Source organism: Miscanthus floridulus, chromosome 12 (genome assembly GCF_019320115.1).
Source record: "Miscanthus floridulus cultivar M001 chromosome 12, ASM1932011v1, whole genome shotgun sequence".
Classification (NCBI taxonomy): domain Eukaryota; kingdom Viridiplantae; phylum Streptophyta; class Magnoliopsida; order Poales; family Poaceae; genus Miscanthus; species Miscanthus floridulus.
Genome location: NC_089591.1, coordinates 64,276,575 through 64,348,663, shown reverse-complemented (window position 1 = coordinate 64,348,663; position 72,089 = coordinate 64,276,575). Strand labels below are relative to the sequence as shown.

Genomic DNA, 72,089 nt, shown 5'->3' with positions numbered 1-72,089 from the left:
CCACTTTGCACTTGCCTGCAGTGACCGTCTGCTCGCCACACCAAATGCAAGCTGAAGAGCTTCTTCTTGACTTCATCAGGCAAGGCATGCCTTTCCCAGTTGTGCTCCTGCCGGTACATGTAGTTGTCCCACTTATCATTCACTTGGTTCAACCAGAGATTCTTGTTGGCCTTGTAGCAATATCTTTCAGCTTCGCAGAGAACTACCTGTATCTTTTCTTGGAACTCACGTGATTGTTATCCTACGCAAACAATTAAAAACCAATTCCAAAGCTGATGTTCAGACAAGAAAATAAACAAGGACAGCAGGCAGACCAGGCCCGTAGTAGATCTATCGGTTCTCCGCCTGTAGTGGATTCGATGTAATACATGCAACACCTGATGCTCTTGCTGCCCCTCGGACCATTATATTGTAGTTAGGCTCAAAATTAAAATCAATGCGTTCCCTCAAAAGGACCTGTAAAAGAGTTTTTATTGGATGTAACTGTTTTGTTGCCGCGCCATGCATCATGGTCTCGCTGCTGTGAGACCATGGAAACATGGAACAAGCTGCTAGCTAGAGTGACGACTGACGACGCAGCCTTCTTGTTGAACACCACCGGCGACGATAACACCTTCTTGTTGAACACCACCTCGTTCCTGGATTTCCAGATCGACCATAATGCTTCTGCACATATGAATAGAGTTATCATCTGCTTCTTACCTCTGAAACTCTCCAAGATCTAAGAAAAGAGATGAGCAGCTAATTGGTGACACAGGCCAGCCTAGGCAATCTCTAAGGAATGACCACAAAAAGACTGCCATTGGGCATTGGAACAAAATATGGTCAGATGATTCGGGCTTGTCACATGTTAGACATTTCTCAGGTCCTGTCCATTTTTTCTTTTTCAGCTGAACTCCACATTGAATTCGGTCATGGGCCGCCATCCAAACAAATATCTTCACTTTGAGTGGGATGGGGCATTTCCAGATCATCATCATTCTGGTATCAACAGCTCCACCAAGTCATTGCATTATAAAGGGACTTAGCAAAATATTTATGTGATTTCTCTAAATCCCAAACAGCTTTATCATGACCCTCTGATAGCGTAACATCTCTAAGCAAGTCTTCCAGATTGGCCCAATCTTGTCTAAGATTTTCATTCAACTGTCGTCTGAAAGCGATACACCACTGCCCATCCACACATGCATTTGCTACCTCTAAGTCTGGGTTACTGGCTATTATGAATAGGTTGGGAAATTGATCTTCAAAGGGAAGTCACCAAGCCAGCAGTCTAGCCAAAATTTGGTTTGACAGCCAGATTTAACCTCAATAATTCTCCCTCTCTGATACCAAGGTCTCAGATCCAACAACGATCTCTAGAATTGGGAGCCTTTCATGTTCTTAATTTGGAAGATGCTTTTCTGCCCCAGATATTTCTTTCTTAGCAAAGAGCAGCATAGGCTTTCCTCTCCTCTTTCTAACTTGTCAACCCATTTGAGCAGCAGGCAAGTGTTCATAACTCTAACATCTAGAAAACCCAATCCTCCAAACTCTTTAGGTATATTAAGAGCCTCCCACTTTATCATGTGATATTTCCTTTTTTTTCTGTGCCTTGCCAGTAGAATCTGGATCTGATGGTGTCCAAGGCCTGGAAGTTACCTTCATATAGTTGATAGACACCCATGGTGTACATAGGAATAGAGGATAGGCATGAATCAATCAGCGTAGATTTACCACCAGAGGACAGATAGTCACACTGCCAGGTACCCTGTCTCTTCTCTGTTTTGTTACTGACATATTTCAACTGAGCTTTAGTAATTTTGCAGTGGCTAACAGGCATTCCTAAATAAGTCATGGGAAGAATCCCAATCTTACAACCCAAAATGTTGGCAGCCTGTAACTGTTCCTCATCTGACAACCCTACAGTAAAAACCTCACTCTTCTCAAAATTAATCTTCATTCCAGACATGGCTTCACAACAGGATAGGATCAGTCTAGCTGTTCTCAAGTTCTCCACTGAAAATTGCAGTAAGATGACAGTATCGTCAGCGTATTGTAGGTGAGTTATACCTCCATCCACTAAATGTGGGACCAGACCCTGAATTGCCCCAGCATTACTAGCTCTAGTAAACATGGCTGACAGGGCATCGGCTACCAGATTAAAGAGCAGGGAGACAGTGGGTCCCCTTGTCTAAGACCTTTGAAACTCCTGAAGTAGTCACCTCTTTCTCCATTAAGGTCTATGCAAACTTTGCCACCTCTAACAGCCTGATTAATCCAGTGAATCCAAGTCTCTGAAAAACCTTTTCTCTGTAAAGTCTCCTCTAGGAAGTCCCAACTCACTTCATCTGTTGAGGCTCCCTCCTCTTTTCTTGCCATGGATCTTGTGGGTGAAAACCCCGTCCACTTGGATGGGCAACGGTGGCTAACCTACTCCTTCTTGAAGGCGTTGCCTTTCTAGGTCCGCATGATTTCCACTTTGGTGGCTTCGTCCTAACATGAACAGTGCTAAGTAAATGAGGATGCGAAAGATTGCTACTGTATAAGATCAAATTTTGAGGCCTGACATCAAAAGTTTCTAAGTAAACGAGGACGTAAAGGATTATTACTGCACAAGATCAAAGCAAGTTTGAAGTTGTGGGGCAAGTCATTCCGGGAATAGTAATGCGCTGGATGGCTGAACAAGCTGCTAGTGAGTAGTGACGGCGCAGCTACCTAGTACTAGTAGCAGACCGGACATGAAGCGCGCACGAAGCGTCTCCCATAGTCCAGTGAGGTCCTTTTCCGTCGATCGGCTGTCGATCGACACGCGGTGTCGCCGTACGATTTTTCGCTAACAGCCGGCCATCGAAACGTGTGCTTCCATCGACGGCGCAACGGAACTCGCCAGTCGCCGGTGCCCGCGGCAGCGACCGGCAAATGACAGCCCGTCACGTGCGGGGCGTGCGGGTGACTATGGGGACGGCCCAGTTTGTCCTGCTGCCTGTTGGGCGATCGGGACGTGTGATCTCGCGAATCTGAGTCGGGAGCATGGGGGAGGGCGGTGCCGACTGCTTCTCTGCTGGCAGACTTCTTTTTCTTGTAGCCATCGTGGACGTGGAGTAGGCTCAGATTTTTTTAATCTTTTTTTATTCAATATTTTAATAATAACTGGTCTAACAAATTTTGCGGATACGATCCTTTAGTGATGGCACGATCAAATAATGTTGCCGTGCCACCTGTATTGGCGCAGCAACATGTGCCACATTAGACAGCATTTTCAACGTGAAAAACGTTGTCAAGTCACTATAGCTAGCGTGACAGTATTGTTCTGTCGCGTCAATGAGAGTGACGTGACAAGACAAAACCTTTAAAAATCATAACTATTTGATACGTTGAGTGCGAGGCGTGCGGGTGACTATAGGGACGGCCCAGTTTGTCCTGCTGCCTGTTGGGCGATCGGGACGTGTGATCTCGCGAATCTGAGTCGGTAGCATGGGGGAGGGCGGTGCCGACTGCTTCTCTGCTGACAGACTTCTTTTTCTTGTAGCCATCGTGGACGTGGAGTAGGTTCAGATTTTTTAACCCTTTTTTATTTAATATTTTAATAATAACTGGTCTAACAAATTTTTCGGATATGATCCTTTTAGTGCTGGCGCGATCAAATAACGTTGTCGTGCCACATGCATTGGCGCGGCAACATGTGCCACATTAGACAGCTTTTCTAACATGAAAAACGTTGTCAAGTCACTTCAGCTAGCGTGACAGTATTGTTCTATCGCGCCAACGGGAGTGGCGTGACAAGACAAAACCTTTAAAAATCATAACTCTTTGATAAGACGTCAGATGAAGATAAAATTTATATGAAAATTATAGCTTCTGATGTGATCTATAATTTTATAGTTTTGAGTTTTTTTATTTGAGGAGGTTAAGATGCTCGAAAAAATAATATAATATCTCATGAGCATAATAACCACGTATCGGTGCTTGTCGCATTAGAAAAATAATATCTTTTTTGTATGTTGTTAAATGAAGATATTTTTTACATAAAAGTTGTAGTTTTCAATGAGGTCTACAACTTTATAGTTTTGAGTTTTCACATTTAGAGTCGTTAAGATGTTTAAAAACACAATATAAAATTTTAGTAGCATATTAATCGCGTACTAGCACTTGTCGTATTAGTAAATAACATCGTTTTTGTATGGTATCAAATGAAGGTACTTTTTATATCAAAGTTGGAGCTCTCAACGAGATCAACAACTTTCATTTAAAAGTATTTTTAGGTGACATCAAATAAGAAATATACGATTTTTCTAAAAGATAAGCTTTGATACACTATTAATATGCTGCTAAAACATTATATTAGTTTTTAGAGTATGTTATCGACCTCATATATGAAAACTTAAAACTATAAAATTTATAGATCTCACTGAGGGCTACAACTTTGATATAAAATAATCTTTATTTGACATCATACAAAAATGATATTATTTTCCTAATTCGGCAAACGCTAGTACGCGACTATTATGTTGCTGAAATTTTATATTATTTTTTCGTGCATCTAAACGATCTCAAATGTAAAAACCGAAAACTATAAAGTTGTAGATCTCATTGAGAGCTACAACTTTTATATAAAAAATATCACGTAAAACTACAAAGTTGTAGATCTCATCGAAAGCTACAATTTTTGTATAAATTTCATCTTCATCCGACATTGTGTCAAAGAGTTATTTTTCTTTCAAATGTTTTGTCTTGTCAATACTGTCACGCTAGCGGGAGTGTCGTGACAGTGTTTTTCATGTCGGAAACGCCGTCTTACGTGGCGGATGTTGGCGCGATCAAAAGGGGCAGATCCGCAAATTTTTTTGAAAGCGATTATTATTGAAATATTAAATAAAAAAAGATTAAAAAATAAAAATTCTCCTGGAGTAGGCTCGACTTCACGATTTGCTTTTTTTTTACATGTTCCTGGCGTGGTTGATGAATGGCTCCCTCAGGTAATACAAAGCTCCATGTGACCGTGTAGCATTAGTCGTTAGAGAGAGATGGGTGAAAAGTACTGCTAGTACTACGTTTAGGCCCTACGCTAACTGTTTTTAGTCGTTAGAGAGAGATGGGTAATGCTAAAGATTTCCGAACGGGCCGCACGGGCACTACAGGCACGGCACGACCAGGCACGGCACGGTCAGGCACGGTAGCCTTGCTGTGTCGTACTGTATAGTGCCACCGTGCTCAGCCTCTGGCCCAGGCACGACACTAAGCACTCCAGACCGTGCCGTGCCGTGCCACTGGGCACGGCAGTCCAGCGTGTTAATGCCGTGCTTTGGCACTAACCCACAAAACCACATCAAAATTTCAGAAAACAGAGAACAGTTCAAATATGAAGAAATCAAAATCAAGAAGAGAACACCAGGCAACAAAATATCAAAAGGAAGGGCTGTGCAATGGCTGCCTCATTAAAAACCTGTCCAGGTAAAACTCACCCTTGTGAGAAACCCTGGACAGGGAAAAAGAGTACAGCCAGCCTCTTAGTGTAATTCAATTGTTCATTACATCCAATCCACAGGTCCAAAGCATCCAAGTCCAATTAAAATTACAGACCATTACATAAATGAATGACTAATTAAGATAAAGGTTTTCAAAGGCCTCCTCGAGCTCCTTATCCTCCACCATATGTTGTAGCCTTGACTTAGCAGCTTCCCAGTCCTTGATGCATGTGAGTGCCTCCATAGTCTCAGGGTTTAGCCTCCGCCGCCTTTCTTCAATGATCCTGCTAGTGGTACTGAAAGTAGCTTCTGATGAAATGGTAGAAACAGGCACACTGAAAACATCTTTAGCAAGAGTAGAAAGAACTGGATATGTTAGCTTATGATGATGCCACCAGTTCAGGATGTTGAAGTCATCATCCCACTGGCTCACTGTGTCACAGTCCAGATAAGCGGATAGTTCAGAACTACTGCTAGAAGAATTTGCTGCATGTAGCAAAGCAGTAGCAGGAATAGTCCTAGACATATCAAGATTAGGAGGAAGAGAAGAACAGCCAGCTCCAACCATACCACCACCTTCATCATCATCATCATATATTTTAGCCCAAGCTATTCTTTTCTTACCAGATAGGCTTGGAGGGTCAGCCCTTTTGGCCCTTACAGATCCATACAAATCATCATACTTATGATACAGTTTGAAGAGAAGAGTTCTAGTTTGCATGAGCTTATTAGAATAATCAGCATCAGTAAGCAAATTTAACTTTCTAAGCACTTTGTTAAAACCTTTAATTTTAGCTCTTGGATCCAAGATAAATGCAATACAGTAAAGATCAGGTATGGTTCTCCAATACTTATTGTACTTATCAATCATAGGTTGAACAACAGTTCTAATATGTTCATCATTTTGATACTTATGCAGGTGTATAGCAATCTTAACAATATGATGAACCATAAGTGAGGCAGTAGGATAGTAGACACCAGACAAAGCAACTGTTGAGTCATAAAACAGTTCAAGGAATTCCAGTATTTTAATTGCCATAGCCCAATGATCATGAGTCAAAAGAAAGGGGCCACCTTTAGCTCTAGGATAATTAGACTCAATGAAAGTATGGAAAGTTTCCTTGTGTGGTAGCAAATGCCTAAGCATCAGGTATGTAGAGTTCCATCTAACATCCATGTCCAATGCAAACTTCCTAGGTCTAATACCAGATGCCATGCAATAACTCTTATATGCAGCAACTCTCTGGTTAGAAGAGTTAATGTATGATATTGCAGTTCTGAAAGCATCAATCAAAGGACTAACAGCAACCAGAGCCTCTTTAACAATCAGATTTATGATATGACAAGCACAGTGTTGATGCAAAAACAAATCAGAACCTAAATACTCCTTAAGCACAGGTTTCAGTTTATCCATAGCTTTGTTATTAGCAGAGGCATTGTCCAAAGTAACAGAAAAGACCTTGTTCAATATACCATAATCATTAAGCACATTACTAACACGTTCAACAATGTTCTCAGCATTATGTGATGCATCTATAAGCCTTAAGCCAAGCACTCTTTTTTCAAGTTGTCAATCAGCATTAATGTAATGACCAACAACACTCAAATAATCTTCTTTAGCATTTCCAGACCAAATATCAGAAGTAATAGCAACAGATGAAATGTCATTGTTCTTCAAATCATCAATCAAACAACCACGCTTCTCATTGAAATACTTAAAAAGATCTCTAGCTGTAGTTTGCTTAGAAACAGTTGAGTACCTAGGGTTATGAGCAGTTTTTATGTAATCTTCCCAGGCCTCAGTTTCACCAAGACGTAGGGGAAGATCTAGCCTAGCAACAAACGAACAAGCTGAACACGAGCAACCTCAGCAGAATACTCCCAATTACGCATACTACCATCCTTATTGAAAGTAATGTGGGACTGAGCCATGCGATATTTCTCACGCTTTTTAGGGCAAGAGTCTTGATGACGGAGAAGGTGGCCAGTCCCAAATTTAGAATTAGCAGAGTACTCCTTACGGCAGTGAAGACACCGAGCGCCATACCTGACATCCTTACCATTTACCTTCTTGTAGAGCTTCTCGAAATCCTCCCAGCAAACCGAGGTAGAAGGGCGGTTAGGCCGGCTGGTTGAGCCGTCATCAGCAGCGGCTTGAGTGTCGCCCTGGACGGCGTTGGGGCCGTCAGCGTCGTCGATGGGAAGTGGGTGAGTAGCAGTACCGCCGTTGAGCTCCTTGACAGCACGACGACCGAAGAGCTCCTCAGCATCCCCAACAATATCGTCCTCGTCGTCTCCGGTCATCCCGTAGAGGCGCAACTCGTCGTTGATCGTCATGGAGAGACCGATGTCCTCCTGCTCATCCGACATCTCATCGTCGCCGGCCACCGGTCCCTCAACGCCAATAGCTTCAAAAAAAGAAACAGATCTAGGGTTAAATCAAGAAGAAGAAAAAGAAGTAAAAAACAACAAAACAAGATCAACAAGAAGAAGTGAAGAAGAACAGCGAATCAAGAAGAAGAAGAACAAGAAACAAATCTAACTCACCTCGCTTGACGGAGCACCAGAGGCAACGGCGACGACGACATCGCTCAGATCCAGCGTCCTGGTACCTCAACGCATCATAGCGGAGCCCCAATGACGCCGGAGTCCGGCGAGATCGACGAGCGCGACGAGAGAGAGACGAAGACGATTCGTTGGAGATCTCAACGACTAAGCTACATCGCCGGTCAGAGAGAAGAGAAGGGGTGTACAAGGCCGTGCCGTGTGCCCGTGCAAGCCACCGCCGCTGTCACTAGCCACCGGACGGCGAAAAGAAGAGAGTGAGCGGCTAGGGTTTCGAACGAGAGAGCAGAGCCGAAGAGCGAGGTGCGCGCGGCGCGGAGGGGGAAGAAATGAGCACAGTAGCTTCCCCCGGGCGGCTCCTGGCTTATATAGGCGCCCCACCGCAGCCCTTCATCCAACGGCCAGCGCTCGCCGGGGGCTTCATCCAACGGCTCTTAGCCGTGCCGACCCCGTGCCGGCCTTTGGAGCGGGCCGTGCCCGTGCCGTGCCAACGGGCTAGCATAGCGGCCCAGGCACGGGCACGAGGCCGTGCCGGGCCGTTTTTGGACCGGGCCAAATCAGCACCGTGCCCGTGCTGGCCCGATGGGCCAGGCCCGTTTGGGAAACTTTAGGTAATACGGCTGGTGCCCGGTCTGGAGTACTACTAGTACTACGCTAACTATTTTTAGTCATTAGAGAGAGATGGGTAAAACGACTGGTCCCCGATCTGGAGTAGCGTCTGGTGGGCAGGAACCCCACCAGCTTTTTAGTTCTCTTTGCGCTCTTCAGTGGCAGAGCGTGATTAGAATCACTGAACACGGCCACATGATTTAAGTAGAACAGTTTGTAATCTAAATTAATATATCATTTGACAAAGTAACTAGAACGTATGAAAACTTGTATTTTATGCAGTCCACTATATATATGCAATCTGATGAGTGTGTTGGTGGTCCTTATAGATTGGGCAATGCTATGGTACACCATTTACTTGTTATGAGGTAATATCTCAAACAGATCTAAACCCTTTAATTTTTTAGATTTTTTGAAGTAATTAATTGATTAATTAAGTTAGACAATAAAACATAAATAATGCCAAATCCCCTATTCAAGAAAAAGAAGCCAACGCATGCCCTTGCATGTGCGGTACCTTCCGTTTCAAGGATGGTGTGCTAATAAGCCTAGACTTACTAAGACCATGTTGTAATTTTTCTTCCTCCTAATGAAAAATGTGCCTCTCGGCACGATCGCGAAAAAAGTAACCTGATGAGTATGAGGCTGTAAGATAAACTCCCGCTAATTGTCGCTTTATGTGTGGCATCGGCGTGCACCGTTGTGCTTGAATGAAGTTTTATGTAGAAGAAGACAACCAATGGACGTACTAAAGTAATAGAATAAGTGAAATACGGTCGTGCATTTGCATGCAAACAGAGGAAACAACAACACTCGTTTGGGAAGGCCAGATGAGCTAGGTAGACGCAAATGCTAATTAAATTGTTGTAGTAATGCGTTGAAATATAACATAATAACACGGAAGCTAAAAAAAAAGGCTAATGCACGTTTAATCATGACGTGGGTGATGCATGTAGCAAACTAGTCATGCAGTGATACAGTGTGTAGTGCGCATACATGCACATAGGCAAGGCAAGCTAACACTCCTTACAGAAATCTATCCATGCAGTGTGTGTGTGTGGTGGGGGGGGGGGGGGGGGGGGGGGGGGGGGTTAACACCCTAAAAATTTGACCTGGTTTAAATATCACTAAAAATTTAAACATTTTAAAAACTTGCATAGGAACTAGGATATATAACCAACATAGGTATTATTTATAAATAAATTAACATAGGAAAACAAAACTTGATGTGTAAAACTTTGTGTGTGAATGTTTGCTTCACTTGTTGAACTTATTGTGATACACTTTTGCATGCTCACCCATTCAAATTTGAATTCAAAATCATTTAAACATATGCATATATAATCTGGGAAATAGAAAAGAAGGAAAATAGAAAAGCCACTTGAGCTCAATCTCTCCCCTCTCTCTCACTCGGCCCGCAGCAGCAGCCCATCTCCCCTCTCCCCTTCCCTTCTCCTGTGTGGGCCGGCCCAGCCAGCGCCGCAGCAGCCGCGGCCCAGCGCCCGGCCCAGCCTCGCCCGCGTCCCTCTCTTCTCTCCCTCTCTCCTGCTAACGCGGGGCCCTGCTCGTCAGCTCCGTCGTCAATCTCACGACTAGCAGCCATATGTGGCACAGCCGCGCGTCAACGCCCTGCCAGCTCCACCTTGGTGCCAGCGGAGGTAAATGGCGACACGATGAGACCACGGGACCCCACGACGCCCTCTTTTCTCCTCTTCTCCCCTCTCCTTCCTTATTGTGAACTCGTCAATGCCGACACCATGGTCGCATCCGCTCCGAGCCACTGGAGTAGCCGCCAAGGCATTTCACCATGCGCATGGGCAAGCACCAGCTATGGCAAAGTGACCTGACGAGGTCAACCACGAGCGCGCCTAGCCGGCCTATCTCGCCACCGGAAACTGACCTAGCCGGCCTATAAATAGGCCCTGCCGGCAACGCTCTCGCCTCACCCTCTCCACCATCCACTCCGCCGAGGGCGGGAACACACCATCCCCCCTCCGTTCCACCTCTTCCCTCTTCCTCTCCACCCTCTTCTGATTTTCCCCAAATTTGGAGTTCGCTGGCAGCATTAGCACCACCTCCTCTCTTCTTCTTATCCACTGTGTCCTTGGCCAATTGGAGTGATCGGTGAGTCCCAGAGTCCCTCTCCTATCTGTTTTGCTAGCTAGTTGGTTGTCTCCCTCTCTGTGTTGTGCTGTCACTGCGCGCCCTGCTCCGCCGAGCCACCATGGTCGTCGACCATCACCGGCAAGGTCACCCAAGGCACCACACCACCTCCATCACACTCACCACTAACCTGCACTCACGTACACATTAACGGCTGCGAAGGTAGAGGCTCGTATGGCCAGGTTCGCTGCGTAGCGCCACCGCATCCCCTCCGGTGAGCCACCACCGCCGCCGCGGGCACCCGCTGTCGACGACAACCCCACCATCGACCGTGGTGTGACCCCACGAGCACCGTGCACCCATCACCTGTCACCACCGAGGGCCGACGCCACTGGCATAACCAACTCCGACGAGCCGAGCCTCCCTCTCCCCTATTCTGGCGTCACGGTGGTCACCCCATCCATCGTCGTATCCTTCTCCCCCTCTTTGTCTCTGACATGAGGGCCAGGCACGTGACGGTGTTGTCGTGACCGTCGCCTCTCGTCCGTTCCTTCCCCTCTCTTCCTCTTTCACTAACGTGTGGGCCCTTGGCCATAATGCCATTGCCACCGTCTTTCACTGACGTGGCTGGATGGCCCACCTATCATCCGCACACACACCACACATAGCATGGGGTATGGTTTAGAAAACGCTGGGTACACCCGGCTAGTGTACAAAGAGAGCTAAAAATACATCTTCCTAGCTTAGAAAAATTCCCAAAAATTTATAAATAAACTAGATGCATTAGGGAATTTAATCATGTAGTTTGCACATATTTTCATGAACCAAAAAATACATTTAAAATATTGCTTAGTTAAATAGATATAGGATAAACTTCTAAAATATATAACTTTTAAACCCTAACTCCTTTTCACATAAAACCACCTCTAAAATTCATCTAAAATCTAACTCTATCATTTGCACCTAGTACCACCATATTGTTATATGTTGCTTTTGCCCTTTCTTTTGTGGTTAGTAGTAGTCTTATTTCGATCGATACGCCCAACAAACAACAGTAATCGTCAGGAGGACGAGGACCCAAATTTCATAGATGTGCCGAAAGGTGACAACGACGAAGGCAAGTCCTAGCTCCCCTCCCTACCATCTTGCTTTAAACCACTAAAATGCTAAAACATGACTATAAGATCATTAACCTAAAATATGAGCTCTGTTATTGTGATATGAATATTGTTGGATTGAGATAAATGGTTATCTTGTTACTTTTTGAGCTCCACATTATGAATAGACTTAGGGATAATAATGGAACTTAAAATTGTTAAACCTGAAACTAAACCCCGATAGGGGGTGACTGGTGGTAAACTATGGAGGTAGTTTACCATGGCAGAGATGTCTAGAGAGGATTCCTGTGGGAGATACTCGCCTCGGTCATATAAGGAACACTTCATAGTCCCTCTCGCCTAGTGAGATATTACGTACAACCACATGACTATATGGGTAGGCTTGATCTCACACCCCGTTAAATAGAAGTATAATTTCTACTAGGATGCCGGTGTAGGCAGTGGAATATCAGGAGCCGACACGAGGGATAGGTTTTCTTCCGTGGTCTGGTTGGCGTGGATGTTATGTGATCTTCCACGTTAAGCTTTTGGTTTTTTGGCCACATTCAAGGCCATGATTATTTTTGGCCGTGTTCGAGCCATGTTATTTTTGTGATGATTAGGTATCATCATGTTGGGATGATTAGGTATGTTTCTGGTATTTGTGTTTCCAAACCCCTGATAGCCGTAGTAGAGTTATATGGACATCTAAGGTCACGTACATTCGGGTATGAGGTCTCGTTAGGTCTATTTCGTCCACTTATCATGGATGAGGTTGCACCTATCATGTGGGGAAGTTCATACACCTCTACAGAGTTACTTAAACCTATTCGAATAATCACGTCCTTCGAATGGACAAATGCTAGGATGTGATACTATGATTAGATTTACTTTTATATGTAACGAAACTGGTATTAGAATTGATGCTAACTCGGAGACTAGTGGAAATAGTAATACTCTGCTAGGACCCAACCCTTAATTATAAGGGAGAATTGTCTGGTGGACATCCAAAGTGTTGGTCGTTTGCTGATGGACACCCCATTTTGAGCAGTTTGCCAGAAGACACTCTAGTTCGATGAAATTAGGCCACAGGACACCACAGACCGGTTGTAGCCGATTGAGGAGAGAGAACAGCGGTGAAATGACATTCTTGCCCCCTGCTACTTTTTTCTTCCTCTCTCCCTTTCTCTTTTTTCTGTTTCCTATCCCCGCCACCCTCTTCGCCTCCCACACCCATCGTTGCGCATCACGCAGTCACGGGCGGCTACGCCTCCGAGGTCCGCGCCTTCAATGGCCTACTCTAGCACCGTGACCCCGACGCCCGGGCCCATGCCTCCGATGTCCGTGGCTCCACGCCCGGGAACGCACCTCCGACGTACGCGCCCTGGCGCACGCACTCTAGCCTCGCGCCTCCGACGGAGCATCACGGCCCTGCGTGCTCAGCAGCCATGCCCCCACCCTATGCCGACGAGCCACGCTCCGCCGGTCATGCCCTGTAGGCCGGCGTGCGCATGCTCCCTCCCTTGCTCTCTCTCTTAGTGGGCCATGATGGCGTGATGCGCAACGACGGTGCGCGGGCGAGGGGTGAAGCATAGCTGGCTGGGCCATGGGCCATGGCATGGCGGCGTGAAAGCTCTAGTTTGGTTTTGGTGAATTGATGAAACTCTAAGTGCTGACCTAGTTTATCAAAGTGATTATGAGATAGGTAGCACTACTCCAAGTGATGAAGCAAATGAAGATCATAACATGATAATGATGATGACATGGTGATGATTAAATGCTTGGACTTGGTGATGAGGACATCACTACTTCATCGCATACAAGCCAAGTAGAGGAGGAGGTCCAGCATGCGCGTCCAATTTATCTTTTTCGTGGTGGAAGCCGAGTCCAACTCAAGTTCGAGTCCGGTTCGGGCTCCAGGACCAGTCTGCCTTAAACTAGTCACCCAGGACGCATTCGGACTCCGTTTTCGACGATCCACATATGGATGGAAAGCTAATTGAATAAGGAAACCAACCCAAATGGTTTCACGTCAAAAGGCCTTTGGAATCAACAGGAATCGTCAAAACAAGTCAGCGTCCAGAATCTATCAGGGTGCTGTGACACCGTCTTTTGGTCCGTTGGACCGTGTATCGTGTTTGGGCCCATTAGGGGCCGCGTCCAGGGGGGTGACGCCCAAGACTCTATAAATACCAGCCGTCGTTCTCCTTAGGGTTTGTATTTTGTTTAGTTCTTGATTTCCTTATGAAACAGACATCGTTTTGCTGCAACTGTCGCCGCCAAGGCCGCTTGCTGTGAACCAGGGCCCCAGTTCTTGATCTTGTTCGCCTGTGGCGATTAGTCCTTTCGAATAAACACTTGAACTCCTTCTCATTATCTTAAGCCTCATATTTATTTGCAATTTCAGATTGCGTTCATCCTGTTCTTGCTTGTGTTCTCGATTCGCTTGCAGGACAGCCTTCTCGGCGAGGTCAATCGCCTTCGCGTGGTTGATAACCAACGGAGCAATGGTGTAACGGTTGCGGGGGTCCGAATCAATCTTGGTTCGAAGCCTAGATCGTGAACGTCGAGTCTCCACCAATCGACGCTATCATACCTTTTGAAAGATCGGGCCTAGTCTACATCAAGTGGTATCAGAGACCTTGTTGCCCGTTAGGTATAACTTTGTTTCTCCCTTTAGATTATTACTGTTTTTACATTACCTACAGTCCACAAAAAGCCACAAAAAATATACATCGTCACATATTCCGTGTCCTATAGCCTTATTGTGCCGTGCTAGTTCGTCTCTGATTTGCGTTGTTGAGTTTGTGTCCTAGGTCAAGTTCTTGTTGCTGATTTTAGATCATTTTTTAAAGTCCAGTTTGTGTTTTTCCCTTTGTTTTTCATCATAATCTGTGAACACCTTCAAGTATTGCTGTGATTCCTTTGTATTCATCAAACCCTAGTCCACGCCATCTTATTTGTTACACTTGTCTTCACTATTTTCATCAAATCTTTGCTGTCGTGACTAATTTTACGCACATTGTTCCTATTTTGTCCTCTAATTTGGAGTCCGTTCTTAAAACTGGTCTAGTTTTCGCATACGAACTCCGTTTTCGACGTTCCATATATGCAAATCGATCAAAAAAAATTCGGATCCGTCCATCCCCCAAAATTATTGGGGTTCAAAAATTTTAGATTGGTCAAAAAGTGGTCACAAGATCCTCTTTTCGTGGTCACAAGGTCTTTATCGATTTCGAGCACGTCTTCTAGAAATTCCACAGGTCACGTCTTTCCCTTGCTTAAGCTCAAATTTTCTATGATTACTTCTTTTGTGCTCCTAAGTGAAGAAAAAATATCAAAAAAATAAAAAGAAAAAGTCAAAGAATCCCAAAAAAACAATGACAATCCAAAAATAGAGAAAAAAGAGAGGGGCAAAAGTGGAACAATATCTAGAGGAGCACATAGAGAGCGTCATTTGAGCTGTATTTGCGTGTGCTGATTTCTACCTTGTTCCTAATCATATTCTTGCTGTCCACATCACTTGATACATCTGGTACTTGGAACGTGAGTAGGCCAGCAACTAAGACAAGTACTTGGGATATTTATTCAGCTTTGCTATTCAGTTGTGAATTTTGTTATTCCTTGCTACTATATTGTGTCTGTCCAAGCTCCACTTTCTTCTAACCAAGTACAGGTTTGCCTTGCAACTGTTACACTCAAGCTACAACGGTATCACAGTCACCGACCGATTGCACCGCCTGTTGCTTTAGTAAGAACACTTGTAAGACCATGGTAAGACGCTTGAGAGTTGAGTGCCTTATTTTTCCTTGTCCATAACCTAAGTAGTTGGTAGAGATAATACTATTTGTGTTGTATTTTTCTTTCTACTAACCATGTCAGGAAAAGCCGGAGGCAGCGGCCAAGGAAACGAGGATGCACCTATAGATTTCAATGACTGTATTTCTAAGAATGAGCTCCGTGCCATTCTTGATGACAAGTTCAATGAGATCCTTCAATAAATCACCAATTTGGCCAAGAGGATTGAAGATGTTGAACAACGACATCCGGAACCACGTCCTGAAGATGATGATGATGATCTCTCTGAGGAGGACAATGGCGACACGGAGGCTGAAGCCGAAGCTCAACGACATGCTGAGGATGCACGTAACCATAATCGGTTGAACTTTAACCGACGCGGTATGGGAGGTAACAACCAAGGTAATAATGATCCTTTCTCTAAAACCAAGTTTAAGATACCTCCTTTTTCTGGTTCTGCTAATCCTGAAGCATATTTAGATTGGGAGATGGATGTAGATCAAAAATTTAGTTCCCATCAAGTACCTAAAGAATATAGAGTTTGACTTGCTACTAGTGAGTTTACTAGTTTTACTCTTTTCTGGTGGAATGATATTTGTAATAATGCTAATGCTAATGCTAATGCTCAAATACCTCAAACCTAGATTGTACTTAAACGACGAATGAAATCAAGATTTGTTCCTCCATACTATCAGCGTGATCTGCGATTAAAACTACAACGTTTAAATTAAGGTAGTAAAACTATTGAGGAATATTATTAGGAGCTTTTAATTGGTCTAGCACATAGTAACATACAAGAGGATGATATGGATAAGTGTTCTAAATTTTTTGGAGGTTTACGTCGTGAAATACAGGATGTTCTTGACTATAAAGAATGGACTAGATTTTTCCAATTATATCATTATGCTATTAAAGCTGAAAGAGAAGTACAGGGACGACAACCTAGGCGATCCATGACTCCATCTGCGACTCCATCCATTCCTTCACGTCCAACTGAGGTGAGTAAATTTTCTAATATGCAGACACCACCAGCGCCTGTAAAGAAGAATTCTCCTTTCACACCTTCTTCCAGTGGATCTGCTACACCTTCCTCTAGCAGCTCTTCTAAAGTTGTGTGCCACCGCTGCAAGGGCATGGGACATATTGCTAAAGAATACCCCAGCAAACGCGCATATATTGCTACTGATGATGGTGGGTATGCTAGTGCTAGTGATGAAGAGAATGAATTTGCACTTGCAACTGCTCTTTATGTAGATAAATTTGTGGATAGTGCTAAAGATCCTGATGAGGTAATTAATAGTGTGGCATGCACTGCAGACTACAAATCAATCCTTGTTCAGCGTGTTTTGAGTACACAAGTTGAGCCAGTAGACAAGCTACAACGCCATAATTTGTTTCAAATGTTCCTCATTGTCAATAATTTTCGTGTTCGTGCTATAATTGATGGAGGGAGCAGCAATAATTTAGTAAGTTCTGAGCTTGTCAAGACTCTTGGTTTATCTACACGTGCTCTTCCACATTCATACCATGTTCAGTGGTTCAACAATAGTGGTAAGGCAAAGGTAACACAATCTGCTCGTGTGCAATTTTCTATCGGGTCATACCATGATTATGCTAATTTTGATGTTGTGCCTATGCAAGCTTGTTCACTTTTGTTAGGCCTCCCTTGGTAATATGATAATAATGTTGTACATCATGGTAGGCAAAATAGATATACTTTTATGTTTAAAGGAAAGACCATTGCTTTACTTCCTTTATCACCTGCTGAAATTGTGCAATATGAAAAGGAACTTACTGAAAAGAAAAAGAAAGGCCATGAGAAAGACTTTAGCAAACCAACAAATGAACCATCAAGTAACATGAAAGAAGTTTTATTTGCTCTTAAATCTATTCTTGTTGATCATGATGAACCATGTTATGCTCTAACTTGTACATCACCGATATGTCCACTTGGTCCTACTCCTAATGCTATGCCTCTTGTTGGTACTAACCTTTTATAGGAGAAGGAGGATGAATTCCTAACAGGGAAGCCACCATGGTAGCCACCTTTGCGAAGGATGGGGCGCCAAGATGAACGTCTTCTTTCGGAACCATCATTGTTGTCATCCAATGGAGGAGACGATCTACTTCAGTCGAGGATGACTTCAATTCAAGAACCACGCAAACGTGATTGACCTCACCGAGAAGGCTGTCCTGCAAGCGAATCGAGAACACAAGCAAGAACGGGATGAACGCAATCTGAAATTGCAAATAAATATGAGGCTTAAGATAATGAGAAGGAGTTCAAGTCTTTATTCGAAAGGACTAATCGCCACAGGCGAACAAGATTAAGAACTAAGGCCCTGGTTCACAGCTAGCGGCCTTGGCAGCGACAGTTGTAGCAAAACGATATCTGTTTCACAAGGAAATCAAGAACTAAACAAAACCCAAACCCTAAGGAGAGCGACGGCTGGTATTTATAGAGTCTTGGGCGTCACCCCCCTGGATGCGGCCCCTAATGGGCCCAAACACGATACACGGTCCAACGGACCAAAAGACGGTGTCGCAGCACCCTGACAGATTCGACGATTCCCAATGATTCCGAAGGCCTTTTGTTGTAAAACCAATTGGGTTGGTTTCCTTATCCAATTAGCTTTCCATCCATATGTGAATCGTCGAAAATAGAGTCCGGATGTGTCCTAGGTGACCAGTTTAAGGCAGACTGGTCTTGGAGCCCGAACCAGACTCGAACTTGAGTTGGACTCGGCTTCCACCACGAAAAAGATGAATTGGACGCCTATGCTAGACCTCCTCCTCTACTTGGCTTGTATGCGATGAAGTAGTGATGTCCTCATCACTTGGAAAAGAGGAAAGAAAAACAAAAAAGCTTAAGGCAAATGTGAAATTGTTAGGAGCATTTTGGTTTAGTGATCGAGACACTTAGAGAGTGTGATCACATTGAGGATCGATAGCATACTATTAAGAGGGTTGAAACTTGTATCGAAATACGGTTATCAAAGTGCCACTAGATGCTCTAACTCATTGCATATGCATTTAGGATCTAGTGGAAAGCTAACACCATTGAAAATGTTTGTGAAAATATGCTAACACACACGCACAAAGTTGATACATATTGTGTTTAGCACTTGGGAGCAAGGGTTCAAAACTTCACCGATGGAGTGTCCGACGGCACCACCGGCGCCCTATATAGAAAAGACAAGGTTTCACAGAGTGCATCGGACGCTGGTCACGCAGTGACCGAACATTGGGGTCCTACATCCGGTCAGTGGTGCGCAGTGAAGGCCACCCTCGGTCTCTTGACCGGATGTAGGCGACCGAACTCTAGCTGAACACTGTTCAACATCCAGTCCTGCTGATGTGGTGGTGCACAGAGAAGCCAGTGAGTAACCGAACGCTGGGCGAGTCCGATCGGGCATGACCGGACGCATCCGGTCATGAATTTCCACCTCTAGAACCTTACTGGAAGTGACCGGACATTGGGGTCCTACGTCCGGTTGTGATCGAACTAACGTGTCCGGTCGCGAGTGGAACCTTACTGGAAGTGACCAAACGCTAGGGTCCTATGTCCGGTCCTACACTATAGTGCGTCCGGTGAAAGATCCTAATGGCTAGAGGGGGTGAATAGCCTATTAAAAATTTCTACAACAACATTTAGCAAACCGGTTAGACAATTATGAGGCGAAGCAAGTGTTGCGCTAGCCTACTAAAATTGCAAGCCACCTACCATAATTCTAGTTTATATAGTTTCTGTCCACACAATAGCTATGTCACTACACTAAGTTAGTGCGCTCTTAAATGCTAACTAAAGAGCCACACTAACCAAACTAACAAGCTCTCACAACTAGCTACACTAAAGAGCTTGAAATCTAGTTTGCGGTAATGTAAAAAGAGTGAGCAAGATGATTATATCACCGTATCGAGGAAGGAGCTAATCAATCACAAGAATGAATACCAATGAAGACCAATCACCTCGGAATCAAATGATGACATAATGATTTTTTACCAAGGTTCACTTGCTTGTCGGCAAGCTAGTCCTCGTTGTGGTGATTCACTCACTTGGAGGTTCACGCGCTAATTGGCATCACACACCAAACCCTCAATAGGGTGCCACACAACCAACATAAGATGAGGATTACATAAGCTACGAGCAATCCACTAGAGTACCGTTTGGCTCTCCACCGGGGAAAGGTCAAGAACCCCTCACAATCACCACGATCGAAGCCGAAGATAATCATCAACCTCCGCTCGACGATCCTCGCTGCTCCAAGTCATCTAGGTGGCAGCAACCACCAAGACTAACAAGCGAATTCCGCAGCGAAACACGAACTCCAAGTGCCTCTAGATGCAAACACTTAAGCAATGCACTTGGATTCACTCCCAATCTCACAAAGATATTGAATCTATGATGAAGATGAGTGGGACGGCTTTGGCTAAGTTCACAAGGTTGCTATGCCAATGCAAATGGCCAAGAGTGAGCTAGAGTCGACAATGGGGCTTAAATAGAAGCCTCCACGAAATAGAGCCATTGTACCCCTTCACAGGGCACTGCTTGGGGTGACTGGATGCTCCGGTCAGATTGTCTGGACGCACCCTGCCAGCGTTCGGTCAATGGATGGCTGCCACATCATCCCTCTCTTCAAATACTGAGTGCCCGATTCCAACGGTCAAGTGATGACCAGACGCGCTGCTTGAAGTGACCAGACGTAGGACCCCGACGTCCGGTCGTTTCTAGTAAGGTTCTACTCATGATCAGACACGTCAGTTTGATCATGATCGGACACGGGACCTTAGTGTCCGGTCATTTCCAATAAGCCTCCACTCATGATCGGACGCGTTCAGTCATGCCCGATCGGACTCACCTAGTGTCCGGTCACTCACTGTCTCCTCTGTGCACTGCCATGTCAGAAGGACCGGATGCACCCAACCAGTGTCCGGTCATAAGGTGACCCAGCGTCCGGTGCACTCTGTGAAACCCTGTCTTTTCTATATAGTGCGTCGGTGGCACCATCGGACTGTCCGCACTCTACAGGCGGACACTCCGCCGGTGAAGTTCCTTACTCTTGCTCCCAAGTGCTAAACACAATGTGTATCATCTTTGTGCATGTGTGTTAGCATATTTTTCACAAATATTTTCAAGAGTGTTAGCACTCCACTAGATCCTAAATGCATATGCAATGAGTTAGAGCATCTAGTGGCACTTTGATAACCGTATTTCGATACAAGTTTTACCCCTCTTAATAGTACGGCTATCGAACCTAAATGTGATCACACTCGCTAAGTGTCTTAATCACCGAAACAAAATGGCTCCTACCACTTATACCTTTGCCTTGAGCCTTTTATTTTTCTTTCTTCTTTTCCAAGTCCAAGCACTTGATCATCATCATGGAATTGCCATCATCATGTCATGATCTTCATTTGCTTCACCCTTGGAATGTGCTACCTATCTCATGATCACTTTGATAAACTAGGTTAGCACTTAGGGTTTCATCAATTCACCAAAATCAAACTAGAGCTTTCATCTAGTCACAACTTACATACAGTGATGACCGTTGAGATCGGGCGCTCAGAATTTAAAGAGAGGAATGATGTGGTAGCCATCCGTTGACCGGACGCTGGTAGGGTGCGTCCGGTCGATCTAATCGAAGCGTCCAGTCGACTCGATTTTTAGTGGACTAAAGAGCCAACGACTCTATTTCATGAGGGCTTCTATTTAAGCCCCCATAGCCGGCTCTAGCTCACTCTCTTGGCCATTTTGCATTGACATAGCAACCTTGTGAGCTTAGCCAAAGCCCTCCCACTCATCTCCATCACTGATTCATCATCTTTGTGAGATTGGGAGTGAATCCAAGTGCATTGCTTGAGTGTTTGCATCTAGAGGCACTTGGTGTTCGTGTTTCGCTGTGGGATTCTCTTGTTACTCTTGGTGGTTGCCGCCACCTAGATGGCTTAGAGCAGTGAGGATCGTCGAGCGAAGGTTGGTGATTGTCTCCGGCTCAGATCATGGTGATTGTGAGGGGTTCTTGACCTTTCCTCGGCAGAGAGCCAAAAGGTGGCTTATGTGATCCTCATCTTGTGTTGGTTGTGCGGCACCCTATTGAGGGTTTGGCGTGTGATGCCAATTAGCGCGTGAACCTCTAAGTGAGTGAATCGCCACAACGAGGACTATCTTGTCGGCAAGCAAGTAAACCTCGGTAAAAAATCATTATGTCATCATTTGATTCTGAGGTGATTGGTCTTTATTCTTGTGATTGATTGGTTCATTCCTTGACTCGGCGGTATAACCATCTTGCTCACTCTCTCTCTTTACATTACCGCAAACTAGTTGTCAAGCTCTTTAGTGTAGTTAGTCATGAGAGCTTGTTAGTTTGATTAGTGTGGCTCTTTCGTTAGTCTTTGAGAGCACACTAACTTAGTATAGTGACATGGTCATTATGTGGATAGAGACTATATAAACTAGAATTGTGGTATGTGGCTTGCATTTTTAGTAGGCTAGCGCAACACTCGCTTTGCCTCATATTTGTCTAACCAATTTGCTAAGTGTTGTTGTAGAAACTTTAATAGGCTATCCACCCCCCTCTAGCCATTAGGACCTTTCACGGTAGCGCCGAGCAGGTCCCCCGGCGCGATGCAAATGGCCTACAGTGGCGGGGTGAGAGGGCGGCGGGGAGGAAGGCACCGTGGGAGGTGGGGCAGAGCTGGCTACGTCAGGTGGCGGTAGGGTAGGGTCGGCGCGTGGGGGTGTGGGCATGGACACCATGGCGCTCCTATCACCGACAGCACTAGCGAGGGTGGCTACTCGCACGTGGTGCTCGTGGTCACGGTAAAGGCTCGCTAGCTCGCCTGTAAGCCCACATGGTCGTGGCTGCGGCAGCTCGCCAACTCATCCATGCGCCTGCGTGGCTGGGGCTGGTCGACGGCAGTGGCTACTGCTCAGCAATGGAAGAAGAGAAGAGGAGAAGAGGAGGAAGAAGAAGATGACAAGTGGGGCCCGTGCGTCAGTGAGAGGGAGAGGGGCAGACCCAACTATGGCTCAGGGGCACCGGATGTCCAAAACAAAATTTTCTCTCTCCTCAACCGGCTGCAACTGGTCCGCGGTGTCCTGTGGCCTAATTTCACCAAACCAGAGTGTCTTCTGGCAAACTGCTCAAAACAGGGAGTCCGCCAGCAAATGACCATCACTTTGGATGTTCGCCAGACAATTTTCCCTAATTATAATCACCACTACACTTCTATTTCCACCCTATGGTTAGGGCTTGCTAAGTATGTATATACTCACCCGTTGTTGACCTACAGACTTCGGCACGGAAGAAGACTATGACTTCGACGAGGAAACGTACCATGAAGATTAGGATTCTCTCAAGGAAATACGTTCATAGGAGTATGACATCGAGGCTAGGGTTTCGACCGCGCTCAAGTTGCCTGTGGAATAGGACACCACTTTGTTGTATAATAATTTCGCTCTAGAGACCACCAATAATGTCGTTTCACGACCATAGTATTCCGCTAGATATGGAGCCTATGACCATGCCCCTTTGGGCCACTGTTGTAAGACCTTATTTCTAGATATCAATAAAGCTCAAAACTTTTTATTATATATCTGAGTACCATTCTTGTGATTTTGTGCGTATTTGTGCGTGATCCTGGCGCAAATACGGATGCACTTAGAACTCTCAAATTGAGGGGCCGATAGGGGGGCGCCCAGGTTGGCCCCAAGGAGGCTCCGCCAGTGGCGCATCTAGTGATACAAGTGGGCTAGCCTAAGAATATGTATATAGGTTTAATTTTATAGATTTCTAGCAATGACCTATAAAATTAAGTTGATTCGGGGGTAGCCCAGCAAGACAGCATCCCTATGGGCAGGCCACCTGAAAAGTGGAAAGTTTTGACAGTTATGATAATTGATGTTTGTCCATATGCCAATGATTTTAACTGCCCTTGAGCTTAACATCGCAACAACGGTGGCTTTAAAACTAGGAGCTGCTCAGTTCTTAGCTATCCACCATGTGTCCTTGAAAGTGCATATAGCCCTTTAGTGGGTTTTGGATGATTGAATGATAACGTGATTAAAGGACTAACCCATTTGCTAAGTGTGAACAGGTAATAGGTTATCTCACAGGTACTTAATGAAAGCCAAAATGATGTGTTATTTTATAAACAATCTAGTTCAAGCACAAGACAACAATGCAAATGGAATTCATGTGAAGGCTTATTTTTTGTGGGATTTTCATGTACTATGTGAAAGCAAGCTCATGATTATTAATTAATGAGACATGAGGGATTGCATATGGACTGGTCTCATATTTGAAGCTTGCTAAATTAAAATGAAAAAGATAACAATACATATGAATGGATGATTCAACAACAAGATGTGACTTAATGGCTTGAGATGGTGAAGATAGCAAGGAAAGGCTTCGAGGTACTAAGCAAGGGTGAAGGGCAAGCGATGGCTTGGCGGCCGAAGAACCTAGCTAGAGTGAAGAAGAAAGTACTTGCATTTAGTTGAGGTACTAATCAAGCTAAGATGGTCATATTGATGTGAAGAATCAAATCTATAATGAAGTATTTGATGGAAGTGACTTGATACATTTGGGATTATTCAAATTTAATGAATGGAATCAAGTCACATGCTCAAGATGGCTATGCTCAAATGGAAAAGATCAACATCAACTTGTTAGCACCCTTACTTGATGAAGATTGGAAGGGACGGCATCAATTCAAAAGAAATCAACTCATGTGGTATAAATTCATTTTTGCTTTGATCTTGAGTTTAATAGGTATGACGTACTACTAAGAGGGATGCATCATGTTGATAGATAATGTTTCATAAGTGCTCAAGCCAACCCATGTGAGATTTGAGTGTTTGAGAGACAAAAGAGCTAACTGACTTTTTGCTGGTCTGGCCATACCGGACGTGTCCGGTATTTGCCCAGTAACTGTAAAAATGTTGTTCTCGGGTTGGTTCGTCGGGAGTTCCGACATAGGTCGGAAGTTCCGATGGTCGGGAGTCCCGGCATGGGTCGGGAGTTCCGACGTCTAGCACTTCAACTAATTGGAGGGTTCACTGTCCTGGTCATACCGAACGTGTCCGGTATTCATACCGGACGTGTCCGGTATGGATGACCAAAAGCCAACGGCTAGTTTTCAAAAGCCGTGAGGGTCGGGAGTTCCGACGTGAGTCGGGAGTTCCGACGGTCGGGAGTTCCGACATGCGTCGGGAGTTCTGACACCTCACTAACTTTAACTCAGTTACATGTTTTTCAAAATTACTGAGGGTCGGGGGTTTCGACTTGAGTCGGGAGTTCCGACGGTCGGAAGTCCCAGCGTTCTTCGGGAGTTCCGACGCCTCACAACATCACTATAACTTAGTTACCGTTGGCGCAGTGTGAGTCATACCGGACGTGTCTGGTATGCATACCGGACATGTCCGGTATTGCAACGGCTATAAAACGGCTAGTTTTTCAAGGAGGCTATAAATACCCCCAAGCCTCCACCTTTGGGGGCTGCTGATTCTATTGAGAGAAACACACGTTTTTGAGCCTTGCCAACTCTCCTAAACCCTCTCTTAGTGAGTGTGTGATCCAAATTGCAAAATCAATTTGTGGGTTGAGAAAGAATTTGAAAAAGAGAGCAAGCCACCACTTCAGCACTTGTGCATATTGTCAATCTCGTGATTCGCATTTGTTACTCTTGGACTCTTTGATATTTGTGTTGCTCTAGCTGTGCTGCAGGTTCTCTGTGTATATTGTCATCTCCATTAGGTGCCTGCAGTTTGGTTTGAAGATAGAAATCGAAAGGAGCAAGTTCGGGGCTGATCTGTAGAAATCGTGTATACCGGACACATCCGGTATTTCCTGCCTGCACTGAAAATATTTATTCTCTGTTCTAACTTGGTGTTGCAGGGTTGTAGCTTCTAGATATATTCTTTATACCTTGTTTACTTTGTAGCTAACTTGTGAGGGGTGGTTTCCGCATTTAAAGGTGTTAATTTTCAGAAACGCCTATTCACCCCCCTCTAGGCAGCATCCTAGGTCCTTTCAATTGGTATCGGAGCGAGGTTCTCACCTAAAGCTTCACCGCCGTGAGAAAAGGATGTCAACGCCTATCGAGTCGGAGCCGATGCTTCTCCAAAATGATGGTTCAAACTTTCTACCTTGGTCAATTCATGTACTCAATGCTTTTAGACATATTAGTCCTATTGTTGAGAATATTGTGTTTGCAAGCATACCTCTTCCTATAGTTGATTGGAGCAACTATAAGAATTTATCAAAAGAGGAAGAGATATGCGTGCAACTCAATGCTCAAGGCAATATTCAATGGACAACCACCTCTGGAGAGTGCTCATCTCATTTGGACCAAACTCGTTGAGTTATATGGAAAATCCAAATGTGATGATGCACTTGAGATCGAGTCAATGGAAAGTATGTCCATTGTGTCTTCATACAGCGAAGAAGCCTCACAAGACCTCAAAAATGCCGAGTCGGAGCAAGAAGTGCAAGCAGCGCATGACTTGCTGTCTGCCTGCATGTACCAGACATGTCCGGTATGCCTGCCGGATGTGTCCGGTACGGCCGAGGCAGCAGACCAGCAAGCAACTGTTTGCAACGATGCTCAAGCACAGTGGCAACCAAGTGATGAGTCAATCTCAGTATCTCATGATACTCATCACTTGTGTCTCATGGCCAAGAAAAGCAAGAAGAAGAGTAACAAGAAAGATCAAGAAAAGGAGAAGGCTCAAGTGGATGATCAAGATAAGAGTGATATTGAAGTTGAAGACAACTACAACCTTGATCATCTCAACCATAAAGACAAGTTCATCATCATGAAGATAGTTGAAAAGAATGATGAGCTTGAAGAAGAGATTGAGAAGCAAGAGCAATCACTTCAAAATCAAGAAAAGTTTCTCATCTCCAAATTGCAAGAGCTGAAGGCAATAAATGAGAGGTATGAAAAATTGTCAATTGAGCATGCTTTAGTTACTAACTCCTCTTCTAGTGTTTCACAACTAGAGAAGGAAAACTTTGAGCTCAAGGCAAGGCTAGATGAACTATCAAGCAAGTATAATGAGCTACAAGCTAATTATGTTCATCTAAAGTGCTCTCATGAGGAAGTAGTAGAATCAAGCATCATGCTTGTGGTGGCTCATGAGGTTGTGATTACATCGGTAAAATTCTCTCAACCTCTCACATATCTGCTCACTAGTACACCATCTCAATTAAATATTTCGTGTACTAATGAATGTGTTCCTCAAGCAAGCCAATCTTCGATTGAGCTAAATCTTATAGAAAACATAGAGCTCAAAGAAGAAGTGCAAAGATTAAAGAAAGATGTGATTCGGTTGAAGGGTAAGGAGAAAGCACAACCTTCTCAAGATAACCATGATAACATGGTGAAGAAGCTTGAGAAGGGTTCAAACCTTGCTTCCTCCAAAGCCCAACAAAAGAATCACATCTCAAGCAAGGCCAACACAACCAAGAGCAAGAAACATGGAAAAAGGATGTGCTATGGTTGTGGATTGTATGGACATGAGTGGCCTATGTGTCCACACAAGAGTTGGGCCGACAAGGTTGAAGCCGCCAATCAAAAGGCTTCTACCAAGGAGGCCAAGCAAGTGAAGAGTCATGGACAAAGTGCTTGTCTCATGAGCAAGAAATTGGGGCATCTTACCAAGAAATGCCCAATGTACAAAGAAGCAAGAAAAGAAGCCCAAGTTGCAACTAGAAGATGCTATGGGTGCAATGAGATGGGCCACAAGGTTGATAGATGTTCATACAAGCAAAGCAAGCATAGAGCGCACAAAGGCCGCATATGCTATGCTTGTAGAAGAAAGGGGCATCTAAGCTATGAATGCCCAAATGGTAATATTCCTAAGCCGAACATATTTATTTATGATAATATGCTTAGGAAGACCACAAATAGAGTTAGCACTAGTAAGGTGATGTGTTCACCACAAACTAATGCTAAAGCCATTTGGGTGCCTAAGCACTTGTTGACTAACTCAAAAGGACCCAACAAAAGTTGGGTACCAAAGTGTGCTTAGGTTAATGATGTAGGTACTTGGTGAGATGAAAACTTCGGGGTGGTTGAGCAAGCAAATTGACAATATTCACTCAATCTATCAACCAATTCTCATCATAATCTCTTATATGGTTGACCCGAAGATAATTCAATGAACATATCATATATTTTATCCTCACCATTGGTAACAAGTACCTAAACCTTGTAGGATAGCCACTTTGCTCGTTTCGTGTTCTATAGTTCACAAATAGACATATTTGTGAAATATTGAAAGTGGTTAATAAGTTTTACTTGATGTTTATCATATTTGCCATATGATGCTTTTATTCGCTCTATAGTAGAGTAATTTATTTGTTGAGATGCAAGTATACAATAAATAAATATTACAGTTGAAACGAAGAATCACAAGCAGCAACTTAATTGGTTCTGTCTTTCACCTATCGGACGTGTCCGGTATTACTATCGGACGTGTCCGGTATGGCCAGGGACAGAAAGTTAGTGTTTTTGTTCTGTGTATTCTGAACGTGTCCGATATACTACCAGACATGTCCGGTATTGCATGGACCAGAACACTAATTGTGTTGCAACTGAGTATTCGATCCATACATTTTTCATATATCCCTAACATACTCAGAAGCTTGTGTTTTATCAAATCTAAGTGGATTGTGAGCATCTCTTAAACTCACTTTTAAATATGGCAATCTTATTTGGTTTATGGTCAAAATGAAAATTGGCTCTCAATTTCTTATTAGAATAAAAGTGCTTGTTGAAAGTCATTCAAAATACTTGAAGCACTTATTTAGGGGGAGCTAAATTTCTATTTTGCACCATTGTGGACTAACAAATTTATCTAGCACTCTTTGTAGTCCTTTGGATGAAAAATTGAATTTGTATCAAGCATGATTACTTGGCAATCAAGGTCAACATAAAGATTATCATGCCATGTATCTTCTTAGTGGTATTCTTGTGGGCTCAAGGCAAAGGTATGTTTTTACATACATGTATTGTAAGTGCATCTAAGGCCCTTTACATGTTAGAATGTGCATTTGTGTGACATAGGAGAGATGTTTTTCAAAACCCATAACTAGCATGTGTAGGTAGTGTGAATTTGAAAAACTATTTGAATCTTGGTCTTTGCGACCTAGCCCTGCCATGTGATGATTATAGCTCTCCTTGATTGTTTGATTGTCTAATCACACATGACATGGCTTCCTTAAGTCCATAATCTACTATGTCTCTCTCTCTCTCTCTCTCTCAAGTAAGCGAAATCTTGTATATGCCATATATTTGGAAAAGAGAAAATAAATTGATGGCATTCGATAAGAAAAGTGATAGTACTCGGTTTGGATCAAGATCATACACCTTTTTGGACTGAGCAACAACAGAGAAAGGGTTTGGAAGAGTGAGAACACATTTTGGAATTATTTGGGCCAGCCCGTGAATACCGGACGTGTCCGGTATGATACCGGACGTGTCCGGTATGAGCAGGACTATAAAAACAGAAGTACCCCTTCGGCCCAGACTTGTCTGTCTCCTTCCAACCAACCAGCCGACGCCCTTCTTCCCACCTAACCAGGATTGATGGCCCGTGGATTTGGATTTCACATCGCATTCTCATCTCTCTTCTCAAGGTACCCTAATCACGGACCTCGTCTGATCTACTTGGTCAATACATGATTTGAAAATTCCTTCGGTCAATATGCTACATTGGTGATGGAGAAGCTATGCCCAAAGTTTGGTATTAATCCGTGTTGGTTTGAATCAAGGAACCCTGGTTAGGGTTGCTGGTCGCCCATACCGGACGTGTCCAGTATGCTACCGGACGTGTCTGGTATGACCCAGCAGAGCAGGCTCTCTGCTTCCTTTGATTCAAATGCTATCCTAGAATTGTATATTAGGCACAGTTTCTTCTGTATCTATGTTTTGCAAACCTTGTGACAATGGTGTGTCGAGGTGATTGTAAAACCTTGGATAAAAGAATCTATGTCTAATTACAATTCAAGAATAAGCTATGGGCATGTATCTAAAAATCTTTGGAAATCTTTGGATACAGGACAGCAGCCATGAGTGGACGACAGGAGCCGAGGTCCAAGCACAGGCATGATCCAGCACTTGAGAAGTACAAGAAGGCGAGACAGGATATGCATCCTGGATTTTAGCCGACCAGCAGGAGGTCCACTCGGGCTGCCTCTAGTGCAGCAGCTTAGTATGTAGAGGGGTCCGGGAGCTCTTCTTCTGACATAGACACTGATGAGTTCAGAGTTGAGTCTAGAGATGAAAGAAAGAGGAAGAGCACTAACAGAGGATCAGATGGTGACAGCTCAGATGAGGAGCAGAAGATTGAGGAGGAGGAGTCAGTTCCTCTAGTTCAACACCAGCCTGGTCAGGGGATGCATTATGGTCTTCTTGAGACACGTCTGCCCAATGTGCCCTCCTATGTTCACAGAGTTGACTATAGAGGAAAGGGTATGACCAGGAGAGCTAGAGATGAGCGAAGGGTTGATCCGAGAGGCTTACCTAAGGTTCAGTACGATCATCGCTTCCAGATAGCCTTTCACCTGGATTTCTACTCCAGTGTGATTCTCACCAGGAACCCTGTGATTGCCAGGTCTCGGTGGATTGACTAGCAGTACGTCAGAGAGTTGCAGAAGGCCTCAGTTGATCATGCCATTGCTATTTGTCAGTGCACTGGGGTTTATGAGATCATGGAGTTCCAGCATGACTGGAACACAGAGGTAGTAGCTCAGTTCTATGCTACTCTGTTTGTTGAGGAGGATGAGAGGCGGATGCACTGGATGCTTGAGGGCCAGTGGTACAGTGTTGACTATGATATTTTTGCCGCCCATCTTGGCTTCTCAGAGGATGATCTCCAGAGGGACAGGATCCACACCGAGCAGGTGTTACCTCCTGAGCAGCTCACCTACATGTATCCTCTAGGTGGTGAGAAAGGAGCTGTGGGGAAGGTTCTAGGTCTTCACCCTACCTATAGATACCTGGACAGGATGTTCAAGAAGACTATTGACTGCAAGGGTGGAGACAAGGGCAACATTGCAGATTACTCCAGGAACCTACTCCACAGGATGGCACCTGATGCTCGGCCCTTCAGCGTGTTTGACTTTATTTGGTCCGAGATCAGGAGTGTTGGAGAGAGGTCCCTCAAGGGCTGTGGTTTTGCTCCTTATATCATGCATATGATTGAGCAGGTGACAGGGCACACATTCGAGTATGATAAGATTCACAAGGCCCTAAAGATTATTATAGATCTGCCTGAGACAGGGTTACCTCCAGTAGGACCAGGAGGAGCAGCCGCAGCACCAGAGGCAGATGCACCTGGGAGTGGTGCACCAGCAGGAGCTTCACCTTCACCATGTGCTCCTTCACGTTCTACTTCATGCCGTGGCAGTCCTCCCTCACCTATCCGCAGGCTTTTCAGCTCCATATTTGGGATGTGCCATGACATCCAGACTAGGCAGCAGAAGGAGAGGGAGGCTAGGAGGAAGGACACTCGAACCTTGAAGCAAATTGCTTCTAATCTTGAGCTTGATCCTCCTAGGTCTCCTCTATCAGATGAGGCAGCCAGTGAGCCTAAGACTGAGGAGCAGCAGCAGGCTAGATATGATAGAGAGTATGTTGAGTTCATACAGCGACAGCAGCAGCAGCAGTCACCTGAGCACCCTGACACTCTACCACTTTAGGCTCGTGTGCCTACTCACTCTCAGCCACGTCCCAGCACTACCGATGACTATGCTACAGATTGGTGGAGTGACTTGACAGGTGTTGGTGGCTACTACGGCTCTGGTGGCTACGACCCATCTGATGCCGGTGGTTCTCGTCTAGCCGGTGTTGCACGCTCAGATGATGAGGATGCTGGTCGAGATGATGATGATGAGTGATCTCAGCTTTCCGTGACAGCTTGTAGCCCCTTTGTCCTTAGTATGTCATTGTTGGACCTTTGTGGTGATAGATGACAAAGGGGGAGAGAGACTGATTAAAGCTTCAGGATAGTTTCATTTGCTTATCTTTGTACCTGAAGATATGTACTGCAGGCTGTAGTTTGTTTTTGAGCTTCATTGATTATATCTTATGAGAGATGAGACTTATGCTTTATCTATGTATCTCTTGAGACATGGTCTTTATCTATATATCAGTGGTTTCTGGACTTGAGAAAATTTGTAATGAGTGCTATGTGTGAATTACATGTGTCATATTTATTTTCATAAGGACTATGCATGCTAGAATGAAAATATTTGATGTGATGCCTTTATATTTATTCTTGTATAATATATCTTGTCATATGCATCACGGTTTCTCTTTGTCACACACACATGCACCCCACGGATGCAATGATTTAGGGGGAGTCTCCTATTTGTTTTAGTATGTGCAATTGACATTTGAGGTCAGTTTGTGAATTCTAATCATAAGCACATATTAAGGGGGAGCCTCTCATAAATCATTGAACCCAAAAGTATAAATGTGTATATCATTTTGTAAGCTTTAATTAAGTTGTCATCAATCACCAAAAAGGGGGAGATTGAAAGTGCATCTAGCCCTTTAGTGGGTTTTGGATGATTGAATGACAACGTGATTAAAGGACTAACCCGTTTGCTAAGTGTGAACAGGTAATAGGTTATCTCACAGGTACTTAATGAAAGCCAAAATGATGTATTGTTTTATAAACAATCTAGTTCAAGCACAAGACAACAATGCAAATGGAATTCATGTGAAGGCTTATTTTTTGTGGGATTTCCATGTACTATGTGAAAGCAAGCTCATGATTATTAATTAATGAGACATGAGGAATTGCATATGGAATGGTCTCATATTTGAAGCTTGCTAAATTAAAATGAAAAAGATAACAATACATATGAATGGATGATTCAACAACAAGATGTGACTTAATGGCTTGAGATGGTGAAGATAGCAAGGAAAGGCTTCGAGGTACTAAGCAAGGGTGAAGGGCAAGCGACGGCTTGGCGGACGAAGAACCTAGCTAGGGTGAAGAAGAAAGTACTTGCATTTAGTTGAGGTACTAATCAAGCTAAGATGGTCATATTGATGTGAAGAATCAAATCTATAATGAAGTATTTGATGGAAGTGACTTGATACATTTGGGATTATTCAAATTTAATGAATGGAATCAAGTCACATGCTCAAGATGGCTATGCTCAAATGGAAAAGATCAACATCAACTTGTTAGCACCCTTACTTGATGAAGATTGGAAGGGACGGCATCAATTCAAAAGAAATCAACTCAAGTGGTATAAATTCATTTTTGCTTTGATCTTGAGTTTAATAGGTATGCCGTACTACTAAGAGGGATGCATCATGTTGATAGATAATGTTTCATAAGTGCTCAAGCCAACCCATGTGAGATTTGAGTGTTTGAGAGACAAAAGAGCTAACTGACTTTTTGCTGGTCTGGCCATACCGGACGTGTCCGGTATTCATACCGGAAGTGTCCGGTATTTGCCCAGTAACTGTAAAAATATTGTTCTCGGGTTGGTTCGTCGGGAGTTCCGACGTAGGTCGGGAGTTCCGACGGTCGGGAGTCCCGGCATGGGTCGGAAGTTCCGACGTCTAGCACTTTAACTAATTGGAGGGTTCACTGTCCTGGTTATACCGGACGTGTCCGGTATTCATACCGGACGTGTCTGGTATGGATGACCAGAAGCCAACGGCTAGTTTTCAAAAGCCGTGAGGGTCGGGAGTTCCGACATGCGTCGGGAGTTCCGACACCTCACTAACTTTAACTCAGTTACATGTTTTTCAAAATTACTGAGGGTCGGGGGTTCCGACTTGAGTCGGGAGTTCCGACGGTCGGAAGTCTCGGCGTTCTTCGGGAGTTCCGACGTCTCACAACATCACTGTAACTTAGTTACCGTTGGCGCAGTGTGAGTCATACCGGACGTGTCCGGTATGCATACCGGACATGTCCGGTATTGCAACGACTATAAAACGGCTAGTTTTTCAAGGAGGCTATAAATACCCCCAAGCCTCCACCTTTGGGGGCTGCTGATTCTGTTGAGAGAAACACACGTTTTTGAGCCTTGCCAACTCTCCTAAACCCTCTCTTAGTGAGTGTGTGATCCAAATTGCAAAATCAATTTGTGGGTTGAGAAAGAATTTGAAAAAGAGAGTAAGCCACCACTTGAGCACTTGTGCATATTGTCAATCTCGTGATTCGCATTTGTTACTCTTGGACTCTTCGGTCCTAGACGGCTAGGCGTCGCCGAAGTGCAACCGAGAGATTGTGGTTGCTTCGGAAAGTTTGTAACGGTCGATTCCGCCGCCTCGAAATCATTTAGTGGAAGGAGGAAAAGGAGTTGGAAAAGACTCCGGCTAGAGTGACCTTCGTGGTACCTTCTAGGGCTGACCTTCGCTGGGTCGCCCGCAGCCCCCTCAACGGAGAGTAGGACTCGAACGAGTCCGAACTTCGGTAAAACAAATACCGTGTCTTAATTCGTATTTCATTTGATATTTGTGTTGCTCTAGCTGTGCTGCAGGTTCTCTGTGTATATTATCATCTCCATTAGGTGCCTGCAGTTTGGTTTGAAGATAGAAATCGAAAGGAGCAAGTTCGGGGCTGATCTGCAGAAATCGTGTATACCGGACACGTCCGGTATTTCTTGCCTGCACTGAAAATATTTATTCTCTGTTCTAACTTGGTGTTGCAGGGTTGTAGCTTCTAGATATATTCTTTATACCTTGTTTACTTTGTAGCTAACTTGTGAGGGGTGGTAGTACTCTTAATTTGGAGTTTCCATTTTGGAAACTCCCCTTTCTAATTGTTTCCGCATTTAAAGGTGTTAATTTTCAGAAACGCCTATTCACCCCCCTCTAGGTGGCATCCTAGGTCCTTTCAATCCTTAGCTCGCCCATCATGAAATCAGAGACGAAAATGTATTTAGATCAAGTGTGAGCTTATCTGCTTCACCCGTTTGCACCGAGACATCTACAAGACCAAAAGATCACACTGAAAACTTCTTTAGACCAACAAATTAAACTAATTATGTCGTTCGCAAAGCACGACAACAAAAGAGCTAAAGAAGCATGCTAAGTAAATCTACAAGAGTTTCACGCAACAATTGATACGATCTACGAGTTAAGCTACTAGAGTCAAGCTCATGTTCACACTAAGAATATATAGAAACCTTAGGTGTGGAAAATAAACCATATCACTAGTCGCACTTAGTAAGTAAACCTAATCATCACATAAACAAACTTGCACTCAACAAGCAAAACGCTAAGCTACATGGTTTTGCCAATTCTTCTACTATTATGCCGCTAATTATATTTTAACTCCACTAAACACCGTTATTTAGTTTAGACGCGATATATTTTGAACTCCATTAATCTGACTGAGGAAGATATTCATTCTTTAGTCTAAAGGACTATAATTTATATCTCTCCTTTATGTTCTTTACTTATGTAATGAACTACTGAATAATTATTAAACTGTTGAATATTGATCGTCGCAGCAATGAATATGTTGATTGATATGATGAATGTCAAGTAATGGAATGGGAACATATTCTCTTAGATCTTGTACATACATATATTTGAGTATTTGTGTTCATAAATTTTTGCTTAGTTAAATTAAATGTTTTCATGCATAATTAATTAAGATTTTTTATGCTTTTTCTATAAATCCGCTAAATGAAATATCTTCCGTGATAGCTTTTTATAGCTTTTGACGGAGGCTGACACTAAATGTCTTGGTCCACTATTTGAAACATTGCTCAGCTACGACAAGAAAGTAATGCATGAAAGTAATGCACTAAGTGTTAGGACCGCTCCTCGGTCAGGCCGCATGCTTAGGTTAAGCTGTCGTCCATCGACCGCGCTGAATCTAAAGCCTAATAGGTTCAGTCGTCCTACTGCACTATCCATATAGCTCATATCTATACGGTCTTCACTCATCCAGGATCTGTTGCAAAAGCAAATCAATACGTTCACAAACAAAAGTTCACATCACGTTTAAAGAAAAATACTTAAGTTTACTACACATTTATATTGGGTTTCTGGATGATACGAAGTGTGATCTGATTCATATACATATTGACGGATACATTTGCTACTTCAAAATCTTATTATATGGAGTACGAGAAAGAGAGACCTTACCAAACCGTGTGACGACTGACGACTGACGCGGACATGACAGGAGTGTCCAAGCAAGGGAAGTCTCTAAAGACGCTTTCGCCGCTCCAAGGTCCTAGCATACGATCCGTCTATCCTCGTTTTGCAAGGCAAGTAGACACTACTGGAAACTAAAACAATTTTTTAGTTTCCAGTAGTGAGAAGTAGAGAACTGAACTCCTTCCGTTACATCATCATCGTTCAATAAAAGAAGTTACACTCCTTACTAAATGCGCTGCTAGAGGCTGGGGCTAGTGCTATATACTCGCCATGTCCTAAAATAAAAGATGTTCTCGCTTTCCGAGAAGTTAATATTTTTTTAATTTTAACTAATTATATATAAAAAATATTAATATTTATAATTAGTATTATTAGATAGATCGTTGCATATACTTTTATAAGGATTTTAATAAGGATTTTATTTAGAAATATAAATATTACACGTATTTTCTATAAACCTAATCAAAGTCGATAAAGTTTAACTTGCACGTATCCCATAACGTCTTCTTTTCTTAGACGGAGGGAGTATAGTACTACGTGCGCGTCACCGTCTTGCTCGGTCACTTGGAGCTCCACAAACCCATCTTGGATGGCCTGTTCGGCTGGTATTAAAGTCGGCTGAAGCTGCTTTATTGTGAGAAGAAAAATACTGTAGATTCTAGCTGATAAGCCGGCTGATAAGTTCAAGCGAACAGGCTTACGCGGATGCATGCCTATATATGCCTGCTCCCACCCATATGTACCTTCAAAAGGTCTTGATAGCATAGGCGTTGTTCCCCTTGGCGCGGAAGGGAGCTCCTCCAATTCTTGTCCACCGTTGCATGAAAGCTTTTGCATCGTTCCGCTGCTTCTCCAGCTAGAATCAAGCTGTGCTCTCTTTATGTGTGGTTCCTTCACATATATAGAGCCTACAGTATCAGGTACGAAATGGAAATGGTAACTTAGTTACTTGCCAATTGCACAAGCTGGTGTTATATATATTCGATCTTAGCTTCTTCGTCGTCGCTAATTGTAACACATCTGGCTTCTGCGTGAAGGGGTATAGTAAGGCGCGCGATGGCACTATCAGCTTCCCAGGTTCAGGAAGAACTGCAGCAGCCTGCTGAGAGGCAGTTGAGGAACCAGCTCGCTGCAGCCGCGAGGAGCATCAACTGGACCTATGCCCTCTTCTGGTCCATTTCAAGCACTCAACCAAGGTAAATTAGTTAAAGTGTTAATAATATACAGTTGATATTTCGTTAGCAGTTTTCTGCAACGAACTACGATAATGATCGTCACATCATTTGCACGAGCTTTATCAGCTTTATATTCCAGCGCATACATACATATCAAATAAAGAAACTCGGATCCGGTGATGCAATTGTAGTCATTTATTACTTTTTTTTGGCACAACAAATGGTTAACTTTTTAGTTTGCAAAGAATGGTGTTCGCCAGGTTTTACATCCATATTTTTAAAAAGACGGCAAGAGATTTGCCGGATTGACGAAGGAAAAGAGAAAAAAAAAACAGTTTACAAAGAACAGCGGGAGCACAAGCTCACCACCACCACGGTGCCCTGGCCGGCGACCATGCCCTCAAGGGCGACAGCTTGAAAAACCTAGGAACAGAAGCTGAAAACGAAAAAAGCACTAGAAACAGCAAAGACGAACAACTACTAATACTCCTGCTTGGTGTTCGCATTAGGTCTCGTCGCCAACTGGAACTGTTCTATATCTTCCTTGCATAAAAGTGCCACTTATCTAGGCTGTATCGACTTGTTCGTCGCCAGCTGGAACTGTTTTACATCCAATTTAGTTATACTGAATAATGAAACATTTTGTTAGTCTTCAATCTCCTTTGTTTTACATCCATTTTTTTAGTGTTTTTTTTTAAGCTATGCAGTGTTACCATCATTACCAAACTGGGAAACTCGGGGCATTTACACCGGGAAACTCCCATCTTTCCGGTTGTAATACCACATCAGTTTTGAGCTGAAACTAGGTACTCCCGTTACCTACTAGGAGGTAATAGCCCAAATAAACATGAGTCATTGACTTATTTAGATTTTATAAATTAGTTAAATAATTAACTCAAGAAAAGAAAAAAATCCCTCCACATCCATAGTCCCTACTCCCTAGAGAAACAGAAGCAACCATCCTTTTATTCGGGCACACCAGGAGGCAGGAGGCAGGAGGCACGGAAGCGGGATTCCATTTTTATTTCATGGTTTTTCCTCTCTTTTCACTACGTAAAAAACGTTTTTTTTTAGCAATGGGACGATTTTTTTTTTTAGGGGCGGCTGGTGATAGAGCCGCCCCTACAAATGGTTGCCAAATGAGCCGTCCTTACAAATCAATTTATAGGGGCGGCCGGTGTTATCAGCCGCCCCTACAAATAGTCCGATTTGTAGGGGCGGCTGGATATCCAGCCGCCCCTACAAATTGATTTATAGGGGCGGCTTAATATCCAGCCGCCCTTATAAATCACGGCTAAAAAATAAAGTGCCTCTACAAATAGACGCCGAATATTAAAAAGTAAGCACTAAAATTTAAATTTTGTAAACGACCTTGGATGAAGAAACAATCAAAATGAAAGTTATAGATCTCGAAAAGTTATGAAACTTTATAGTTGACAACTTTTTTAGTTGAGATCATTTACTACTTGAAAATACTGTTTGAAATTATTGTTCCCGTTTTGTCCTCTAATTCGGAGTCAATTCTTAAAACTGGTCTAGTTTTCGTATACAAACTCCGTTTTCGACGTTCCATATATGCAAATCGATCAGAAAAAAATTTCGGATGCGTCCATCCCTGGCTTTGCCGGGGTTCGAAAATTTTAGATTGGTCAAAAAGTGGTCACAAGATCATCTTTTCGTGGTCACAAGCTTTTTGTCGATTTTGAACACGTCTTCTGAAATTTCCACAGGCCACGTCTTTCACTTGTTTGAGCTCATATTTACTGTGGTTACTTCTTTTGTGCTCTTAAGTGAAGGAAAAATATCAAAAAAAAAATAAAATAAAAAAGTCAAAATTTCCCAAAAAAACAACGACAGCAAAAAACCAAGAAAAAAGAGAGGGGCAAAAAAGTAACAATATCTAGAGGAGCACATAGAAAAGGCCAAACGTTATTTTGGAACACTAATTGATTTCAGATGAAAAAATCATGAACATAGAAGTTGCAGAACATATCAAGATCTATAAGTTTTATTTTGGTCATTTCTTCATCCGATAAAGTGGTAATAACATTGTTCACAAAATTTACATATCTCTCTTATAGTTTCATAAACAATAAGATTGATATGTAACATTTATGAACAATGTTATTACCACTATATCGGATGAATAAATGATCAAAATAGAAGTTGTAGATCTCAGAAAGTTATGAAACTCTAGTTGATAACTTTTTAATTTGAAATCATCTTGTCAAGGAAAATTACGTTTGAATTTCTAAAATTTAAAATTTAAATTTTGTAAACGACCTCGAATGGAGAAACAACCAAAATAAAAGTTGTAGATCTCGAAAAGTTATAAAACTTTGTAGTTGACAACTTTTTCAGTTGAAATCGTCTTGTCAAGAAAAACTATGTTTGAATTTCTAAAAAATTGAAATTTGAATTTTTTAAACGACCTCGGATGGACAAACAGTAAAAATGAAAGTTGTAGATCTCGATAAGTTATGAAACTTTGTAGTTGATAACTTTCTCATTTGAAACCATCTTGTCATGCAAAACTACGTTCGAATTTCTATTATTTGAAATTCAAATTTTATAAGTGACCTCGGATGGAGAAACTATCAAAATAAAAGTTGTAGATCTCGAAAAGTTATAAAACTTTGTAGTTGACAACTTTTTCATTTGAATTAGTTTAGGGCCTCAAACAATCAATTTATGCTCAGTTTTGTATAATACATGGGGAATCAAAATGGATTGTAGACGTAAGTGAATGTGAGGTGTAGTGCTGCAATCATAGAGTGAGGGTGTGTGTGGCTGCCGATGGGGACCTCGTTTTTTTTTTTAAAAATTGCTATTTTTTTTTGCCCCTTCTTTCGTTTCTAAAAATTGATTTGTAGGGGCGGCTCAATATCCAGCAACCCCTACAAATCGGATTTGTAGGGGCGGCCTGGGAACCACCCCTACAAATAAGTGATTTTTAGCCACCTTTTCATAGGGGCGGCTAGCAAAACCGTCCCTAAAAATCTTTTTCCACGTAGTGTTTTTTCTGCTGTCCTCGGTCCTCACGTTGAAGAATTTCCATCCATCTCAGAAATATTCCGGTGAACATAAGTTTAGCCACATTCGTACATGCAAGTATGTTCTTTGGCTGCCAATATCGTATTATGGTTTTATGTACGCGTACACATGTACCAATATCATACTATGAGTTCATGCATGTATACAGGAGGACCAGTAGCGCTGCCATGCCTTTTAGAAGCTTCATCATGTACTGCAGCACGTACATGAGATTTTGCATAAAATTAAACAACGCTTATTAGGTGTCGAAGCGATCAGTGCATATGTTAACGTGCGTGCAAAGTGGTCATCAAAATATACAAACATGTCACGTTAATCACATTAGGGTGCATGAATACATGTTACAAGCAAGCCTCAAATATGTCACGTCTAAATTAAAGTTTCCAAATAAAAAGGTTTGCCATACCTAACATTATAACAATTCATGTACTTCACCCGTTCCAAAATAAAAGTGTCGTTATAGTATTTGTGTCAAGTTTGTAGAAAATATTAGCATTATTTGTATCTCTAAATAAGTTTATTATGAAAATAGATTCAACCATCTATTTGATGATACTAATTATATACTATAAATATTAATATTTTGTTGTATATATATATATATTTTTTTTGTCAAAGTTAAACAGAATATTTGATTTCTTAGAAAAATAAGAATGACACTAATTTTGGGACGAAAGGAGTATGTATCAATTAGATCTCAAGAAAGACTTTCTAATCTAAAAGTTTCCTTATTTAATCTATTTTATAAAATAAATAAATATATTTCACATATTACCTCCTAGGAGGAAATGTAATCGGAACCATCTGATCTAACTAAACAAACGCCTCACAGTTATCGTAGCAAAGCTCAAGTTTGATCATAGACTAGACTAATACGAGAAGTGTAGGAGCAACTGGAAACTAGTTAAACCATTTACCATTCTGTCTATCAAGAAAATTCTTCAGTCAGACTTTCTAGCAAATAACAACGATTCTGTTCTTCTTTAGTGAAACTACTGAATATTCAACGACAACAAAATTAAATGTTGAGGTCATATAAGCTTGTGAAAATCTACTACAATTTGATCAAATATTTATATTTCAAAATTATGCTAACTAAAAAAATAAATTATTTGTGATGTATATCATAATAACTCAGAGATCCGTATTTAATATTTAGGTTAAAGTAACATAGAGAAATTCCTGTTGTAAAGCTGATAGATGCACATCTCGCATTAAAGATCTCTGTCTTATCAAGAGGAACAGTATTTATATGTCGGCATAATTATTTTATTCTAAATATAAATCTCTATTCTGTCCGTCCCATGATAAGAGTAATTCTAGGCTTTTAAGGTTGTCTTATATTATCTGTCATTCTCACTTCACAATGTATTATTTTCTTTTTCCTAATACATCTCTATACATGTTTCTCTTCTTTTCGTTTTACTGTGTATCACACATTTTTCATTCCTTATTAATTCTAATGCTCAGAGTTAAAACGACATATAACATGGGAAGGAGAGAGTAGGTGCTAAGAAGAAATTATGTTGCAGGAAACAAAAGTTTCTAGACAGAGAAATGAAACCTCATATGACATCATCATTTTTCACCCAAATTTTGTACTAAAGGGGACAACGAAAGACGGATGCATCTGACTCTTGGACTTTCAATCTAACGGAGAAAAAACTGATATATTTTAGGGTCTTTCTTGGTGAGCTTGTAGGGGCTTCAGCTTGTCACTGCAGCTAGCGCGCTATAGTATCACTGTAGCAAACCAATGAAGCGCATCTGACCTGGCTTCACCGGTTTCTCCTACTTGCTAGTTCACTTTGGGTTGAATAGAGAGAGAAAAAAAACTTTTGCTACAGTGTCACACAGTTTAACTATAGTAGATGCGTCAGAAGAAACTGAAGCAGTGAGAGTCATTGACAAAGAAAATCGATCGTAAGCTTTCAACACATATGACATATCTAGATATGTTACAGTAAAAAGTTCTACCTCAAAAGTCAACTATATAATAACTATTTATAACAAGTACGGTCATGGTTTTATAGTCAAGTAACTATTTTTGCTGATACACAGGAGAGAAGAGTGGGAAAAACTTAGATCTGAAGCTAAGCACAGAGGTCTAGACAGTTGTGGACCTAGACAACAAGTATATGTTGAGAAGGAATGGATTCGTTGAGCAACGATGATGCGTCAGTGTATTCCATATAAACAAAATTGTGCAATGAAAATATACAATAATGTATAGGACCATATAAATGCATAGTAAGAGGATTTGTTTTGGATGCGGAAGTTTGTCTTCTTTTTTTCCCTAGCTTTCTTTCACAATACAAGGCATATATGCCAACACCTAATATAAATATTTGTTTCTAACTATAAATGATGTTGTAAGCTTTCAAACTCTGATGAGCCTTCGTCTGATGGTTTCTGCTGCTGATAAGCCAGCTGAAGCTGATTGGTTGTGACAAAAAAAACACTGTTCCATAACTGATAAGCTAGGCTGATAGCGGTATCAATGAAATGAACAAACCAGGTGGGGAGTCTTTCCCGTTGACACTAAAAAAATGTATTTCTTTCTTTAACCAAAACAATGGTATTCTAAGGAATACCTAGAATATCCGCTGACGCCACCCCTAAAAGACAGTGTGAGACATGGTACCAAATAATAATAAAGAATTTTTTTTAGATAAATAGAAGATAACTATTATATAACTTAACTCTTATATTTTAACTTATAGTGAAGCATTTGGCTCTATCAATCTTGCTCTCACGGGAAAAATATGGTTGCAGGGTGCTGACGTGGACGGACGGGTTCTACAACGGCGAGGTGGAGACGCGGAAGATCTCCAACTCCGTGGAGCTGACTGCCGACCAGCTCGTCTTGCAGAGGAGCGAGCAGCTCCGGGAGCTGTACGAGGCCCTCCTGTCCGGCGAGTGCGACCGTCGCGCGGCGCTGGCGCGGCCGGTCGGCTCGCTGTCGCCACAGGACCTCGGCGACACCGAGTGGTACTACGTGATCTGCATGACATACGCCTTCCGGCCTGGCCAAGGGTAATCGATTACTGCGTGCTCGATACAACAAGCATAAGCCATATATAGCTGATACCCCTGATGGTAACAACTTTTTTTTTTCGTGCTGCCACAGGTTGCCGGGCAGGAGTTTTGCGAGCAACGAGCATGTCTGGCTGTGCAACGCGCACCTCACCGGCAGCAAAGCCTTCCCCCGCGCGCTCCTGGCCAAGGTATGCACGCTTGTTTCTCAGTTTTCTGACGGGAAAGACCGCTCCATCTGCATTCTCCGTGTCTTCTCTATATATTTTTGCCTTTCATACATGTTTTTCACTAGTCCGTTGCAATCTTTGTTTGTTGAATCATTGTGAACTACGTGCGTGGTACCTGCATGTGTGACCTGTCAAGCAGAGCGCGTCCATTCAGGTAAGCGATTTTCATGCTTCGTCTCGTCTGAAACACAAACACTGGGCACTTCCGGACTGTGTAGTCTGCAGATTTCTAACTGCAGCATGTAACTGATACGGTAACATTTAATTTCCGCAGTCAATCGTCTGCATCCCGCTTATGGGTGGCGTGCTTGAGCTGGGTACAACTGATACGGTATGTTCAGTTGTTCACTGGCAATATAGATACTACATTATCTGAAAATGAGAAATTTTACAATGATATTAGTATCACCAAACTAAATGATATTGCCAGGTGCCGGAGGACCCGGACTTGGTCAGCCGAGCAACCGCAGCTTTCTTGGAGCCGCAATGTCCGGTATACTTGCAAGAGCCGAGCTCCAACCCGTCAGCAAACGAAGCCGGCGAGGCCGCAGACATTGTTGTGTTCGAGGACCTCGGTCACAATGCCATGGAGACGATGACTGCCGCCGGAAATGAACCCGTCAGCCTGTTCAATGCAAGCCTGGAGCACATCACGAAGGAGATCGACTTCTACAGCCTCTGCGAGGAAATGGACGTGCGGCCACTACCACTAGAGGATAGCTTCATCATAGTGGACGGTTCTAATTTCGAAGTCCCGTCGTCCCCGCAGCCACCGCCCCCGGGGGCTACCACTAACAACGCTGCCGACACCTCAAGCGCACTAGTTGACGGCTCCCGCGCGACCAGTTTCATGGCTTGGACGAGGTCCTCGCAGTCGTGCTCCGATGAAGCGGTAGCGGTGCCGGTCATCGAAGAGCCGCAGAAATTGCTGAAGAAAGTGATGGCCGGCGGCGGAGCTACTAGGACCAACTGTGGTGGCGGCGGGGGCACGACGGTAACAGCGCAGGAAATAAGTGGCATCAAGAATCACGTCATGTCAGAGCCAAAGCGCCGGGAGAAGCTCAACGACATGTTCCTCATTCTCAAGTCGTTGGTTCCGTCCATTCAAAAGGCAATGAAGATATATGCCATCAATTTTTTTTATCCTTCCGTGTTGATTTGAGAACGTTTGTTCGTTTGTATCAAAACTCGAAGACGTTTCTTTTTATAAAATTTGGCAGGTGGACAAAGTGTCGATCCTCGCCGAAACGATAGCCTACCTCAAGGAGCTTCAGCGAAGGGTACAAGAGCTGGAATCCAGTAGGGAACTTCTGTCGCGCCCATCCGAAACAACAGAAAGGCCTACGACTACAAGGCCCCGTGGCATTGGCAATGAGAGTGTCAGGAAGAAACTCTCTGCGGGCTCCAAGAGGAAGAGCCCAGAGTTCGGCGGTGACGTGGAGAAGGAGCACCCCTGGGTCTTCCCCAAGGACGGCACCAGCAACGTCACCGTCACCGTCTCGGACAGGGACGTGCTCCTGGAGGTGCAATGCCGGTGGGAGGAGCTCCTGATGACACGGGTGTTCGACGCCATCAAGAGCCTCCACTTGGACGTTCACTCGGTTCAGGCTTCGGCACCAGATGGCTTTATGGGGCTCAAGATACGAGCTCAGGTAGCATCTCAGTATCACCACCAGCTAACTAATTAAAACATGGCAATTTCAATACTGCTCTGGTTAATTAGCAGTTGTGTAGCTCTCGCTTGACTTCTGTTATGTGCAGGGTAGGACGGATACAACATGGAATAGTGCAATTGCAGCGAAGTTTGTTTTACTGATGATGATGTTTCTGTTCAATTCCTGCAGTTTGTTGGCTCCGGTGCCGTCGTGCCCGGGATGATCAGCGAGGCTCTTCGTAAAGCTATAGGGAATCGATGAAGAGACGGCTGAAAGTTGGATATCGATCTGGAATAGAAAGCTTCATGAATCGAAGCAAAGTTGTATTTCTTGTGGAAGCCTATTATATTTCTGCAAAATCTGGTGTACTTCCTCCTCTTTTTATTTTGTTCTCGCACACCAAGAGTCAACCGGACTCAACTTTGTCCCAATATATACCCATGGTGTGCAATATGTATAAGTAGATTAATCATAGAATATACTTTTATAATAATTTATTTGGAGATATAAATGTTACGATATTTTTTATAAATCTAGTTAAACTTAAGAAAGTTTGACCTGCACAAAAATCTAAGCGAACACTTAAAAGTGATGGAGGGAATATTTTTGTTTCAATTTTCACCAACCATATCCGATTTGATTTTATCACTCCAAAGTAGAAACTAGGGTGGTCTATGCAAAAAGGTAGCGGAGGCGGAGCTATATTCTCTTGAATAAGAATTCAGTTTCTTTTATTTCTTTTATTAAAAGCATATAATAAGCAATATGTTTATGATCTTCAGTATTAAGAGGCTACAAACTAAATTCAGAATGTATGTAACCAAAACTAAGCATTACATTGTTCGTTTCTGATAGTGCATTTAGTCAAACATAGTTACATATACATACATATCAAATAAGGAAAGTCGGATCCGGTGATGCGATTGTAGCTAGTCATTTACTTGTCGTTTTTGCACAAAAAAAGTAGTTAGTTCTTTTAGTTTGCAATGATGCCCGCCTGATGTTATTGTTGGAGGAGATGCATATTTTATTGTTGGGTCGTAGACTCCCCTGCCATCCTGGATCGGGCAGCAGAACGCGCAAAGCTAAAGTCGCGCAGAATTATTGTGAACCTTATTAACGTATCCTCTAATGCCACTCCAGCAATACATGGGGGAACGGGGAAAATCTCGCAGCAGAAGCGATTCAGATCAGCAAGGTGTCATTTAAACAGCACCTAAGCATGTAAATTCCATATGAAAATGATGAAGTATATAATGCACTTCGGAACACCAATCATGTCAATACATTATAGTATATATCTCATTGGCAATCCGACATTGAGTCATGCCCTCAATGCTACAACAGGGGATAAAGGGAAAGTGTAATTAACAACTCTTTTGAAAATAAAATAAAACTTAGGACGTCTCCAATCAGTTCAGCAATGGTGGAATACCACTGGGAAGAGGCTAAATCCTCAACAAAGCGCAGCCGCAGATGCTCCCTCGACAATGTGTCATCGGTGACCCTGGTCTCCAGGTTGGTCTCTCACTTGTGACGTTCAAGATATCAACATCAGATAGCGGCTTGATGCATTGGTTTCTCGGCCCAGGTCCAATCACTCCCCCAACCAAATATATGTTGTCACCCACACCAATCATCCCGAAACCGATCCTGCTCTGGAACTCAGATGCGCATGACACCATCTTATCAGGGAAATTCTCACCACGTTGCTTCATAATACAGCTGTTACTCAGCACATACAGCTCTCCACCAACCATCGCCATCGGGCCTTGCAGCCAAGAAAAATCCTCAACAGCCCAATGACTGCCACCATCTTCCAGAATCTGCACTGTCGATAGACCTTTATGCAATACATGCATCTTACCCTTGATGACAAGTCCAGTACATGCAGAGCTGTGAGCCAGACGAAGGTCAGGGAGAGGCTCCCATAGGCCAGCTTCAGGGTCATAGATCTCAGCCTTTGATATCGATTTGCGGCAGTTAGTGAAGCCTCCTGCGACGATTATTTTCCCATCCAATGCACAACAAGCAAACATTGCTCGAGCCACAAGCATAGGAGCCCTCTGGGACCACACTCGGTGGAGCGGATCATAAGACCAAACCTCATTGCTTGCAAAGATCCTGTCATGATCTCCAGTAAGCGGATCAACTCGATCACTGCCACCACCAATTACATAGAGCTTGCCAGCAACTGAGGCCACTCCAAAGCGGGCTATGTTCCTAATCTGAGATGGCATGACAGGGAGAGTTATCCACTTGTCTCGTAGGGGATCATACAGTTGCCACATGTTTTCTGGTTCAAATGCCAACACACACAAGAGCTCTTCTGTCGCGTCAATCTGATTCCGAATTTTGAGAAGTTCGCCACTGCAAACTGATGCTCGCCAAGAGCGGCAAACCAACTGAAGCATCGGATGGAACAAGAATGGCACCCGTGCAAGGCACTGGAGAGCAACTTCGTTAGGGAGACCATCAAGTAAGGTCGATGGCATTGTGCACGATAATATTGCAGCAAGAAAGCAACAATACTTATGAAGCCTGCACATAATCAAACATAACAAGTTAGATATATTGTACAGCAAAATTGGGATTGTACTTTCAACATTAATAATCAGGTGTCCATCTAAGTGCTACTATTCAAACTAAATATGGATGAAAAATAAATTATGTAAAGCAATAGTTCAAAGCAGGACATCAAACACACAATCAAGTAATTAACAAAAATGTGTTTAACTAAGGCTAAAAATAAACTTGTATGATCAAAGCATCATAGAGCTATTCCCCTTAATATGTGCTACTGCGAACAAATAACTATGAAGAGGTTACATAAGAAAAACATACTACCTCCTCCCCATAAGAGGTAGAGATAGAGATGTATTGGAAAAAAAGAAAGGTGCATTGGGAAGTGAGAATGACAACTAATTTGTAACAACTTCAGGATGCTATAAGGTCGAGTATTATGGGACAGAGGGAGTACTCTACTACGTCTTATTTGTAAATTAGCTACGTTGACAATGGGTAGAAGAAAATTTTATCCCAGTACTCAAGCATTTCTACATCGACCACGCAAGATCAGCATAAGCTTCAGTTAAGCTACCTGAAAGCTTTGTGTTCCTTAAATTTTTTTAGCATACAATCAGTACGATTATTTGATAATAGATATAGCTTCAAAAAAAAAAAACAGAATTCATCAGTAATTAGGTTGAAAAGGCAGGAGCTCCACATGGGATGTGGCAGAGCAAACTGTAACTAAAGGGCTTGTAGGTTTTTAGATGTTCAGACAATGAGACATGTTTTTTTATGGTTTATTGGGTTCTATATTCAGCCTTGTCCATATGCTCCAAGACACATGGTACATCCCTATCTAACTTCCTATGAGCAACAATTTGTGTGTGTGGTTGGTAGGGGGGACCTACATTGAACATGGTCACATACATGATAGCATGATACAATTAACAAGAAATTCAAACAGGGGCAACCACAAAAATGATGCGAAAAGCAGCAACTTTCACCACTTTATCCATTAAACAAACACTTCCCAGTTGAACCAAAATTTGTTCTAAATGCAAAGTATCACAAAAGAAAACTATGCATGGAGGAAACAGATGGCATGTAACCCAGTAAAATTAGGCAGTAGCCATAAGCCTATGCATGTCAAACGGGGCTTAAAAAGAACAATAAAGCTACATGGAAGTCATTTTTTACCATATCTTGTGCCAAGGAATATATGTATCTCTAACGCAAGGAAAGTAATCCAGTCTAGAATCCCAGACATGGAAATCTCACCAGATCAGTGCCAAGAAATTCACACCTAATCAAATATACTAAAATCCAAGCATGGGCAAATATTGGCTACAATCTCAAGGAAAGATTGCTCAAGAAATGGAAAGAGAGTGAAAGGGATTTGAGGCTTAACAAGTAACAACTATATTGACTTCCATGTGTTATTCAGGAACTTTATAGTATATAGGATATACCATTATCTGTCATTGTGTATTTTGATTCATGATTTTAGATGAAAGGAACAAAACAAACACCCCAGAAAAAAAAGGAGAACTTTCCTGTAGCTTGGCTGACCATAGTCACTGAAAAAAACTAGCTAAAGCAGGAAATGGCGCTGCCTCTATGTTAATGTTATGTTGTTAGCTCACTGAAAACACCAAGCATGCAAATGATATACTTATAGGAGACTTTAATCTACACCAGATATACTAGAAATAGGGATGCAAGTGGGCTGCTAGAGATGGCAACGGGGAATTCCCCGTCGGGGATCGCCTCCCCATCCCCATACCCGCGGGGCAGAGAAATCCCCGTCCCCGTCAAACCTTGCGGGGGAGGTTTGCTCCCCGTCCCTGACCCCGCACGGGGATTCCATACCCGACGGGGTCCCCGGCCCCGAGCAAGCCAGAGCGGACTATACTGTTTCTCTCCCATGAATCGATCCACAGCCAAAAGAAATCACCCATGAATCGAACCAGAAACAAAGGAACCAAATAAGAATGCTCCCATGAATCGATCCAGAAACAAAGAAATCAATTAAGAAGGAGCAGATCTGTAGAGACACGATGTAGATCCGCTGAGCTTCTACCGGCGGCGGCGCTCCTGCTGCATATAGCGCTCCTGCTCCGGCGTCTTCTTGGGTAGGAGACTGAGGAGGGGCGGTAGGGGCATCGGTTGGACGGAGCCGCGGCCCGCTGAGGCTGGCGCTGCGGTGCTGCCGACTACCTTACTTGCTGCGGGCTACGGTAAATCGGTGGAAGGCAGAGCCACGGAGGGAGCGGACGGGCGGTCGCACGCCGAGTGGAGGGCGGCGCGTCCTCTGAGTCACGCGGAGAGACGCGTCCCCGTGTTCGGAGAAACGGGTCCGCAGGCCATCCTGGTGAGGGTCGGGTGAAGGGCTGGATGGATGGATAAGATTTTGGATAAAACGGGTCCATAGGTCATCCTAAGAAATGTTTGCACAACTTTGTGTGAATATGCTCAAAACAGGGATCCACAAATTGGCCTCATGGGCAGGAATAGGGTATTGGCATACTGGCAGACGCATGGAGCACAGGATACATGGGAAGTCATACATACCCTGACCTGCATAAATGTAGCTGAACACTGGTAGATAATGGACCGGAGCAGGCAGGCGTACAAATCAAGGATTGGACGAATTTGTCGCGCCCAGGTCCGATGCGGCGTAACCTTGTTGAGGTGGGGATTTCTACGAATCAAGGATTGGACGAATTTGTCGCGCCCAGGTCCGATACGGCGCAACCTGGTTGAGGTGGGGATTTCTGCAAATTCACATGCATGCGTGGTCGATAATTTTTGGGGAATAACAAACCTGTAAATTCAGTAATCACATGAGATCGGAATACAAATAGGCAAATAGCATAGGTTAGGGTTTGGTCGATAATACGTGTGAAAAAATCGAAGCGGGTAGTAGGCATAAACACTTCTAAAATCAGTAATCAGATGAGATCCGAATAGAAATAGCCAAATAGCATATGTTAGGGTTTGGGCGCTCTGGTTTCGCGCAGCAGTAAGGGAACAGAAGGGGTCGGCATACCTGGTGGGGCGCCCGTCGCCGAAGAAGGCCCCGTCGAGAGGACCTGGGCACCCGGCTTACGGCGGCGCGCTGCTGCGCAGTAGTCGTCGTCACCGTGGGATACGGAAAAGCAGGGCGAGCACATGCGGCGGCGGCTGAGACGTGGACGGGTACCGCGGGGGAGAAAGGATGGGGGAGGCGCTGGGATTCCGCGCAGGTAAACCCGACGGCACTGCTGCGGCGCCGCGCCGCGGCGAAGCTGCTGCGGTGGTGCGCCGCCGGAAGTCGCGGGTGAGGTGGGCAGAGGCGGCTCGGCGCTGCTGCGGGGCGACGTCGCGGCTGCCGGAGGGCGCAGGTAGGGCGGTGCTCCGTCGGGGTCGCGTCGAGGCCGGCGGAGGTTGCAGGAGCGGCGGGTTTTCTCGGTTCCGTCGTCGCTGCGTTTTTTCTTTCTTTTTTTTTGTGCGAGACCGCCGAGGTGTGATAGAGGCTGGGGGGTGGGGGCTCGACGGACCGCTGGGATGGGGGTGGGCGGGTGGGCTGGACGCGTGCGTGGCGGCCATCCGCTACCGGGCTGCAGAATCCGACAGGCAATATACGATGGAACTGTGGAATGAACAGGGAAATGTGAGGGAGGGACGGGCTGCCACCGGTGGTCGTCACCGAGATTAAAGATCTCTACGGCCATGTTAGCTTGAACTACTTCTCAGCAAGTAAATCTATTTAAGTTTATTTTTTCTCATAGAACGCTATTGAATAAGTCAAAATTGATCAGCTTAACAATCAGCTAAACAAGCCCTATAGCTACAACGTTGCTACGGAATAACTAATAATTTATACTAAAAACACACAAATCGCACGATAAGATAACAATACTGTAAAAATTAAATACCAACATTAAAGTGATATTTAATCCAAAAAAGCAAAGCATTTCCATGATACGGCTAAGATAATATTTTATATTGGCAGTAAGAAATCTCCGATATCCATTTCTTTCATTTTAATCCATTTATCTGGATAATGTTTAAGGTGAGGGCACGGTTACAGTTTTTAGTAGCTTTACGATATTGTCCGAAGCTATGAGATGATTGATGTCTTGCAATGATCCTTCCAGAGATTGGGTCGAATCCAACCTAGAGCCTCGGAACCCTGCATCTTTTTATAGACGGGCTTCACTTCGGATGCGCCGGTAGCAATATCAATGATCTCCAATCGATGGACCAAGTCGTATGGATTCCCATACAATGGCTCAGATATATATATTTTGTTCTCCTTATACTTAGATACACTTGTTCCACTGAAGTTTTCATTGAAATGTTTGGACAAGAACAATGTCTGATCACCGATGTCTCTCACCCTAGACCACTTCGGCGTACGGTCGTGGAGGTTGCACTTATAGATCGCGCTGTTGTAGGCGAAGCTCTGTGTCTCGTGAAACGTGCTTACCATGGCACCCACAATGTGCAGCTCACCGTTTGATTCCAGGTAGCTACGGTGGCAGAGCCCCGTAGGTGGCGACAGCGATGGCAGCAGCGTCGCGGTTGGAGTAGCGCCAGTGGCGTTGCTGCTGCAAATGGAGATTTCTCCAGTGCAGTCGATCGCCAAGAACTTGTCTTGGTAGTGGATGATGGACTCCACGGAGAACTCTAGTTTGGTGTCGAGCAGCGTCCATGCGCTGTCGACTCCAACCCGGCAGAACGCGACCTCCGTGGAGCACCCAAGCATGGCCATGGCCACGCACTCACAGCCGGTGGCGTCAGGCAGCGCCGAGAGCATGATCTCACGGAAGAACACGTCCCTCATGTCTTTTAGCTTGATGGCTCTACCTGCGGCATCCATGTCCCCGTAGCCATTGGTGGGATGGAGGAACCACCGGCCGTGAACCCTAGACATGTGTTTCGATGAGGACGTTGCCGCGACGTGTTCACCTGCTGGCGGGGGCACGAGCACCGGTGAATAGATTCAGCAGCGTCACAGACACCGTCTCATCCATGAGCGCCAACCACCCACACGAGGAGTCGCACGCCACCTTGTCGCGCATGTCATGCAGTGTCTTGGACATGACCTTCTTCTCTAGGACACAGTAGAAGCCGACGCGGTCCGAGTCGGGGTCGAACGGGAGCAGTAGGAGCGGCCCGAAGGTCGCGAACGGGACGGCGGCGCACCATGGGGAGCAAGCAGATCGAAAGGACACCACGTCGTGGCCTGATGCGAGACGCTGCCCGATGGACTCGAGGAGATCCTCTGACAAACCGGATCTCCCGTCAGGGAGAGGTAGGCTCTTGGGATTAGGAGGCTGAGCCATGAAAGACAGATGACATCAGCTATGGTTCACGTAAGAAATGGTGTATGGTGTCTACTGTCACGATGGACCATGAATTAGGGAACGGGGATATAGGGAAATGATTCAAAATGAATAGACCCAAGGGCAATTTCAGCAAGAAACAGTAAGCGGGGGCGATGGAACACGTGAGCGTGAAACCAAATAAAAGGAGGAAAAAGCTGTCCCTTTTGCAAATGCAAAGAGAGGAAGTAATTAAATGTAGGCAGATTTGGCAATGTTCTCAGAAATACAAAGAGGTTTATTTTGTCTTAATTCTCTTTCCTTTTGTGTTAATTCTCTTTTCTTTTGCTCGTTGCCATGTATGTTGATGCATGCAAACATGCAATGTGTATATGGATACCACAACAATTTTCTACTTTCTATTTTGTTGTGATTCCTCTATCACATGATAGGCAATATTCAATCAAGCAGCATGCAGAAGATATCGTGGGATCACAGGCATGGGCAGACGGACGAACCAAAATAAATGTCGCACCAAAAAATATCCATACTTTGTTCTTTTTAGTTGTAGGAGATATACATAGTACTAATAACATTTATGTGGAGATAAAAAATATTTATGTGACCAAAAATATATTACATAATAAATAAATTAGTAATACTTATTTGTATCATAAATGTTTATATGTTTTTTACAACTTTGATCAAATATTAGGCTGTTTGACTTCTTAAAAAATGATAATTGGATTTTTGTGTGTGTGTGAAGGTATGGCGGCTTCTCTGTTTTGACTTAGACTTATCTTTATCTTTATTTAAAAAAAAAACTATCCACGAGGGTAAGACAACCCGATCATTGCATTGAGAAGAAAAGCTTTCTCACGCAGGTTGATGTCGACAAAACTTGGTCGTCAGTCTACCAAGAGGTATGCCCACGGTAGTAGATGAATCGATGAAGGTACGTGTAATAGGAGCCGAATGGCGACACAAGCACAGAGACAAGCGATTTAGATAGGTTCAGACCATCTCATCGACATAATACCCTATGTCCTATGTCTTCAGTGTATTGAATATGAGATGCATTCGAGGGAGGTCCCTACCCGCCTTATATAGTCTGGAGGATAGGGTTACAAGTCGGTTTAAGTCTAGATCTATTCGGCTATATGGTAAGTATTTACAAGGAATACGATATCTATCCTATCCGAATAGATCTTCCTTTATTACCAAGATGTCTTCTGATTGTCTTGCGATGCACGCTGACCAGAGCTGAGCACCATAGGCCTTGATCTTATGGGCTGAACCTCTCCTGGTGGTATGGCCCATGTTTATCACCGTGGGTACCTAGGGTTATACCCCCACAGCTAGTCTCTGAGCGCCTTGTATCCAATGAGCAACATCGTCTTGAGTAGGTCCGAGCAGTTTAACTTGGAGTCAGACAGTTAATCTGGCAATCCGACCAGTTTAACTGGTAATTCAATCAACAAAATAAAGTGTCGACCAGTTTGACTGGTAATCCGATCAACAAAATGAAGTGCTGACCAGTTTAACTGGTCAACAGGCCTCGAACATACTCAAGTAAGGCTTGCTAGAAGGATGTAAGGAGCTCAAGTTTAAAATTTCAAAAATTCTCCACCTTAGGTGAAGTGTACACACATAGGCTTCGTTGGCAAAGTAGATGATCATCATCCATGACTTAGTCAAAGAGGATGTTAGTATTGATACATGCATGTAATATATACATTGTAGTCTCCGAGCCTAATAGTAGGTGAAGAAGACACCTGGTGTCAGGATCAAAGAATATCAATGACTGAGAAAGAAAAAGAGAACTTAGCCAACCATTAAATTTGATACAAGCACCGCAAGGTGCAATGTATACATTGTAGTCCCTGAACTTGACAGTAGGTGAAGAATGCACCTGGTGTCAGGATCAAAGAAGTACAATGATCAGTTATTTAGAATAACTGAGTCCTAGCTTAGCTGAGCACATAGCTAGCCCCAGCTTAGCTAAAGACCAGTAAGAGAAAAAAACAGTACACTCACTGCTAGATGAAGTGTACACACTTAGTCCCCGAGCCTGCTATAAGATAGAGCAGTATCTTATAGCAGGATCAAAGAAACAAGTGAAAAAGGACAAAATTCCCGTGCTTAGCACCGGACATTGGAGTAAAATTTAGAGAGTGCTGAGCACTTAAAAATGAAGAAAAATTGAAGACTGCTTAGCACTTTTACTGTTGGAGAACATGGAGAGTGCTTAGCACTATACCGTGGCGAACATAGAGAGTGCTTAGCACTATATCATGGCGAACATAGAGAGTGCATAGCACTATACCATGGTGAACATGAGAAGTGCTTAGCACTTAACCATGGTAAAATTTGGAGAGTGCTTAGCACTATACCGTGGCGAACATGGAGAGTGCTTAGCACTTAAACTGTGGAGAAAATGGAGAGTGCTTAGCACTTAAACCATGGAGAAAATGGAGAGTGCCTAGCACTATACCGTGGCAAACATGGAGAGTGCTTAGCACTTAACCGAGGCGAAATTTGGAGAGTGCTTAGCACTATACCATGGCGAATATGTAGAGTGCTTAGCACTTAACCGTGACAAAAATTGGAGAACATGGAGAGTGCTTAGCACTATACCATGGCGAGATTGGAGAACATGGAGAATATTAGAGAATATGGAGATCATTGGAGAGTGCTTAGCACTTAACCGTGGCAAAATTTAGAGAGTGCTTAGCACTATACCGTAGCGAACATGGAGAGTGCTTAGCACTTAAACCGTGGAGAAAATAGAGAGTGCTTAGCATCATACCATGGCGAACATGGAGAGTGCTTAGCACTTAACCGTGGTAAAAATTGAAGAGTGCTTAGCACTATACTGTGGCGAACATGGAGAGTGCTTAACACTTAACCGTGGCGAAATTTGGAGAGTGCTTAGCACTATACCATGACGAACATAGAGAGTGCTTGGCACTATACCGTGGCAAACATGGAGAGTGCTTAGCACTATACCGTGGCGAGCATGGAGAGTGTTTAGCATATAACCGTGGCGAACATTGGAGAGCATAGAGAGTGCTTAGCACTATACCGTGGCGAGATTAAAGAACATGGAGAATATTGGAGAACATGGAGATTATTGGAGAGTGCTTAGCACTTAAACATGGTGAAATTTGGAGAGTGCTTAGCACTTAAACTATGGAGAAAATGGGGAGTGCTTAGCACTATATCAGGTCAAAATTGGAGAAGTAGACTGACAAAATAGGATCAGCCATTCAGTATGCCCGGAGGCCCAATAAAAGGGTCTAATAACCATTGATGAAGAAGTTGGAGGGGTGCGAACAACATGGCAGAGTCAGCGCGGTTTCCTAAAAACCCTAAAGGTGAAGGGTTGGGGTTGAACCATATGAATCCACCCGCCACGGCGCACTTCCCTCATTCCTCTTAGCATGTCCTCTTCCTTGCAACCGCAAAATACTTGGTGCTTCGCCTTCGCATACCCTGCTACAGTCGCATTACAACCGCAGTGTCTACTCAATTGAATCTGAGCATAGCCAAATCAAATCAGATTTGATCCATGGCGAAGGGTGGGAAGAAACACAGCCGCTCAAGCCCGAAGAAGTTAGGGAGTGAGGCAACAGAGAGTATCGGCGAGGTCCATCGCGACCAAGAGTGGGTTAGATCTACCATCACCTGGGAGACCCTAGAAAAAAATGGTGTCCAAAGACATCCTTCAAGATCAAATAACCACATGATGGTGTCCCGCTGCAGGTGAACCGTTCCCAACCCTCGATACCAATGAACTTGTTGTATTCGAGGCTTATTTCATTCATGAATTTGGGATTCCTGCACATCCTTTCCTGCGGAAGCTTCTTGGCTATTATGACATTAACCTTTGCCATCTCCATCCCAACAGCATTCTTCATATCTCCCTCTTCATCAATCTATGCGAAGCATTCATCAAAAACGCTCTGCACTTCAACCTCTTTCGCTATTTCTTCTACTTCAAACCCTTCCTTGGATCTGGGTCCCCCAAAGTTATCGATAGATTTTATCTATAGCTGAGGGATGGTGTGGGGGGTATGACCCTAGATACCCATGGTAGACCACATGGGCTGCGCCCCTAGGGGCAGCCCAGCCCATATGACGAAGCCTTGCGGGGCACAACTCTGCTCGGTGCCTCCCGCAAGACACTAGGAAGATATCCTGAAGATACTATGAGATATGTTAGGATACGTATGATCCCATGATTCCTGTAATCTGTTATTACTATTTGGTTATCTCTCAGATCTAACCGACTTGTAACCCTACCCCCAGACTATATATGGCGGGCAGGGACCCCCTCCAAACACACACAATATCATACGATAGGCGATAGCCAATACAAACCAATAGACCATAAGAGTAGGGTATTATGTCATACTGACGGCCTGAACCTATCTAACTCGTGTGTCTCTGTTGTCTTCTTGTTCTTGATTACACGCCTCTCTGCCGATTAATCTACCTTCGTGGGATACTCCTCGGAGGACTGTCGATGATATTCTATCGATAGTTGGCGTGCTGTTTCTATATCGAACAAGATGGTATGTTTCACAGGCTCTTGATCCCTTCCGCAACCCAGCCAGATCTTCATAGTCGGATCAATTTCGTGGATCATCAACACTGACAGAGTCAGAGAGCTTATCGAGCCGGTGCAAATCGATTCTACGTCGATCACCCCAACACCTACGATTGTAGATCCGATCTTGGAACCACCTCCGAGGCCACCTTCATTAACAACTCGCCACTTGCTTCCTCGCTACTAGAGGAGGTAGATCAACAATGATGATCTAATCGCATCCATTGATCAGGTTGGTCAGAAGCTCGCTGATTGCCTCTCCATTGCCGAATCGGCTCTAGACACTCTAGTTCAGTGCCGACCACCCTCCGATCCAGATCTATCAGATGCTACTCAGAAAACTCCAGGGGTTCTGGCTTAGCCCTTTGGGCTCACCAACGTCACCGCATCCTACCAGGATGCCCTAAGGGGCAAGTTCACCGACCAGGTTGGAGATGTCCAACCTCCTGCCGACTAGATCACCGACCAGCTCACCGACCAGCTCCCACCGGTTGTCAACATGCTACACATGAGTCGATGCCCTAGAGTATCCCTCCAAACCATCTTGGAGGAGAATCCAGACTTTGAGTCCTAGGGCTCTATAGAGACTATCGTGCGACCACCACCAAACTACTTTCTCTCCCTCCTTTCCATGGTGCCATGATCTTCAACATCAACGTCGACAGCCCCCCGCGAGAAGGGGAAACCAAGGAGGACCACGCCACCCGCGTCAATGGGAACGCCCACTATGCGCAGTGCCAAGCAAACGAGGCTACCCTTGCGATGGCTGAGCAGCAGCTTAACTCACAAGGAAGGCCACGCCAACTCCAATGCAACCTAGATGACGAGTTTGTTCGTGTTGACGGCCACGACATCTACAAGACCCCAAGCACCAACCTGGTTGTGGCCGCCAACGAGCTCGCTAGGCTCCCGAAGACACCGGAGGTCACCAAGGTCACTGCCTTGCTTAAAGTGGCACACTGCTAGGTCAATGAGATCCGCCAGGATCAGAGACCTTCATACTCCACAAGCTCGATTCACCAGTTAGCCATGCCAAGATCTGATCGCCACCTAAGTCACTTCACTGACCAGCACCACGATGACAGGCAACCCCTGTAGGGTGAAGCTAGGGGCAACCACATTGAACATCACCGCTAACATGACCAGGAGGTCAACTAGGACGTCTGAGTACACCTCAACAATCTTCAAGATGCGTGACGACGTATCGATCAACGCCACTTCGGTCGCCACGAAGAAGAAATACACCACTGCTAGGAGTATGAGCAAGAGTATGGTAACCCAGACTCAGCTCTCAAGCCACTCAACGCCAGCATGCTGCAGACGACGGCGCTGATAACCCCAAAGGGCCCCTAGCATTCATGAGGGTGCTCCGAACACTTTAGTGGCCTCATAGTTTTAAAATCACTAGGGTCGAGCCCTATAAGGGAAGGATGAACCCAACATAGTGGCTACAGGCTTACACCACTACTATCCGCATCGCCGAAGGAGACACTAGTGTCATGGCGAACTATCTTCCCATCATGCTCATGCCAACCGCCATGAACTGGTTCACAAACCTTGCCTCGGACTCCATCGGATCCTAGGAAGAGCTAAAAAAGTCTTCGCCGACAATTATATGGCTACGTGTACTCGGGCGGGCACCAAGCATGATCTCAACCACATCTACTAGAAGTCGTCAGAGCTCCTCCATAGCTACATCAGATGCTTTTTCAAGATAAGGAATTCTATTCCCAACATCACAGAAGCTAAGGTCATCACCGCCTTCATCCGAGGACTCCATCACCGTGAGCTTCGCTCCAAGTTCAACCGCAAGCCGCCCATAGGGATTGATGAGATGATCACAACCGCCAACTAGTACACTGATGCCAAGGAAGACGAGGTGTGCTTCAACGAGGATGCAGGCACTCATCGCCCAACTCACCACAGCGATGACCATCCCGACGACTAGCGCCACAACGATCGCCGCTACGACAACCATAGTCATCATCAGGATAGCGGTCGTGATCAGCCAGAAGGATCCAAGTCTAGTCAATATCGCCACCGCTAGCCAGACCACATCATCGCTGCCATTGATGAACCTCATGCCAAGCGCAACTACGATGAGCAATACAAGAAGATCCCTGACGGCCCGTGCCCTCTCCATAAGAATGCCAAGCATAAGATGAAGGATTGCCTCGGCTTGGCTAAGGAATTCCAGGCCAAAAAGCTAGACGACGACAACAACGATGGAGCTAGAGGCCACCGACCACCTAGGGGCAACAACAATGCCTTCCAAGATCCTGACAAGGTGGTCGCCACCATCTTTGGGGGCCTCGCCTCCACCAAGAGCAGAAGAGAATGGAAGCTCGCCGCCCAGCGGGTGCTAGCCATCACTACGGAAGATGCCACCACCAACCCTAGCTATCATCCTTGGTCCGAGGTCCCCATCACCTTCAGCAGGGCCGACTAGTGGGCAGACATCCCCTACATAGGGCATTTTCCCCTCGTCCTCGACGCAACCGTCTAGAAAGTGCTTTTTTAGAAAAGTGCTCATCGACGGTGGGAGCGCTCTAAATCTCCTCTTCGCTGGAGCCCTAAAGGAGTTGGGCCTCGGGATAACAGATCTCACACCCTCAGACTCCTCCTTCTAGGGTGTGGTACCTGGCAGGGCATCCAAACTGCTTGGAGAGATCACCCTACCAGTACAGTTTAGAACGGCAAGCAACTACCGTGTCGAGCACATCAACTTCTACGTCGTCAACTTCAACACCGCCTATCACGCCATACTTGGTTGGTCAACTCTTGCCAAGTTCATGGTTGTACCGCACTATGCTTATCTAGTGCTGAAGATGCCTTTGCCTATAGGAGTCCTGGCCCTGCGGGCCAACCTCTCCATTGCCTACGCCTACGAGATAGAGAGCCTCACCCTCACCGAAGCCACCAACCTCTCCATCTAGATGGCCAGTGTGGTCACCGATGCCAAGACGGTGCCCACCAATGACCTGCATGTCCCATCGCTGGAGCCTCCTCGTGCCTTCGCCAAGTCTAAGGAAACTAAGGAGGTCGCCCTCGGCCTCGATGACCCCTCCAAGACCGTGAAGATTGGGGCTCACCTCGACCCCAAATAGGAAAGCGCACTCATCTCCTTCCTACGTGCCAACGCTGACATGTTTGCTTGGAAACCTACAAACATGCTGGGGGTACCACGGGAGAAGATCGAGCACTCCTTGAATGTCTCACCGACCGCCAAACCAATAAAGTAGAAACTTCGACGATTCGCTCCAGATAAGAAGGAGGCTATTAGGGTAGAAATAAAATGGCTCCTAGCTGTCGGATTCATAAAAGAAGTGTATCATCCTGAGTGGTTAGCAAACCCTATTCTCATTCAAAAAAAAGAACAAAGAATGGAGAATGTGTGTTGATTACACTAATCTTAACAAACACTGCCCTAAAGACCCCTTCGATCTTCCTCGAATAGATGAGGTTGTAGACTCCACCGCCAGCTGCTAATTGCTCTCCTTCCTTGACTGTTACTCCGGCTATCACCAGATCTCTCTCAAGGAAGAAGACAAGATCAAGACATTGTTCATCATGCCCTTCGATGCGTACTACTACACCACCATGTCCTTCGGACTCAAGAACACCCGGGCAACCTATCAAAGGGCCATCCAGATGTGCCTCGATCAATAGATTGGGCACAACATCGAAGCTTACATCAATGATGTGGTCGTCAAGTCTAAGATCACCGACAATCTTATTGCTGACCTCAAGGAAACATTTGCCAACCTAAAAAGATACCGATGGAACCTGAACCCTTCAAAGTGCATCTTTGGAGTTCCATCCAGTATACTCCTAGGCTACATCGTCAGTGCACGTGGCATCAAACCCAACCTCGACAAGGTCTCCACCATCACCAACATGAAACGACCAACATGCATCAAGGATATATAGAAGCATACAGGTTGCATGGCTGCTTTAAGCCGCTTCATATCACGCCTAGGCGAAAAGGGACAACCATTCTTCAAACTCCTCAAGGCCTCCGAGCGCTTTTCCTGATCGGAGGAGGTAGACACAGCTCTTGAGCAGCTCAAGTTGTTCCTAACAAGGCCTCCGATCATGATGGCGCCATGGCCTGATAAAACTCTCCTGATCTACATCGCTGCCACTTCTCATGTCATTAGCACAACTATCGTCTTCGAACGTGAGGAGGCCAGGCATGCCTATAAGGTGCAACATTCGGTCTACTTCATCAGCGAGGTCCTTAATGAGCCCAAAACTCATTATCCTCAGGTCCAAAAGCTGCTGTACGTCATTCTGATTATGTCATGCAAGCTCCGCCACTGCTTTGAGTATTACAAGATCACCGTGGTCATCGAGTTCCCTCTGGAGGACATTCTCCGCAACAAAGAGGCCAACAGCCATATCATCAAGTGGGTTGTCGGGCTCGGTACTTACTCCATCGAATTCAGAAGTAGACCTACCATCAAGTCTTAGGCGCTCGCTGATTTCGTCGTTGAGTGAACCGAGATTCAAGAGCCCATAGCCGCTACTTGTCCTGAGGACTAGGTGATGTACTTTGATGGCACTCTCAACATCAACGGTGCTGGTGCGGGCATTCTGTTCATCATGCCGACCAAGGATAAGCTTTGATATGTTCTCCGGATACATTTTCTGGCCTCCAACAACGTCGCCGAATACGAAGCATGTCTCCACGGACTCCATATAGCCATTGAGTTTAGTGTCAAATGCCTCATGGTATACGGGGACTCTACGCTGGTCATCAACCAGCTCAACAAAGACTGGTCCTACTCCAGTGACAAGATGGATGCATATTGCATCGAAATCAGAAAGCTTGAAGAGAAATTCTACGATATCGAGTACCACCATGTGGTACGAGATCAAAATCAGCTCGTCGACCACCTATCAAAGTTAGGCTCCTCTCATGCCGTGATTCTGCCAGGGGTCTTTGTTCAAGATCTTTTGGCGCCATCCATTAAGGAAGAAAAAGAAGTTTAGGAAATTCCCCCCGCCGAGCAGCTGGTACTTACGGTACCTTCACCGGCCGTCGATTGGAGGGAATAGTTCATCAAGTACCTCACCAGCACTGAAGTACCCGCTGACAAGATTGAAACCGAATGCCTAATCTATCGAAGCAAGCATTACGTGCTAGTGGACGACAATTTTTTTGAGGAAAAGTGCCAAGAAAGGGATACTGTAGAAATGCATCACCCAAGAAGAGGGAGTGAAACTACTTCTCAAAATTCACTCTGGTTCCTATGGTAACCATGCAGCCTTGAGAAACCTAGTCGACAAAGCTTTTTGAGCTAGTTTTTACTGGCCCATGGCCATCTTTGATGCAGAAGACATCGTCCGATGTTGTGAAGGATGCCAATTTTTCACCAAGCAAATACACATGCCGGCACAAGAACTACATACCATCCTAGCTTCCTAGCCCTTTGCATGCTGGGGACTGGATATGATCAGGCCTTTCAAGCTAGCGCTAGGTGGTTTCTAATATGTATACGTCGCCATCGACAAGTTCTCCAAGTGGATCGAGTATAAACCGCTCGTCTCGGCTACTGCAAAGAAAGCAGTCGAGCTCTTCGAAGATATCATCCACAGATTTGGTCTCTCGAATAGCATTATCATCGACCTTGGAACTATGTTTACTGGCCATCATTTTTGGACTTGTACGAAGACCGATGCATCTCCATCAAATACGTCTCCATTGCCCATCCTAGAGCCAATGACTAGGTCAAACGGGCGAACGACATGATCCTTGATGCCCTAAAAAAGAGGCTATATTAGAAAGAAGAAAAGCATCTGAGCAGATGGCTCAAAGAGCTACCAGCTATGGTTTGGGGACTACGTACTCAAGCTAGTTGTAGCACCAGTGTGTCTCCATATTTCTTGGTCTATAGCTCAGAAGCCATACAACTAGCGGACATTGCCTTTCGAGCACCTAGGGTGGAAAATTATGATGAAGAGCAAGCCATAGCTATTCGAACAAAGGACATTGATAGGGCCGAGGAGGAATGCCTAATCACCTGCATCCGCACAACCAAATATCTAGAAGGCTTACGGAGATACTACAACCACAACATCAAAGGTCGTTCATTTACTGTCGATGACCTTGTTCTCCGTAGAAAACAAAAAACTAAAGGGATGCACAAGCTCTCCTCCCCCTAGGAAGGGCCTTACGTCGTCAAAGAGGTTACCCAACCTAGGTCTTATTGCCTACGTGACTTGGACAGAATCGATATCCCCAATTCATGGCACATTGAGCACCTTATATGTTTCTATCCTTGAAACGCTCCAAATATGTATTCTCCACTCCATGATGAATAAAGTTTTGGTCACCATAATTTGTCCCCATTATTTCTCCATTATGATTTAATCTCCACTTACGGTCACTGAGCTCTAAGCTACTCCTTAACGAACTTCAACATGTGATCGCCATAACTGCTCCACCGTGTTTCTCCATATCTCCAAAATGTTTCGCCGACCACCGAGCAGCACACGTTCTGTTCTATGCTCTATGGTGAAGACCCACTCTCTTATCTCTCCCTACACATGCTACGGGCTCTATGCTCCATGTTATGGATGGTCGGCTACAGTTCCTTGGTCATGCCTATTCCTCCGATACGCGCACGGGCTCCGCGCTCGACGTTATGGACTATGGGCTAGCTAAGGCTAAGAGCTTAGTGAAGAACTAACTGCTCGGACGCTACTTATACTACATTATTTCCAAGTTATTTCACCAACTATTGAGCAACACACGTTCTGCTCTGTTCTCTATAGAGAAGACCGTGTCTCCGATCTCTCCCTACACGTGCTACGGGCTCCGTGCTCTGTGTTATGAGTGGTCGGCTATGGTTCCTTGGTCATACCTATTCCTCCTACATGTGTACGGGCTTCGCGCTCGACATTATGGACTATGGGCTAGCTAAGGCCAAAGATTTCAGTAATGAACTAACTGTTTGGATGCTACTTATACTGTATAATTGCGTTAGGGTTAATACTACAATAATTTCTTCACCGCAACACTACAAACTACATAAACATGCACATATCAACATTTATACATACACATAAATGTCTATCTACGCCCTTGCATGTTTTTAACTACTCTATTCAGTTATTATAGCATACTCTTTGAGCATATCATCGAGCTTTGCCATCGCCGTCTGTCTCGCTGAACAGGTCGATGTCACCGGCCAGCTTCTTCGCTGCGTCCTCCACCTCATCCTCTAGCTACTGGTGCTCCACCTCACCCATTCCTCCTATGAATTCGATCCCTATCACTTGAAGGTCAATGGCTGGGTAGTGGGACCAGACCACCGTAAGGGCGTGAGTAACAGCGGTAATAATGGCATCGTGGTTGAAGCTCTTGAAGTTCTCCCACGCCGCCTTGCACCTCTCAATGATGGTGTCCGAACGCGGTGGCTTGCGGTCAAGCTGAGGAGCCGCCTCCAAGTCGACGCAGTCAAGCACCAGTTTGACTCTGACGACTACGGTGTCGAACTTGTCACTTTGGGTCCTAGCCTCCTGCACCAGCACATCAAACTGTGCCTTAACCCTTTGACGGTAGTCTGCAAGCATTACAAGGTTCCATCAAGTAAGGAAACTGATGAGGACATGACACCCTTGCTGCCCTCCTAACCCTCCATACCATGCGCCAAACATGGTCATATGCATGGGTGTCATGTCCTCATCATCCTCGTCTTCTTGACAAAAAGCCGTCCTCGGCGTCGATTGTGCATGAAACTGATCCTACACAACATAAAGGAGAACGGGGTTGCAAAGACAAAGGGAACTGAAATAATTGTGAGAAGGAACGTGACCATGTTTCCAAGTTTCTAGCATGTCATCTCTTATAAAAATTTCAGCAAGCATGTAGACTCCATGATCCGAATGCACACGATGTATCTCAACACTATCCTGCAAAAGATTAGAACTAACCAAAGACAATACATGAATAGATGGTCTAGCAGACATAGGTAGCAACCAACAATGCTCCCCTTCTTGGAAGTGAACTTGTTTCTTTGAGGAACATGAGAAAATGTTTGTATTATTATGGCTGCCCTCTAAACATTCATAATCTTGTACAACAAAAGGAAAATTTATATTACTACAAATGTATACTCGATGTATCAAATATTGTCCCTTGTTGTTATATTTGCCAATAACATGATATGTGTGTTTAGAAACCCAAGGCAAATCAGAATATTTAAAAAGGCTCTCCTCCAAACAATCTAGGTTACACATAACATCAAATTTATTGTAACCCAAAGTATATAAAGAAGACAACAGTTTGAGCTCATCAATTTTAGTAGCAATATGAATAACATGTTTATTTTTAACACAAGTGACTGGTTCCAAAACATGTAAAACTGAAGTAGCATCAACTAATTCATCTTTATCACAAGGAACATCAAGCAAATTATCATGTGACAAAGAGAAATCAAGAGAGGATTCCACTAACAATTGCTCTATGATAGCATGGTTTGTGAAAAAATTTAGTACATTAAGACAATTTTCACCTTCTGTGAGTGTACCACCATGGGCATTACCTATGTTTTCAGTAGGAGTAATAGGTGCATTGTGAAGTGATGGTTCTGAATTTGCATATGAGGTTGTGAGATCCTCATTTTCCTCCATGTCATCCTCTCGCTTATGTACATTATCCAGCATAAGGTTAGTCATAGCAAGAAGAATAACAACAGACTCTTCCTCTAAATGGTGCACCTCATCATATGAAGTCAAAACAGGAGGTGGATTAACAAAGGTTTCTCGTATAAGGAGTTTCATATCATTCCAAGTTTGAGGTTTATTAGAAGGATCTAAAGACTCCCACTAAGATAAAGCAGAATGTCGCAAAACACTAGCTGCATTTTTTACCTTCCTCCTTGACACATAAAGCGAGTAGCAAATATGTTATCTATGGCAATTTCCCACTCCATGTACTCATCAGCACCTATACCATCATAAGTCGGTGGATACAAATAACCTATCATTGTTAGAAGATAGCAAAAGACAACACAAAAGTATTATCCCTATCAAACGACTATGTGGTTGTAGTGGTGTCACTTTTCACAGCAAGTGGAAGCGTCTTACCAAGCTCTTACAATATTCTTACCAACGCAAGCAGTGGACGGTACAACCGGTGGTTGGTTCGTGAAACCTGTGAGGCAGTGGTACCAAGATTACAAGGGCATTTATCTGTACTGATCTGAAGTATATATGTGGAGCTTGGGAGGCTTAAAATATGGTAGCAAGGAATAGCAATAATTTAATTCAGAAATTGCAAGATTGAAAAGTAGTCCCAAGCTAGTCTATGTTGTCGGCCTAACCTCATCCCGGACCTAGTTCCAGAAAGCAACAGTAGAGTTCGGCACAAAAACTCAAAGGATGCAAGCACTTCTAAATTGTTTTTTTCACTTTCTTTTTTTTCTTGCTCTTTTTTTTCTCTTTTTTTAGGGTGCGGCTTTTTTTGCACCTTTGCCTTTTATTCTTTTTTTCAACCAGAGAACATAAACTGCAGCAATATATTACAACTCAACCTGACAACAAACTGCACTCTACAGGCGAGGAACAGCTAGAAGATTTTATGCAAAAGGATAGGTTGAACTACACTGCTCAAACACAAGGTTATAGGCAGTCCAAAGCTTCCAGCACTGAATGTAAAGTTACTGGCAAACATGAGGCAGGCTCCCTGCTATGCTTTTTCTAAAAATGCCTCCTTGTTTTTAATTAGTGCATTAGTAGATTGGAAACTTCAACATAGAGTCAAAAAGATTATAGGACTCTCTAACTAAGTAAACTTCTTTTGCAAAAAAATACGCTGACCAGCAAACTCAAAGCATGAACCAGGAACCAGATATGAATGAGACCTAAACACAGCAAAATGATGACATGCGAGGGACGACCATTCAATAAAGCAAACTGAAATTAAAATATTGCAACGGCAGAACAGGTGATAGGATAAGGAGAAAACAAAGATTAACACAAATATTTTTGTGGGGCAATTTTTTGGATTTATAGGACAAAGATAAAACAAAACTAGGGTAATGATAAACCTGATGGTAATACCTGAAGCTCTAATTACCACTTAATGGGAATAGGGATCTCGATCTTCCGTCAGGTAGTGATAACTATCGTTGTGGTGGAGAATGATACACCGATCTGGCTTCAGATTGAAAGATCAAACCCTGTAATCTTAGCACCACAACTCCTCTGGTTATCAACTGAGACACGAATCCAGTTGACCTCGCCAAGAAGGCTAATCCCTACCTGAGCAATGAAGAACACAAGCAAAATAACAAAGAAAGCAACCAAATTGCAGATGAATGATTAATCTCACGAAGTTGGGGTCTCACAAACCGATGAACGATAAAACTGTTCTTGATAGATTAATCTAAGCAAAACCCCAAAACCTAATGATGGTGGTGGTGTATGATTATAAAGGTCTTAGGGTCATCGCCTACCCTGGACACACCCCATAGTGGGCCCAAACATGATACACGGTCCATCGAACCAAAAGATAGTGATGCAGCAACCTGGCAGATTCTGGTCGCTGACTTGTTTTGACAATTCCTGTTGATTCTGGAGGCCTTTTGATGTGAGACTACTTGGATTGGCTTCCTTATCAAATTAGCTTTCCAACCATATGTGTATTGTCGAAAACGGAGTCCAGATGCGTCCTGGGTGACCAGTTTAAGGCAGACTAGTCCTAGAGACCAAGGCAGACTCGAAACCATGTTAGATCAGGACTCCGGTTTCTATTGGACGTCCTTGCTGGTCATCATCGTCTCCACCTCTTCCTCTAAGTCCCTCATGACACTTTGCAATTGTCCTAATTAATATAGCATCATTAGGTAGCAATCTATTCTCAAAAGTATGAAAAGGATCACTTAAGAACGAGCTCACCTCTAAATTAAGTTGTTGCCGATGGTGGAGCAGCACCCTGACAGATTCTGGATGTCCACTTGTTTCTACGATTCCTATTGACTTCGATTGAATTTTAAGGTGGGACTAGTGCCATTGGAAGCTCCATGAAATTATCTTACCATCCATATAAAGAACGCCCAAAATGGACACTGTATGCGAGCTGGGCATCGTTTTTAGTACGTGCTGCTCCTGGACTCCTAGATGGGCTCGAACTTTAGTTGCTTTGGGCCTCCATCTCGAAGACTCGAAATGAATTAGCCTCGGGCCTCCTTCTTGACTTGGACACCCTTGCTGGCCTCCTAACCCTCCATACCATGTGCCAAACATGGTCATTTGCATGGGTGTCATGTCCTCATTAGGGCCTGCCACACTGTGGACGGCCTGCCGCACTGGTGGGGACGGAGAATTATAGGGCAGATGGGACTAGCCGGGGCGGAGGTGCTACCGGCGGCAGCGCACTCGATGGAGGTTGTGACTCAAGCGAGTCGCGTAGGTGGACGTTGAGCGGAGAAGAAATCGAAAAAAAGTAGAAGGAGTAAAGTAGGGGCCAACAGAAGTAGAGGGTTAAGGGACAAAAGTAGGGGGGCAATAAAAGTAGGGGGCCTAGTAGTGGGTCTGCTGAAGTTGAGTTTTTGGCCTCCACTACCCAAATTAAGAGTAGGGGCATTGATGGAGATGCTCACATACCTACCCAAAAAAATAGAGCTATGCTCGATCATTTAGTCGAGCACATTGTAAGCACCTACCAATGCGTCACTACACCCTCATGCCTTGTGCTCGCCGCCCACCATGCAAGCAAGACAACCTGCGCCCATGTTACAAGTGAAGACAAATTGTAAGCTTTCAACACATATGACATATCTAGATATGCTACAGTTGAAAGTTCTCCCTCAAAAGTCAGAACTGTATAATAACTATTTACAACAAGTATAATCATGGTTTTATAGCTAAGTTAGTCAGCATTTCCGCTAACATGGACATGAGAAGAGAGGGGAAAACTTGGTTCTCATGCAAGAAACAAGCTAAGGATGAGAGCTAGACAGTGGTGGACCTAGATAACAAGTACATGTGAGGGGGGATAGGTTAGTGGAGTCATGATGATGCATCAGGTTGTTCCATATAAACAAAATTGTGCAATAAAATTATTTAATAATATATAGGACCATATAGATCCATAGCAAGGAAGGATTTGTTGTGGCTGCCGAAGTTTGTTTCAATTCCTTTGTTTCCATAGCTTTCTTTCACAATACAAGGCAATATCCTAACATACATATTTATTTCTTTAACCAAAATAATGGTATCACTACACCAGATTTGGACATCACTGCCGGCCTCATCACTACTGGATTTGTGAGAACTAGCAGTGATGTACCTTCACTGCCGGTTATGAGCTCGAAAATGAGAAAATGATTAGGGCTGGGTTAAAACCGGTAGTGAAGCACCGCATCACTACCGGTTTGTGGCTTGAAACGATAGTATTTTGGTGACCACTCATCACTGCCGGTTTAAGCCACAAACCGGCAGTGATTGGGCTCTATCACTGTCAGTTCTAGCCAAGAACCGACGGTGATAAGCCTACAACACAAAAGGCTGCAGCCGTCCTCTTCTTCCTCCTCTCTTCCATCCCGGGAATAGAGGCGCGCGTTTGGGCCCTTCCCTCTATTATTGTGGCTGCTCTTCACCATGAAGCTAGCGCTTGGATTTTATAGAATGGCTTGATCTTTTTGCTTTAAGGTTAGTAACAAACATCCACTCCTTTGATTTAGTTGCTTAATTAGCTTCGTTTTGATGGCTACATTGCTTGATTCTTATTATAGTTCTTTCTCTATTCTAGAGAGCACTTTTTCAATTGGACATTTGTGCAAGGCTCAAAAATGTGGTGAATCTATCATCCAAATGGTTGGTGTCTATGAACACATTTAAATTCGTGGCTAATTATTCCATGGTGGTCAAGATCATCATTGTTAGTATGTGATGCTATAACTAGTTCTTAGAAGTAGAGTAGAATAGTTGTTCTTCAATATTGTGCAATAATTGTTTTTTACTATGATTTTCAATTTATAGGGTCGGGGCTACCAATTTTAATTTTCCAATAATTAGTGTACAATAATGTTTTCCAAAAATAGTACTTTCGAGCTACAATTGTTATTCATGAAGCTCGATTTCTTATTAATTCTTTGTAATTACTGTCTCAGTATTTTTTTGTGCAGAGATGGATCGAGAGTGGATGCATCTGTCCTGAATGGACAAGCAGTACATCCATGGCATCAGCCATTTTATCACCAATGCCAAAGCCCATGCTGGGAATGGGAACCCTGTCTTCTGCCCATGCAAAGATTGCAAGAATCAAAGGAACTTTCATCAAATTGAGTCTATACGATCGCACTTGATTACTAGGGGGATTCGTGCCAAAGTATACGATATGGACTATGCATGGCGAGGTTGGTGTGAATGTTCTATAGGAAAACAATGATGATGTGGACATGCCTGACTTAGCCATCCACGATGGTGATGAGGAACCCGATGTCAAAATGGAACCTATGCCCACAGTTAATAATGTGTTTAGGAACACGCTAGCTGACGACACCGAGGATAACGATGGCATTTCTCAGCTGCTACGTAATGTAGAGACCGGATGTCTTAGTAAAAGACAACTGAGAAAGCTAGAGAAAATGAGACAAGATGGCAAAACACCATTATATAAGGATTGTCCAATGAGCGAACTGGAAGCCGACATCATGCTATTAGACTTCAAATCGACAAATGGATTGGGCGATAAAGGATTCGATCAGTAGTTAGGTATAATAAGGAAAATACTCCTAGAAAAAAAAGAGTTGCCAGAAAAGACATACTTGGCCAAGCAAATGATCTGCCCGATCGACCTCGAGGTTGATAAAATCCACGCATGTTCCAATGATTGCATATTGTATCATGGAGAAAAATACAAAGACTTGGACAAGTGCCCTAAGTGTGGAGCTCCATGGTACAAGGAAGGGCCATCAGATAAGGGCACCAAGACCAGAGGAGGTCCCATAAAGGTCGTTTGGTATTTCTCTATAGCTCCTCGGGTGCATAGACTGTTTGCATGTGCAAAGTCAGCCAAGCTATTGCGCTGGCATGGTGAAGAGAGTAAGAAAGATACAATGACGAGGCACCCCACCGATGGGCATGACTGGAGAACTGTCAATACTATGTTCTATAAGGACATCGGTGGAGAGGTAAGGCACCTTTGGTTTGCTTTGAGCATAGATAGGATGAATCCTTTCGATCAGGTTAGAAGCAATCATAGCACCTGGCCAGTGACGCTCTGTATATACAACATTCCACCTTGGGTCTGTATGAAGCGGTCGTACATCCAAATGCCACTACTGATACAAGGGCCAAGACAACCTGAGAATGACATCGATGTGTTTCTAGAACCAGTGATCGATGAACTAGTGGAGATGTTTGAAAAGGGTGTGCTAGATGTTTGGGACGAGTACAAAAAGGAACATGTCATGATCAAGGGAGTACTTATCGCTACAATCACCGACCTGCCAGGTCAAGGTTTATTGTTCGGAGAGAAGACAAAAGGCTATACTAGATATGTCAAGTGCTTGGATGACACCGATACAGTAAATCTGCCAAATAACTCAAAGATAGTTTATATGAGACACCGTAGATTCCTACCTAAGGATCACCCTTACCATAGGAACATAAAAGATTTCAATGGTACTATTGAGCAATGCTTAGCTCCAAAATATCGAGACAGGCCTGCGATACTTTGAGAACTCAACAAACTAGAGGTTGTCCTTGGGAAGGGGGACAA

At 44.0% G+C, this 72,089-nt stretch overlaps 2 protein-coding genes across 5 annotated transcripts; one reads left to right on the top strand and one right to left on the bottom strand.

The window, feature by feature from the left end:
* Positions 1-36,571: 36,571 nt before the first annotated feature.
* On the top strand, positions 36,572-45,241 carry LOC136496730 (anthocyanin regulatory R-S protein-like). The gene is made up of 10 exons (XM_066492483.1): positions 36,572-36,690; positions 36,816-36,966; positions 42,775-43,035; positions 43,130-43,226; positions 43,405-43,419; positions 43,540-43,596; positions 43,696-44,376; positions 44,486-44,564; positions 44,601-44,917; positions 45,110-45,241. The coding sequence occupies exons 1-10, from the start codon at positions 36,651-36,653 to the stop codon at positions 45,179-45,181; spliced, it is 1,770 nt and encodes a 589-aa protein (XP_066348580.1). The 5' UTR covers positions 36,572-36,650; the 3' UTR covers positions 45,182-45,241.
* A 957-nt stretch (positions 45,242-46,198) lies between these two features.
* Positions 46,199-50,939, bottom strand: LOC136496967 (F-box/kelch-repeat protein SKIP30-like). 4 transcript variants are annotated; one of them, XM_066492747.1, is made up of 2 exons: positions 50,003-50,939; positions 46,199-47,461 (listed from the first exon to the last, which is right to left on the bottom strand). In XM_066492747.1, exon 2 carries the CDS (start codon positions 47,413-47,415, stop codon positions 46,369-46,371), a length of 1,047 nt encoding a protein of 348 aa, XP_066348844.1. In that variant the 5' UTR covers positions 47,416-47,461; positions 50,003-50,939; the 3' UTR covers positions 46,199-46,368. The 4 variants fall into 4 exon arrangements, with proteins under 4 accessions (XP_066348844.1, XP_066348846.1, XP_066348843.1 ...); XM_066492749.1 differs by having other exon boundaries at positions 50,009-50,939; XM_066492746.1 differs by having other exon boundaries at positions 46,199-50,255; positions 50,481-50,939.
* Between the last annotated feature and the right edge of the window lie 21,150 nt (positions 50,940-72,089).

Bases quoted from the DNA above. Each gene is read 5' to 3' on its own strand.
- LOC136496730 (XM_066492483.1), top strand. From the start codon at position 36,651: ATGTGTGGTTCCTTCACATATATAGAGCCTACAGTATCAG. The intron at 43,036-43,129 runs GTAATCGATTAC...GTGCTGCCACAG, and splicing joins GCCTTCCGGCCTGGCCAAGG to GTTGCCGGGCAGGAGTTTTG. The intron at 44,918-45,109 runs GTAGCATCTCAG...CAATTCCTGCAG, and splicing joins GGCTCAAGATACGAGCTCAG to TTTGTTGGCTCCGGTGCCGT.
- LOC136496967 (XM_066492746.1), bottom strand. From the start codon at position 47,469: ATGTGCAGGCTTCATAAGTATTGTTGCTTTCTTGCTGCAATATTATCG.